The 72,089-nt window shown below is 36.0% G+C and overlaps 5 protein-coding genes across 5 annotated transcripts; 3 read left to right on the forward strand and 2 right to left on the reverse strand.

Moving 5' to 3' along the window:
• The first annotated feature begins 7,896 nt into the window (after positions 1-7,896).
• On the forward strand, positions 7,897-9,790 carry LOC114180539. Its single transcript, XM_028066849.1, has 6 exons — positions 7,897-8,087; positions 8,174-8,300; positions 8,729-9,001; positions 9,085-9,189; positions 9,269-9,402; positions 9,463-9,790. The coding sequence occupies exons 1-6, from the start codon at positions 7,897-7,899 to the stop codon at positions 9,788-9,790; spliced, it is 1,158 nt and encodes a 385-aa protein (XP_027922650.1).
• An 864-nt stretch (positions 9,791-10,654) lies between these two features.
• Positions 10,655-11,907, forward strand: LOC114180540. Its single transcript, XM_028066850.1, has 4 exons — positions 10,655-10,787; positions 11,194-11,435; positions 11,514-11,681; positions 11,788-11,907. Exons 1-4 carry the CDS (start codon positions 10,655-10,657, stop codon positions 11,905-11,907), a joined length of 663 nt encoding a protein of 220 aa, XP_027922651.1.
• Positions 11,908-19,859: 7,952 nt separating this feature from the next.
• On the forward strand, positions 19,860-24,222 carry LOC114180387 (glycerol-3-phosphate dehydrogenase [NAD(+)]-like). Its single transcript, XM_028066693.1, has 11 exons — positions 19,860-20,293; positions 20,807-20,883; positions 20,988-21,060; positions 21,411-21,628; positions 21,721-21,828; positions 22,293-22,356; positions 22,447-22,484; positions 22,577-22,697; positions 22,770-22,824; positions 22,917-22,965; positions 23,811-24,222. The coding sequence occupies exons 1-11, from the start codon at positions 20,107-20,109 to the stop codon at positions 23,964-23,966; spliced, it is 1,146 nt and encodes a 381-aa protein (XP_027922494.1). The 5' UTR covers positions 19,860-20,106; the 3' UTR covers positions 23,967-24,222.
• Positions 24,223-48,140: 23,918 nt separating this feature from the next.
• Positions 48,141-49,454, reverse strand: LOC114181716. The gene is made up of 2 exons (XM_028068248.1): positions 48,540-49,454; positions 48,141-48,255 (listed from the first exon to the last, which is right to left on the reverse strand). The coding sequence occupies exons 1-2, from the start codon at positions 49,324-49,326 to the stop codon at positions 48,218-48,220; spliced, it is 825 nt and encodes a 274-aa protein (XP_027924049.1). The 5' UTR covers positions 49,327-49,454; the 3' UTR covers positions 48,141-48,217.
• An 862-nt stretch (positions 49,455-50,316) lies between these two features.
• Positions 50,317-54,394, reverse strand: LOC114182665 (alpha/beta hydrolase domain-containing protein 17B-like). The gene is made up of 5 exons (XM_028069575.1): positions 53,897-54,394; positions 52,461-52,497; positions 52,113-52,349; positions 51,952-51,999; positions 50,317-51,052 (listed from the first exon to the last, which is right to left on the reverse strand). The coding sequence occupies exons 1-5, from the start codon at positions 54,196-54,198 to the stop codon at positions 50,573-50,575; spliced, it is 1,104 nt and encodes a 367-aa protein (XP_027925376.1). The 5' UTR covers positions 54,199-54,394; the 3' UTR covers positions 50,317-50,572.
• Positions 54,395-72,089: the final 17,695 nt, after the last annotated feature.

The raw sequence follows: 72,089 nt of genomic DNA on the forward strand, positions 1-72,089 counted from the left end.
TCGAAATTCCTGAGAATGTGTTCTAGTTTTGTGAAATATAAACCACGCAATCATATTTGTTTATGGATGGAAGAGATAGAGTTGTACCTTACAGTTCATAGGCAGTGACACGAACTTGACTTAAATGGATTTCTTTAAGAGTTGTACCTCTTTTCTTTCTTCTATTAGGTTAGGTCACAGTACTTTAAGAACATGTTGGGATTATAAAGATTCATTATAAACACATAATGATACATAAAACATGTGCACGAAAGTATTCACACACACATTTATTAAAAGGATTTTAGCACTAAAACGTGACTTCAATTCAAAAGTGCATTAACTTAAAGTTCACTTTTACTTCTGCATAAACCCATTTTGTAAATGAAAGAGAGGAATCAAAGAGATTCTTGGCTTCGAAAGCAATGAAGAGAAAGGCAGTAAGATGGGTTGTGTGGGGTGGGTGAGGAGGGAATCTGCAGATGAGGAGAATAATAAGAAGGGGTGGATTGCAGAGAGAATCAAACATGATTTAGAGAACAAGAACAAGAACGAGATAATAAAAGAAAAGAAAAAGAATTGTTGTATTTGCACGTGTGGAGTTGAGTTAGAAGAGTGTGTGTGTGTGCGTATGAAAAAATTTGTTTGTTGTCTCTGTGGTTTGAGTTTAGAAGGTAAAAGGACAGACAAAACGACAGTTTCAAAGTTTTTAGGATAGTTAGTAACTGTCAACTTTAGTACCTATTATGTTTTCCTTGTAACTATTCCTTCCCATGTTTTCAAAATTTGTTCAACATGTCAGTTTAACTACTGGGACACTGATCCAATTGTTAGTTTAGAAGAGTGTTGAAAAAACTGATTTTGGTTAAAGGTTTTTTAAGGTGTGGTTACATCAGTTTAAAACCATAGAAGAATTATATATTTTTACTTTTACTTCTCCTTTGGAAAGTTGATTATAAGAAAATGTATAAGAAGATAAAAAGTACGTATGAATTTCAAAGCAATTCATGTTTGGATATTTTTAGTTCTTGAAAGAAAAAGTATTAATATAATGTCATTAAAACATTGTGAAAGAAAAGAAAGAATTCGCTAAATGTGATTAAAGAGGCTTTCTAAATTTTCCTATTAAAAATAATAGTTTAAAATCAATAAATATCCTATATCAATAGTTTATGCCATTGAAAATGCTTATCTAACATGTTTAAAGTAAAAGTTTGTTGTGACCAAATTATTCCAATCGATTTAGTTAATTATAAGACATAAATTACGAACCTGCAAGGTTCATCTTTTACAAAATGTTTTGGCATTTTCGGTGCTTAGGCCACTTTTTCACATTAAAATAAACCATTTTTTATTCTCTTACTTCTTGTTTATTTATTTTTTTATATTTGAGAAAATCTCAAGTTTCTTATGAAAAATAATTAGGAGTATTCTTTCCTTAAAACACTTGTAGATAATCCAGTTATCTGCTAATGGTTCTTGATATATAGTTTCCTTCATCACATACTCTTCACACCCACAACACAAGAATCATCCCCATCCATGTTCAAACTTACAAATCTTACATCTTTGTGTTCTTTGGAATTAAAGGGATTGCAACTTTAAGCAATTATCTTGGTTTCAAAGATCAATATAACTTTCAAAATGATATTTTTATTTGATGTAAAAATGATTTTATACAGAAGTAAAAGTGAACTTTAAGTTAATTGAATTTTACAAAACCACCTTATGTCCACATTGGAATATCTCTCGTAATTATCTCCCATTGGCTAACTTCGTAGATAGTCAAAATAATTGTTAGGTTAAGATATTTATATATGTCATTAACATTATATTGTTTATATGATAAATAATGGAGTGACTTAATCTTAAGACAGGGACCAATTTAATCTAAAAGTTTTTATTTTGAAACTAGTTAAATGTTATAGCTAGTTTTAAACCAGCTAAATTTTAAAACTAGTTCAGTTTTAAAAATGTTTATGAGTACAATAGAATATAATGAAATTTATGTTCCGATCATTGATTTGGTAATATTTTTTTGAATAAATTATTAAGGTGAATTGGCATGTGATTTTATCATGATTCTTTTTTTAATGGAACAATTTCTTGGTAAAAAGAGTAATTAACACGATGCCAAATTTATTCTTCAATCTCAGATTCAACTAAAATTGAATAATTTACTAAAATAAAACTAAAATCTGAGAATAGATACAACAAATTAAACTAAAAATAGTGAACAAAGGTTAATAGAAAATGAACTAAAATACTTTGGGAATCAATTTTAACAACAAAACTGGACAACACTAGTCAAAATAGTAAATCAGTTTTGACAACAAAGATTGTTGTCCTCTCTCCCAAGTTCAGAGAAAATGAAATCACTTAGATTTGTATAAAAAGTTTTGTGATGCTGTAGTCTTTATTTTTTATTTTTTTTTTAGATTAAGCCTTATTAGGCTTGTAGTTTGTAGCCTTATAATGGGCTTTGAGTAAGGTATAAGTAATTATAAGACAATTGTAGTTGCAACTGTCAAATAGTTATAGGTAAATACTTGTTGTTAAGTTAGTTAAAGTATACCTATTGTATCTTGCTCTATGTATAGAGCCTTGTAATAATTATTTCCTAATTTTTCGTTAATTGGTATATGTACAGAACATGGATAAATTTCCATCAAACCGTGGAAGGATGTATGATAGGTGTCATAAAGGAAGAGGTGCTTTGAAAGAGTCTTGTTATCACAATGATGGTGGAGTTCGATGTCCATGTAGTAAGTGCGATTGTACAAAGATTTTGAAGGAAAGAGTTGTGAAGGTTCACCTTTACAAACATGGTTTCAAGCCTAATTATTGGATATGGACAGATCACAGTGAACGAATGCCAGAAGGTCATTTTGATAATGATGATAATTGCATGGGTTTTGGGAGGGATGGTGTACATAGGAAGTCAAGAGATGACCAATTTATGTCGATGCAAGACATGGTTCATGATGCTCTTAACCAACGTGAGCCATTCCAACGATCAAATTCGGATAACATGGAAGAGGCTCCGAATGAAGAAACTCAAAGATTTTATAACCTTTTGTTGGATGCAAATAAGCCGTTGTATGAAGGGGCTTCAGACTCTAAATTATCTATGTGTGTTAGGCTATTAGCTTCCAAGTCCAATTGGAATGTTCCTGACCAATGCTTAGAGTTTATTTCAAAAATGCTATTGGATGTAACACCCATCAAAACGGGTTTTCCTAAAAGTTACTACGATGCAAAAAAGTTAGTCTCGAAGTTAGGATTAGAGGTTAGGAGGATTGATTGTTGCGAGGATGGTTGCATGCTCTTCTATGATAATTAATATGGTAAGAATGATGGTGCATTGCTTGAATGCAAATTTTGTCGAAAGCCAAGATATCGGCACCACAACACAGAAGCAAGTAATAAAAATCAAGTTCCTATAAAGACGATGTTCTATTTGCCGATTATTCCAAGGTTACAAAGAATGTATGCCTCAACACAAACTGCAGGAGACATGACATGGCACTATGAGAACAAGACCACAAATGGTGTATTGCGTCATCCATGTGATGGAGAGGCTTGGAAGCATTTTGATAGAGTATATCCCGATTTTTCCATTGAGGCACGCAATGTGCGACTTGGTTTATGCTCTAATGGTTTTAACCCATATGTGCAGGCATCAAATATACCATATTCATGTTGGCCAATAATTGTGACCCCATACAATCTTCCTCTAGAAATTTGCAAGTCTAAACCTTACATGTTTTTGACTTGTCTAATTCCAAGGCCATTCAATCCAAAGGTTGGAATTGATGTTTTTTTAGAGCCTTTGATAGACGATTTGAAAAAGTTATGGACTGGAGTCCTAACATACGATATTTCAAGGAAACAAAACTTTATGATGAGGGCCATGTTGATGTGGACAATTAACGATTTCCCTGCTTATGGTATGTTATCCGGTTGGGGTACTCATGGCAAATTGGCATGCCCGCACTACATGGAGCATACAAAGGCTTTTAGATTATATCATGGGGGGAAAATTCGTGGTTTGACTCCCATCGTAGGTTTTTACCAAATGGCCATGTATTTAGGAGGAATAAGAATGCTTTCAAGAAGGGAGAAGTTGACATGGATGTTCCACCAACTAAATTGACACCAATAGAAGTTTGGAATAGAGTGAAGGATTATCCTAAAGTAACTGAAACTGGTGTACAAAGAATAGATGGATATGGGGAGTGGCATAATTGGACGAAATGAAACATCTTTTGGGATCTTCCTTATTGGAAGGATAATTTGTTAAGACATAATCTTGATGTTATGCATATTGAAAAAAATTTCTTTGATAACATCTTTAATACAGTGATGAATGTCAGTGGGAAGACAAAAGACAATGATAAGGCCCGAATGGATTTAGGTTTGTATTGTAGACGAAAAGACTTGGAGCTAAAGTGTCATAGTAATGGAAAGATGTATAAGCCAAAAGCAAATTACACACTTTCACTAGACCAAATAAAACAGGTGTGTCATTGGCTAAAAGATCTTAAGATGCCTGACGGATATTCCTCCAACTTGTCAAGGTGTGTTGATATCAACAGGGGAAAGGTGATTGGGATGAAAAGTTATGATTGTCATGTATTCATGGAATGCTTACTTCCTATAGCATTTAGTTCTTTACCAACTCATGTTCTAAATCCCATTATTGAGGTAAGTCATTTTTTCAAAGATTTGTGTTGTACAACAGTGAAGAAGGAGGACCTTAATGTGATGGAACAAAACTTTCCAATCATTCTTTGCAAGTTGGAAAGAATATTTCCTCCATCATTCTTTGATTCTATGGAACATCTCCCTATCCATCTAGCATATGAGACAAGACTTGGTGGACCAGTCCAGTATAGGTGGATGTACCCATTTGAAAGGTAATAATATGTCTTTAGTCTTCAGATTTGGAAATAATTATCAATCCTAACATACCACTTTCATAATTGTAGGTTCATGGGATATGCTAAACGATCAGTTAAGAATAAAGCTAGGGTTGAAGGATCTATTTGTGCATCATATTTGCATAGGGAGACAACTCATTTTTGTTCCCACTACTTCAACAACTTTATGTTAAGACCACATAGTAGTAGAAATGAAGTTGAAATTGAAAGTGGAAGGCTTTCGACAACATTATCAGTATTTGACCAACTTGACCGTCATTCTGGGAAGGAATCAACTCATTGGTTAAATAATGAAGAATTGACCTCAGCTCATGTTCATGTATTAATCAATTGCAATGAAGTTCAACCTTACATTGAGTAAGCCACTCACATTATTATTTTTCAAAATACTTCATAATTTTTATTAAATTTTCATTGACCAATATCATCACATGTGTGGACAGCTCCTTCTTACAATCTAATCAAATTTTGAGTCAAATGCTTCGACTCATATACATTCAAATTTCCCTTTGTGGTTTAGGGAACAAGTATGTATCATCATTTTCTTGAAAATACTTTTACATGACTTCTTTAATCACTCCTTCAATAGGTTCACACATTTTATGTATGTAGGTTCATAAAGAACCCTTAAGTGTGAGGAACCAACATCTCAGAGATTTATCACTTGGTCCTTTAAGATGTGTAAAGGAATGGCACACCTTCTTTGCGAATGGATACAAATTCCATACTCATGCATGGAGCCAGGGCAAGAGAACGATAAATAGTGGGGTTCATGTAACGGGGCTTATAGAAGGAGGTGAAGATGATTTCTATGGTGTGATTAAACACATGTATGAGGTGGAGTACAATTCTTCAACTGCCAAAAAGAAAATTGTTTTATTTTATTGTGATTGGTTTGATCCATCAAGAATAGGTACAAGAGTGGATTCAAAATATGGCACTGTGGATATTCGAATGGATAAAAGATATATGCTATTTGATCCTTTTATAATTGCACATAATGTACAACAAGTGTATTATGTACCATATCCAGCATCACGCACAGATAAACGTGGTTGGTGTGTTGTTATAAAGACCAAGCCTAGAGGTCGAATAGATTCTAATGATGTAGAAGTCGAAGTGCCATACGAAGTGGAGGAAATGTCACATGTTAATGAAATCATTGAAGTTGAAGAAGTTATCAGATTGCAAGATATACAAGCTGGTCTGGAAGAAGTGGACCCCATTAATGTATCATCATTTGAAGGTCATATGGATGAAGAGACAACTGAATGGGAAGAATGGGAGAAGAGGGAGAAAGTGAAGATGACCATGGAGATGAACTTGAGAACTCTAGCTCTGAATAGATGTAGACATGTTCATGTATTTTGGATTCATTTTTTGCAAAGATTTAGACATGTTGCACAACTCTATACATGTTGTGTTTTTTACTTCTTTAGTTATTGCTTAACTTAACACATCTACAACTCTATACAAATATTGTCACCAAATCTATTGTTTCCAATTTCTTGTCATTATCAATATTAACAAGTTCATTCTGTAGTAAAATTTGTCTAACTTTAGTTTTCAAGAAAAATTTAGGTTTTAGCATCTATTTTGCATCTTAACTGTTGAATTCATTACAACATAGTATTGTTTAGTACAAAAGCAAGCCTGTTTTGGGAGATGATGAACTCCCTTTCTCTATGAGTTTGAGAATGCTTAGTACAAAAAATCAATATCAAAGGCTTTTACGATGCCTTTCTTGTTCACTACTTTTCTCTTGTGGTAGTGATTTTAGGTATGTGGCAGAGAATATAATAATTCTTTTTGCATCCTTATTGAATAATTGAGTTTTGGTAAGAGAAAGTAGACTTGTTGAATGCTATATCTATGAAATAAATTAAGAATGCATGATTGGATTAAAGAATCATTTTACTTAATTCCTTCCACTAAATAGCACATGATCCGTGAAGAAGACCATTATTCTGAATCAAATTATTGAAGTAGTTGTTGTCATTTTCATAGCATTTTTTATCCTGGGCTTTAAGTAGTTATGTGTGAAATTGTCATTGACAGAGTACATTGATACACTTGTCCAGTTCAAGTCCTTGTGGAGGAAATTCAAGACAGAGTCAAAGTACATTGTCTCTCAAGCTATTGCTGCTGAGGTATGATGTTGGTTATTTGTTAAAGACTTTTAAGGTTCCTCTATATTAGGGAAAATGTAAAATCTATTTTATTGTGATTATTATATTATTATTATTATTATTAATGTAAATTTAGTGTCTATTTTGCTCTGATATTTAACTTTGTTTATTCCTTACATTTCTAAAGGGTAAAAACTTACATTGCAATTGTATAGGTACTGTTGGCAATATTCTCCACTGAATAGCACTTTATTTGAGTGAAAAAGACCTTTCTTCTCAATCAAATATGTGAAGTAGTTGTTGTCAAATGAATTGTGTGTCATGAAATCTATTGCTGCCAATTTCTTGTCATTTTATTAACAAGTTCCTGCTGTAGTAGAATCTGTCCAATTTAGTTTTCATGCAAGATTTTAGGTTTTACCATCTATTTTGCATCCTTATTGCATAATTAGTGTTGTTAGGATAAAGTAGACTTGTTGAATTCATTAGAGCATTTCGTGTTGATATTTCTTCTTCAACCATCACTCTTATGATGGAGGTACTAAAATATTCAAGTATTTTATTCATGTAGATGTCATCGGTGGTTCTGACCGTCCTCTTCCCTCGTCAAGTCATGCCAATAAGGGGAAGGGGAAAAAAACTTATGTGGTGAAGTTATTATCTCGTATAAACAATATAAATCCTCCATCCACTCAGCCAACTACACCTACTTCAACCTCCACTGCTAGATCCACCCCACCTGCATTGGATGTTGCTGGGTTGACACCTACACCACCTCCTATTGTTGGATCAAGTGGACAAGCAACCCATGTTGGACCATCCAATGTATTATTACCAGTTGATCAATGCACATCATCCCTTTCCCCCGTGTTGCTTCTAATCCATCAACTCCTACCACAAACGTTGCACCATCAACTTCTACACATATCCCAGGGACACATTCAAGTTCAGCAATTAATGATATGGATGCAGTTAATGATATTAATGTGGAAGAGGAGTCCAATAATCGTCCTATGATTCGACCTGTTGGTGGAGGGTAACAATATTATAAACTTTTGTATATAATTTAATGTTGGTATATCAATTTATTGTATTATAATGTTTGAATTGTATTTGGTTTAGGTTTTATCCATCAAAAGTTGCATCAAAAGCCATCACAGCCACAATTAAGCAGCAATTTGATCAGCCATGGCTAACATGGGGAACAATCCCTAAAAGTGAGAGAGGTCTTTACTTCCAACGTTTTAAGGTACCAATATAGTTATTCTAGGACAATTAATGTATTGATATGTTTTATCAATCAGTTTCGAAAATGCTTATCTAATCACAAGCTCATACTTAAAATTTGAGTCTCCTATTTTTGAAAAATAAATAGTGATATGCGATTGATAGTGTAAATCCTTTCTTGTGTACTTGTCATCCATGTTCCATTTTCCATGCACTTTGCTCCATTTGAAATAGATCTTACATTCATAAAGATGTCATTCATTTCACAATGCAACGTCTTGATTTTATTTGTCTCATCATTTATAGCTGAAGCTCCATTTTCTTCTTACACTTTCAATATTTCTTCAAACTTGTATAAAACTCTTGAATTTCAATACTCATTTATCATATTGATATTTCTATTCTACTTTATTATTATACAATTTTAACCTATATTCATTGCAATCTTAGAGAAAGGTGTCATGGAGGGTTGAGGACGAGGATAGAATTCTAAAAAATTTTCACTCCAAAGCATCTCATAGACTTTCAGAGATGTTTAAAGAGGCTCGAAGAGAAGGTAAGAGGCCTAATTGGATTGGAGATTCTATTTGGAACAGTTTGTTGGAGAAATGGAACATGCCTATGTATCGAGAGAAATGTGATACAGCTAAGAAAAACCGATTATCTGAGAAAGGTGGGAGTTTGCACACGGGGGATCTATCAGCGTGCATGACCATGCTATTCGTTTGGTATGACATCTTTATATATGTCCTATTCATGTATGACGTAATAAGAATTGTTTCATTTATAAACTTTTTTTGTTTCAGACAGAGGAGCTTGGTCGTGCAGTCCATGTTGATGAAATCTTTGAACAAACGCACATACGAAAGGCTACAGGGGATTTTGTCGATGAGAGATCTAGGCGGACACATGTTAGTTTCTACCATGTTTTTTACAGTTTGACACCTCAATTATTTACTATTTTAATACAAGCATTTCTTATTTGAACAGGAAGAATTTCAAAATAGATTTTCTCAAGCATTATCTGAGACTGCATCTGTTGGTGTCTCACAATCCACACCCATGGACCCTGCTGAGGAGGAGAGACTAAGGAACAGATGTTGGTTAGAGGCGGCAGGTGGAAGGTACAAGGGATGAGTGTATGGGGTTGGACATGTTGATTCTAATGATGATTGTGTTGATAGTTACATACAACAGACACAAGCATCTTCTAGTCAGCAAGTAAATCCAGAGCAGATTATTCAACTTCAAACGCGACTAGCAACTAGTGAAGAGCGCATTCGTCAAATGAGTTCCCAATTTCAAACCCAATTTGATACGATACAAAATTTTATTGGTGCGATCATCCAGTATTTGCCACCTCCAGCAGCAGCGGTTGCACAAACTATTTTCCAGCAGCCAAATACTGAGCAAGGGAATCAGGCTGAACAAGAGAATCAAGTGCAGCATCAACAAGTGGAACAAGATCATGAAGAAGCCCCTACTTCACCTCGTCCTTATCGTGATTATTAGTAGACTTTCTTTTTGTATTATATATTATCACTGCATGTTTTTGTATTCATATTTTTGTATTTTATTGTCTTTGGATCTTTGACTTTGTTTGTTAAAACCTAGGTACGAATATTGTATTTAACAACTTTGATGTTATATAAATTCTCTGCTATGTAGTTATGTTTTGAATTTTTATGATAAACTATTATGTCCAGGTTTGTACAGGTGTTCTATAAAATAGTTTCATTAAAACTAATACAAGTTGAAAGCTGTGCAATTTAGTAGCAGTCCGGTAATTACATACGGATTCTTCCGTAGGTAATTACATACGGATATCCGTAGTAATTACCTATGGATATATCTGTATGTAATTATATACGGATAAATCCATATGTAAATTTAGCTACGACATATTTACATACGGATTTTTGTCCGTATGTAATCCGTAGGTAATACTCTCTTACCTACGAATTTTGTTAGTTACATACGGATTTTGGCTGTAGGTAAATCGAGTTTTTCTTGTAGTGAAACCAGTCGGGGCTTTTGCTTATTTCACTCTATCGGCAAAGGAAAAGTTGCAAGCACGTCATCATGTTCTAACTAATTGCACCATAGTTGACCCGTTTCTACAGTAAGTATTTATGTATTTTTGTATAATTGGTTTTTCCTTCAACAAAACATTATATATTTTATATCTTTGACATAGGGAATTTAAAGACACTTTACCGTGAACATGCTCCCTCTCCCCTTCCACTTGCACCTCAGCCAAGTACTAAACAGGATCCCCCTCTACCTACACCTGCACCTCAACCAAGTAATGAACAAGATCCCCCGCCATCTACATCTGCACCTAAGCCAAGTAATTTATTTCCAAAAACCTTGAAAATGAGGATATATTCAACTAGTACATCATATGTATATTCTAAAAGTGAAGAGGAAGAAAGTGAGGAGACTGAGTTGCAAGAAGATCAACAAAGGCTTGCAACACCAAAAGCAACATGGTTTGTTGATGTTATTAGTATGCAACTATTTAATATTACACATATTCTTTGAAAATTACTTAAGACCCTTTTGTAATTAAGTTTAATTGAATTGTGTGCTGAAACACAGTTTTAGTAACTCCATGACAAATTGAAACTTATATATATATATATATATACATATATATATATATATATATATATATATATATATATATATATATGTTTCCAAGCAATAATTTTCTAATCATTTCTATATTTTTCTTTAAATTTGAGATCTAAAGTAGTCCTTCTAATGTCCAGTATTTTTAATCCAGTTAAAATTTTGAAGTATCAAATATCTTAAACTTGTAATCAAATTCTGTCTACGCTAAATTCTTATTTTTAATCATGCAAATTTTTAGTTAAATATGCATTATTTAATTTGTTTTTCAAACTTTATAGATGATCAAGGAAAGATAAATGCAAAACAGCTACGAGCCAATGATGTATGCAATTTACCTACAAATGAAAGGATTGGTGTTCACTGGAATAATGAGACTCAACCAATTGGAGATAGTGGAGCATTATTGAATAGGTTTTTAGGTAGTGTTTCAAGAAACTCCAATGCTTTTCCTATTAGCTATTTTAGTTGGAGGAAGATTCCTAAAGATTATAAAGAAGATATACTTAAAAACACTATTCAGGTAAGGAATGTAAAAGCTGAATTTATAATTTAATTATACCATGATTATTGTTAATTTTGATTGTTTCATATTTTGAAGGTTAAGTTTGATGTCCATTTTGATGTTCATGTAAACCATGTTCTCAAATCACTTAACAAAAAGTGGAGAGACTATAGACAAGAATTGTGGCAACAAAGGAATGATGGTACATGTACTAGAGATGAATTGATCACAATGGCTCCAAAAGGAATAGATAGAGACCAATGGGTTTCTTTTATTGAGTATTGTCTAAATTCAAAAACAAAGGTATAATTGAAATTCTTTTTTCATCAACCTTATTCATAATTAATAATTTTTCTATGTTGATGATTAGGACCATGCCCTAAAAAATAAAGAGAATAGGAAAAAGCAAACCATTGCTCACACAGGTGGATCTAAGAGCCTTGCAAGGAAAAGAGATGAAATGGTGACAATACTACATATCTTCAAATGAAATTTATGTTTTAGTTTTTTGAATTATGTTTAAGGACTTGTTGCTTCCTGCAATTTAGAGACTTGCAAAGAGAATGGTTAAAATAAAATAATGTGTCTTTATCATTTAAACTTATTCTCCCCCTTTTTGATCATATGAGAAAAGGGTAGAGCTCCCCCTAAATGAAATAATGCTTGAGGGCACACAGCAGGAGATAAAATACTTAATCATTTATTGATTCAGAAATTAAAAGAGACTACAAGCAGTGGTAAAACATATGTTAGAAATCCTCCCCCTAAAATTATGCACTCATGTCATCATCATGAGTGAATTCCTCATCAAACCTATGTTCTAAATGGGAAATTCTAGTATCAATCCCCCTAATGAGCCCGACAACTTCTTCATGACGAGAGTTAGATAGAAGAAATAATTCCTCTAGTCGTTTGTTCATGTTGGCTATGTTGTCTTCTATAGAGAAAGATGAGCCAGCACCACTTGAAGAGCCAACATTTTGTGTAGCAGGAGGTATGGGATCAGTAGGAGGAAGTTCTTCATCTTCAGCATCATAGTTGGGCATATCATCTCTATGGACATAGGTATTACCAAGAGGAACAAACTTTAGTTGTTTGAGAGAACTTTCAGCAATTTCATTTGCACGTAAGGTACTTTGACAAAGCTCCCCTGTGGTATCAACTCCCTTGTATTCGTAAATCCTTGAAATTAAGAGGGAATATGGGAGAGGATATTGTGGGTACCTCTTTGCTTTGAGCATAGTGTCAAGGATTAAACTAGACCATTTTATCGGAACACGATTTAGAATCGCATACATGATAAGAAGGTCAGCCTCTGAGCACTGAGCATGATTGGCTCCTCTAGGACACAAAATCCAGACAATTAAGTAATGGATGAGTCTTTCATCCATTTTTAGTCCTCCAGCCAATAATTGTCTCCCAACATCCTGTGTTGTGTTGTGTAAGAAAGATTGATAGGCCAGGATTCGATTGAAGCCATCAATCCCATGGAGAATTGATTCCGCAGCATCATTGATGGGAAATTTCGCCACATTTTCCCAAATATCATTATCGATGATAATGTCCACTCCTTTCACCTTTGATAAAGCAACTTCATCTCTGATCTTGAGATTGTAGTAGAAAACTCGTACAAGATCAGGATAGTAGTTTCCTTGCATTTCCACAAATGGTCTGATGCCTTGAAAATTAAAGAGAGCAGGAAACTCAAAACATGCAGTTGTGAATTTTCGAAGAGTGATGTACTTGGGAGAGATGAGTGCTTTGTTTTTCCAAATCTGAACGAATTCATCCCTTCGATCTTCGTCAGAGATCCAACCTTCAATGGATGCTGATCTGAGGGAAGGTTGAGTTGGACGTGGAGCAGTTCATCTACGTGTTGGAATCTTTCTGCGAGATGATTCTGCCATGGCACTGATTGTTAAGAGCAAAAGATGACACTGAAGGGGTCTTTAGGGTTTTAAAAGAAAAAGAGGGCAAATGATGAAAGGAGTTTGTTTTTTGCGTGAATAGTTGAAATTGGGACTCTTAATTTATAAAGAGTAGACTCCCAACGACTAAAATGCGAAAATCAAGGCAAATCTAGTCGTTACAACGACTATTTTTTCGAAAATTTTTACATAACGTCGTGCAATAATCAATTATCCTGAGTGATAATCGATTATTGTTTCATAATATGAATTCCAGAAATGATTGGTATGAGCAAATAATCAATTATTGTGAGTAATAATCGATTATTCCAGAACGATTTTGAGTATTTTGATCAGGGTCATGATAATCGATTATTCTGCTTGATAATCGATTATTCCAGGAATTTAGAACTTATTTCGGGAGAAGATAATCGATTATCATGAGTGATAATCGATTATTGAGCGCTGTTTTACGAAAATATGAAAAATGAAGGTTATTGCTCTTTCAAGAGACTTCTAATATTCCTAAATCTCTCCTAAGCTCATAAAATCTGTCTTTGGCTAAAGGCTTTGTAAAGATGTATGCCAATTGATGCTTGGTGTCTACATAGTCTATCACACAATTGCCTTTACTTATGTGATCCCTTAAGAAGTGGTGTCTAATTTCTATGTGTTTTGTCCTAGAATGCATTATGGGATTTTAGTTAAGTTTATGGCACTAGTATTGTCACATTTTAGAGGTATATGATTTAGATAGATACTGTAATCCTCTAATTGTTGCTTCATCCATAGGATTTGGGCACAACAATTGCCAGCAGCAATGTATTCGGCCTCTGTAGTTGACAAAGCCACACAGGCTTGTTTTTTGGAGTGCCAAGAAACTAATGAGCTTCCTAAGAGGTGACAAGTACCACTGGTACTTTTTCTATCTATTTTACATCCACCATAATCAGCATCAGAGTACCCTATTAAACTAAGTGATGCCCCAGAAGGATACCAAAGTCCAAAAGATATAGTTCCTTTAAGATATTTTAAGATTCTTTTTACTGCTATAAGATGTGATTCCTTAGGATTAGCTTGATATCTAGCACAAACACATACAAATTGCATAATATCAGGTCTACTTGCAGTAAGATATAAAAGAGATCCTATCATACCTCTAAACATGGTTTGATTTACCTCAATACCTGATTCATCTTTATCCAAATAGCAGGAAGTTGCCATAGGAGTACTTGCTGCTTTAGCATTATCCATTTCAAATTTTTTAAGTATTTCCTTACAATATTTAGATTGAGATATGAATGTCCCTTCATCCATTTGTTTAATTTGCAAACCAAGGAAGAAGTTTAATTCTCCCATCATTGACATTTCAAACTCACCCTGCATTATGCTTGCAAAACCTTCACATAGAGATTTATCAGTTGATCCAAAAATTATATCGTCAACATACACTTGAACCAATAAAATGTGTTTACCTACTCTTTTAATAAACAAGTTGAGTCTATTTTACCTCTTTCAAAATCATTTTCGAGCAAAAATGTGCTTAAGCGTTCATACCAAGATCTAGGTGCTTGTTTTAAACCGTAAAGTGCCTTTTTCAATTTATAAATATGATTTGGAAATTTGTAATCCTCAAAACCAGGAGGTTGTTCAACGTACACATCTTCTTTGATAAAACCATTTAGGAAAGCACTTTTGACATCCATTTGATATAATTTAAATTTCATAATAGAGGCATAAGCAAGAAGTAAGCGTATAGCTTCTAACCTTGCAACAGGGGCATATGTTTCATCATAATCTATACCTTCTTCTTGTCGATATCCCTTTGCCACAAGCCTAGCTTTGTTCTTAGTAATATTTCCATCTTCATCCATCTTATTTCTGAAAACCCATCTTGTTCCAATCACTTGAAGTGATTCATTTCTTGGAATCAACTCCCATACTTTATTTCTTTCAAATTGATTGAGCTCCTCTTGCATTGCAATGCACCATTGATCATCTTGAAGAGCTTCTTGAACATTTTTTGGTTCAATCTGTGAAACAAAAGCAACATTCATACAGAAATTGTTCATATTTCTAGTGATTACCCCTTTTGAAATATCACCAATGATGTTGTCTAGAGATAGTCCTCTTGGTGACTTCCAGCATTTTTCAAGATCTTCAGATTGATAAGGTGGATTCTCATTTAAATACATCTCATCAAGGGCCTCCTGAATATATTCTTCATCACCTGTAATTTGCTTATTTGACTCAAGAGGGTTCACCTCAAGGTCTACAACTTCATCAAAGACAACATGCATGGATTCTTCAACATTCAAAGTTCTTCGATTAAAGACTCTATATGCTTTACTAGTAAGAGAATATCCTAGAAATATTGCCTCATCAGCTTTAGAATCAAATTTTCCTAAATTTTCTTTTCCATTATTTAAAACAAAACACGTGCATCCAAAAATTTTAAGATGAGCAATATTTGGCTTTCTACCTTTAAATAATTCATAAGGAGTAATTTTTAAAATAGGCCTAATAAGCATTCTATTTAAAACATAACATGCAGTACTCACAGCATCAGCCCAAAATATTTAGGAACATTATATTCATTTAGCATTGTTCTAGCTAGTTCCTCTAAGGATCTATTTTTCCTCTCTACAACTCCATTCTGTTGAGGTGTCCTAGGTGCAGAGAAATTATGCAAAATTCCATTTTTATCACAAAATTTTTCAAAACTCATTTTGAAATTCCCCACCATGATCACTTCTTATAATCTTAATTTTCAAATCTTTTTCATTTTGAACTAATTTTGCAAATTTTTTAAATGCTTTAAAGGCTTCACTTTTTAAAGTAAGAAAGAAGGTCCAAGTAAACCTAGAGTAGTCATCCACAATAACAAGAGCATAATAATTTCCTCCAAACTCTTAATCCTAGAGGGTCCAAATAAATCCATATGCAAAAGTTCTACAGGCTTTGAAGTAGATAAAATATTTTTTGAATGAAAGGATGATCTTACTGTCAAAGTGATCACTATTGGCCATTAAGCAAAAGTTTGCTTCTTCCTCATCGGATCCTTCAGAGTTGGATGAACTTGAGGCATTATCTTCCCACGCTATGTATGCCTTTTTCTTATAATATTTCTTGCTTTTCTTTTCATCACTCCTTTTTGAATTTGGGCAATCTGCTTTTACATGACCTGTTTCTCCACATCCATAGCATTTAAAGTTTGAGGAGCTTCCTTGATTCTCCTTCTTATTACTCTTGAATTGATTTCTTCCTTTGGACTTCATGAACTTTGTGAACTTCTTTATCATGAGACTGAGATTCTCATCATCATCAGAATCTTCTTCCTCTTTTTGCTTCTTGCCTTTTACAACCTCAGTTTTGAATGCAATATTCTTCTTTCTTCCTTGATCTTCTTCATCATTCAGTCTTCCCAGCTCAAGCTCGTGCTCTCTCAGTTTTCCAAACAGAGCCGCCATGGTCATTGTTGCAAGATTTTGTGACTCCGTGATAGCCGTCACCTTTGGCTGTCAAGTCCTATTCAAAGATTTAAGAATTTTTATGTTAAGTTCATCAGTATCAAAGGTTTTACCTAGCCCATTGAGATGGTTGACAATGTGTGTGAACCGCTTCTGCACATCGTAGATGGTTTCTCCCTGCTGCATTCGAAACATCTCATATTCTTGTATCAAGGAGTTCTTTCTAGCCCGTTTGACATCGTCAGTTCCTTCATGAGTCACTCGAAGGATTTCCCACATCTCACGTGCACTGGTGCAGACAGAAATTCTGTAGAATTCATCAAGAGTTAGAGCAGATGATATAATGTTTCTGGCTTTAACGTCATATTGAGCTCGCCTGTTTTCATCAGCAGTCCATTGAGCAAAAGGCTTTGGTTCCTGCACTTCATTAACAACGTTAATAGGCACAAATGGTCCATTCAAAACAGCATCCCAAATACCCCTATCAACTGATTCTAAAAATATTTGTATTCTGACTTTCCAAAAAGGATAGTTTTCACCTGTGAAAAGTGGAGGTCTATTGATAGACGCACCTTCAACAAAGTTTGATTTGACCCTACCATTTTCGAAGAATTTGAGTAACTATCAAAGCAAGCTCGGATACCAATTGTTGGTATCGCGCAGCGGAATGACTAAACAATGGTCAAAAATCAAGAGGGGGGTGAATTGGATTTTTAAAAATCTTGACAGTTTTTAAAAATTTTCTCAAAATTTAATTAATTAACTTAAAATAATAGTTACCTTAAATGCAAGTGCAGATAAATAAGGAGTTTAAGGGGAAGATGCACACTGATATTTATACTGGTTCAGATCAAAAGACCCTATGTCCAGTTGCTAATCTCTTAAACAAAGAGATTAACTCAATCACTATAATAATCAAATTACAACAGATTATATAAGAGTAAAGATTAGAAAACACCTCTCTTGAATAACCACAAGAGATGAACATAACTCCCCCTGAATCTCACAGAGGATGACCAGCTTTCCTAGCAACAACACATCACTCAATCTTCTAAGAACTCACTTAGAAAAAGTTATCACTCACTCACACTAGGTTTTTCAAAGCTTTCTTTAAGAATCTCACAGAGCAACACTTTGCAGTCACAGCCAAAGAACTCTGAATCTTAAAAAGGTATGTTTGAAGTTGAGCTAAAGTTCCTTAAATAGAGTTTTCAAAAATTAGGTTAAAAATTGAGCCGTTATGTTCCAACTGCCAAGGATAATCGATTATCACTAAGGATAATCGATTATTCCAGTAGATTTTCGAAATTTAAGTTAAAAACTGAATCGTTATGTTCCAACTGCCAAGGATAATCGATTATCACTAAGGATAATCGATTATTCCAGTAGGTTTCCTAAAAAGCAAATTTTGAACAGGATAATCGATTATTTCAGGAGATAATCGATTATTCCAGTAGGTTTTCAAAAAATACAAGTTCTGCACAGATAATCGATTATCAATAGTGATAATCGATTATCAATAGTGATAATCGATTATCACTGTAATTTTTCTAAAAATAAGAAACCTTCTAGAAAGACGAATGTCATGCTGCTGATTCTAAGTTTAATTAAACTATTCTACAATACACTTATTTTATTTTACAAGATAATATTTGCATAATTGAACATTTTGTCTTCATTAGTGCTTGATCATCATTCAAAATCACTCAACTTCCTTCTTTTTGCCAACACCTAATGGAGAAACAAATGACTCAGATCAAGATTTATAGTTGAAGAATCTTATTAGAATATATAACAATTAGAACAAAGATATTGTAATATTTCATTAGTTTGAATGTTTAAACTTTATTATTCAATTTGAACTTATCGACTATGTTCCTTGCTTTTATGAATGTTATATCTAATTATAAACAAATACCCAAATGTTAGAATTTTTACTTATCATATGTTTTATGAATTATATTTTCAAAAGGTCTAACAAATAAAATTAAGAGAATTTGAAAAATAAGTAAAAACATGAATATATAATGAATTGCATTGTAGGGGTGAAAAAGGGACTTTCAATACTATTATACAATATAAAGGATTTAAAAACCGCTAATAATTACCAGGGGTTTCAAAACTGTAGGTAAATATCAGGGGTTTTAAAATTGTCGGTAATTACTAAGAGTTTTAAAAACGATTTTAAAACCGTCGGTAATTACCAATGGTTTTAAAATTGCGAGTAAATACCATGGGTTTTAAAACCATCGGTAATTACTAAGGGTTCTACAATCACAACTAAATACTAGGGGTTTCAAATCGTCGGTAAGTACCAGGGAGTTTCAAACCATCGGTAAATACCAGGGGTTTGAAAATCATGGGTAAGTACTACTTTAATAAGGATTAGTCAAAATCGTCGGTAATCAATTAACGATATTAGTTTTTCTAGGAGAAAAACAAACCGTTGGTAACTCTCTTAGCGGGGTTAAAACCCCCGAAAATACCATAAATAACCTCTAGTAAAAATTATTTTTGTTGTTATGGTTACTCGCAGGTATATTTATTTATAATATTCATTTTTTACCCGTTGTGAATTTTATTCGCAGATATCTACATAAACAAATTTTTTTGAGTTGGTGGGAACGATTTGGAGGTGCGGTGTAGGAGATGAAAGTTATGAAAACCTTAGTTATAATCAAAGGCTAGTTGTGGCATTTTGCTTAGGTTGGGGTGCATGAAGAATAATATGGGGTGCGGGAGGAAAGCCCCCAGAAATTGTGAGGGTTTAAAATGTAAAAGGCCGTTTTAATTGGGTAATCATTGGCCCAAAATACTAGCAGGTAATTTTTATTAGTGTTATTCTGTTAAGATTTTTTTTTGTTTTTTTGAGTTAGATTAGAAATATAAAAGATTAATTTAAATTTAAAAACAAGAAGTAAACTGAATTTAAAAAATACGGACAAATAAAAAAACAAAAATCTATTTTAGCATAAAGTAAATTAACTGGTACATGTGTTTTGAAATGGTTATTAGTGACCGGAAGGAAGTGAAGAAAATCTGGAACAGGTGTGCATGGATAGACTCAGAAAGTGGTCCCACTGTAGCAGCAACAAACACGTTGCAAACATAGATGGGATCGACAGATTTAACGTTTGAAACATAGTTTGTCACGAAATTGGTGTGCCATCTCCGCCCCCATTACCCTTTTCTTTCCCTTCTTATATTCACTCTCTTCCTCTTCCCTTTACCCTCTCTTCATCTTCACTGTTCCACTGCTTCCATAACCCTTCTGCATTACCTTCCATTCTTCTCTTTCTCTTCTTCTTCTTCATGGCTCCAGCCTTGGAAGCCCAGGTTCTGCAAGAGGAACAATCTCTGCCACACAACAACAACTTCTTTAACGGTCTCAATGATGTCACACACAGATCCAAAGTCACTGTTATTGGAAGTGGCAACTGGGGCAGTGTTGCTGCTAAGCTCATTGCCTCCAACACCCTCAGGCTTGCCTCCTTCCATGGTAATTTTTCTTACTCTTTCAGTATTCTCGTGAGACTCTTTATCGCTTTGCATGAAGTGTTCATGCGTCAAATGTCAAATCGATTTCCAAAACTACAGAAAGGGTTGATTTACTCCCTCAAGTTTCAAGGAAGTGATTTTATTGAATGTTATTGAGGTTATTGAATGAGTGCTATTTTAGACTTAAATTATGAAAGAGAATAAATGTTTGATTCTATTTTTAGTTCCCTGTTGTGGGATTTTGGTGCCGGTGTTCTAATTCAATGGAATCATGAGGACGTGACCTAATTGAAAGACAAAAGCCTAAAACAATTGAGGAACAACGTGTCTTACATTTGATGCTTTCTATGATTCGTAATGTCATGGACTAATTCAGTGCATTACTTGATTTCGTACTGGTGCATTTGTGTGGAATGTTTTGTGCTCAAATATGTGATTGGATAAGGCTTTTACTGTTGCTTGTATCCTCAAACAATATTAGAATCTTAAATTTCGAATTTTTGATGAAATTCAGATGAAGTGAGGATGTGGGTGTATGAAGAGACATTACCGAGTGGTGAGAAGCTCACAGATGTCATCAATCGAACCAATGTAAGAACTCTATTCATTTCACTTTCCTTGAATGTCCAATTTATTATTATTATTATTATGACAGTACCAAAAAGGAAATTGAACATCACTGTTTATTTTGGCAGGAAAATGTTAAATATCTCCCTGGAATCAAACTTGGCCAAAATGTTGTTGCAGATCCAGACCTTGAAAATGCAGGTATTGGTTTTGTTCGTTTATTTATTTATGAGTTTAATTCCTATGCACATTCAGTGTAAAAAAATTTACTCTGTCAACCCATTGAGAAATTTCATCATTGATATGATTGTAGTTATTGTAAAAGTCATATATCTTACCTAACCAAAATGTTTGTGATTAGATGACAATTTAATACTTCTTTACACTATCTGTGCATAAACTATTTGCTTCTTATTTTTTTTCACCGTGATTGAGTATATAATAATCAAAACTTCACACCCAAAGAACCAAACTTTGGAATGATGAAAAGGATGCAAAACACCACAAGGATTAAAAGATTTTCACTTTTTACTTTGGGGTAAATTGAGCAGTGAGGGATTCCAACATGTTAGTATTTGTGACTCCACATCAATTTGTGGAAGGAATATGCAAAAGGCTTGTTGGGAAAATAAGGGAAGATGCTGAGGCTATTTCCCTTGTTAAAGGGATGGAGGTCAAGATGGAAGGGCCATGCATGATCTCTACTCTCATCTCCCAGCAACTGGGAATCAATTGTTCTGTTTTAATGGGTGCCAACATAGCAAATGAGGTAGTTAGAAGGAATTACAGTTTCTCTTCTTTTTCATAGTTTTCTACTCATTATATTTGGTTTTTATATAGCTATTATTAATGTTTATGCAGATAGCTGTGGAGAAGTTTAGTGAAGCAACTGTTGGATACAGGAACAACAGAGAAGTTGCTGAGAGATGGGTCCAGTTGTTCTATACTCCATATTTCATTGTGACAGCTGTGAGTACATCACATCCTTTAACAAATGATCATCAAACTTAATTCAACTGAGGAATTTGCTCTTTAAAGTAACTTGTAGCAAATACTAAGGAAATATTATGAGGCCAGATTCTTTCCTGGATTTTTTGGTGTTATCCTGTGCTGAGCATTAACAATACACTCATGTTGGTACTTTAGAAATCTTTATAATACATTTTAAAACATCAAATTCAATGCAAATAAGTGTATTTTGAAGGCACAATAGAGGAGCAGTACAAAAATACCCAGCAGAGAAGCCAAATTTGATTATTGTGGTCATGGGTAACACTGAGATATTATGCAGCCTTGAACTGAATTCTTTGATCTCATGGTTTAACATCATTTGATCTATATAGCCAACCTCACTTGATTTAAATAAGGGTTTGTTGTTGCTGTTGTTGAGATATTATTGGTGCTTACAAATTTTTTATTCTATGGGAAAACAGGCTCAAGATGTTGAAGGAGTTGAATTGTGTGGAACTTTGAAAAATGTTGTGGCCATAGCAGCAGGTTTCTTGTAGTGTATATGCACTTTGTTATTATCTCCCTTTTTTTTTCTATTTTTGTGAACAATCAAGGAATGACACACAAATGGGACAGGTTTTGTTGATGGACTGGAGATGGGAAATAATACAAAAGTAAGTTTAAAAGATTTTGTGATCAGAAGGTTACCAAAAGGACAGAAAAAGTAACTTTTGTGCCTTTGATTTGGTTTTCTACATGTGTTTAGGCTGCAATCATGAGACTTGGTCTTAGAGAAATGAAGGCATTTTCGAAGTTGTTGTTTCCATCTGTTAAGGACAGCACATTTTTTGAGAGCTGTGGAGTAGCTGATCTTATCACAACATGCTGTAAGGAAGCTAAACTAATTTCACCCTATTTTTCACTGCTTGTCTTATGAAAAACAATATTATCTATGGCAGTGGGTGGAAGAAATAGAAAAGTTGCTGAGGCATATGCAAGAAATGGAGGGAAGAGGTTGGTTTGTGTTTTTGTGTCTTTTGTCCATATTTGTAGATTGAGGGAATGAAAATGGCTGAGTGTGTTTTATGTTTCATAATTTTATGCAGGTCTTTTGATGAGCTTGAAGCAGAAATGCTACAAGGCCAGAAATTACAGGTATGTTATGATACTTGGCTTGACAAATAGTTCTATATATAGGTCCTTTTTTGGAAAACTTTTAAGAAGGAAATAATAAACAAGAAGGTAAAATGAATTGATTTGAACTTATGCATTGTAATTTCTAAAGGCCCTCTCATCTAACTTCTCTAAAAATGAGATACATGGGTTGATTTTAACTTGAGAAAGCAGTACAATAGAAAAAATTATTTTAAGGTTTAATTAGTAATTTCCTCCCTATATTTAGTCGTATGATTAACTTTAATTCCTATGTTTTTCTTTTAACTCTATTAAGTCCCGATATGTTTGCCTTTTGTTAAATTAGTGCTAATGTCGTTTAAAAGGTATTACGTGTCAAAATCAGTGTCATCTTCTACCTTAAGACTTTTTAATTTGACACATGCTATCTTTTAAATTTTGACATGTGATATATTTCAAACGTTATTAACACTAATTTAACAGAAGAGACCAAATTGACTATTTATAAAATATTGAACCTCAATTGAGTAAAAAAAATAGAGACCAAAGTTTTAGGGATCAAATTACTAATTAAGCCTTATTTTAAAATACCTTACTCTCTACTACTTAATTACTTGTAATCTCATATACAATCACAAAATGCATCATTGGATGGATATATCTACCATAACATGTTCTTCTTCATCCAAAATTGTAGACTTAAAAACAAGCAAACCCAGTTTAAATTTTGATACCATTGGAGACTTTTTGCTACCACAAAGCAAAGACACCAAACTTGTATTATAGCAGGAAAAATGTGCAACCACTAGTGGTTTTCATGTTGTTAATCTTGATATTTCTTATTGATCTAACTTTGTTGCACCAAGGGTGTCTCAACTGCGAGTGAGGTTTATGAGGTTCTAAGCCATCGTGGGTGGCTAGAGTTGTTTCCTCTCTTCTCAACAGTGCATGAGATATGCTCTGGCCTACTTCCTCCATCAGCCATAGTTGAATACAGTGAGAAGCTACCCAGGTCCTTCTAATGCAAGACAAGACATAATACTTGTATTATCAACATAATCACAGTGACATTAACCAGCATGCTTCAGCTGTATCAACTGTGTAGAGCCTTGGTGGAGCTTGTTTCCATGGTTGAGGATCTCTCAAGACCAAGAAAGTTGACTTTTACATCAAGTTCTTGTCAAGTTTTTTCTTTTTCACTGTAAACATCACACTCAACAAACTTATATAGTTTACATATACAATAAAGTAGTAATTTAAATTTCTCTATTCTTATTCGATTTTTTTTTTCATTTAACTTGGGCTATTGATTGAGCTGTGCTTTATTCCCCAATTTGGAAATGCTGTTGGATTTAACACTAGCTGTATATGTTGAAGGACAACATTAGATTGCTCTCTTTCACTTTCTCTCATCATTTTGTCTTTTTTTTTTTTTGATAGAGCTGCAGAAATAAAGTATTAGGAAGTCCCACAAATGTAATTATATAAAAAAAAAGTATTCCTCAAATATTAATTTGGTTAATCAAATGCAAAACATAATGGGATATATTACTAATTAAAAGTTTTTAACCATTCTACTTGAGGAAGCTTTATGTATATTAGGCAACAACATAGTGCATTTCATTTTCATAACTGGTAACAAAGAATGAAGATTGTGTCAACTCATACATAAATTCTTAAAGATTTTTCAAGAATGAGGTAGATTTTATCACAGGTCTCTATCGTAAGAGTGCATACTTATCCTATCCATTTATCTCAACATATTTCCATTAATCCTAACTATGGTTAGATCTTATTACAATTGGACACCAAAACAAATCTTCGACTCGACTTTGATACTAGAGTTATAAATTTTTTTTGTTGGGATAAACAATTGAAAAGATTGACCATCTCTGAAGTTTGAGTTGGTTATACAAGAAACGAACATCACTTTTAACATAAAATTTAAAACTTAATGTTTAAGAGCATTTTTTTTCATATACTAAATTTTTTTCATTTTTGCTCAATACGAAATTTTCTATTCATACTTGAACTTTCAAATCGTAATATATTATAAGTGTAAACAAGAAGAAATTATGTTTTCTTGATTCATTGGTGCCAAACATTATAAAGTATTAATGAGAAAACAAAGGGAACAGTAAAAAGAATCAACAACAGGGTTATCAAGGTTGTAAAGTGTAACGTCCCATTTAACTAATAAGCGTAATTAAATGAAACGCCATACACAAATAGTACAACAGCGCAGTCCTGGGGTCCTCAACACAACCCCTACAAAGTTGGGCACACCACGATGCCAACAGAAAACCAGTTGAAAAGTCTAATAGATGAAGGTAGAGTAGTAAAGCATAAAGCAATACATGGGCCATAGCCCTAAAGAAATTAAAGTCCAGTCCAAGTGGACTATACAACGGAACCGTCACCTCTCTGTTGCCCACGAGTGTTCCTCGCATCTTCTCACATCAACAAGTTGATGATCATTGCAAAAGAAAGTACCACACAACAATAAAAGTAGGGTAAGCTAGAGCACAAAAGATTTCATCCATACAATCAGATATATTTTCGCAATCCCATATACACATATCAACCAAGCATGTTATGACTTCTCAGACAATACACTAAGACATGACTCGACTCATCCGGATACATATAACCTAGTCGGATTCAGCGAATGCTTGCACTTGTGGTGGATACCTTTGCTCACCCCGAGCTATGTATTACAAGTGTTACAATGAATCAATTCCCTCTCGCAAAAGGTTAGCCCTTAGTGAGTTTCAGGCCTCCTGCTACTCTCACCACAGGAGTTAGTCCGCTCTAAGTGAGACTAACTGAATCCTTAGAGTGTCAGGATGCAATCCTTATCTTGAATCCTTACCAAGTTATATAGATGGGGCACCACCATGGACACCCACTAACAGGGGCCATGAAATTACGTCTCGACCACTGGAGCACGACTCGGAAATCCCACCTAGGGATTTCCAAGGAATTACGCACTGACACAGACCAAGCATACCAGACCAATCGATAAATATTTATTACACATACATATATACATCACATACCATCTCTTGATAATTCACCCTTTTTCATTTCTTTCTCGGTGGTTCCATACTCAACCATTTCTCTCAAACCATAGTTATGGGACTTCAGTTCATGCCAATACCATGCCACTTTAACACCAACCATCTCATTTAGTTTACATGCCAAGTTTATACCATACCCATCATTCACCATCCATGAATCATAACACTCATACATAGTAGTTTATTATATATTTTTCATCATAGCAATCATACCCAAGCAAGTACCACTCATCCAAGAGCAATAAACAACCAAACAGCACACTGCCTCGCCCAACTCCTCGCTCAGGCTGAAGGGTCTTTGCTCAGCCGAGCCCCCTTTGCTTAGACGAGGGCTTGAAAAAGGGAACAGTAGCTTTGCACGGGATCTCGCTTAGACGAGACCCCTCTCGCTTGGGCGAGACACTCGCTCGCTCAAAAAAGACGTGGGTCGCCTGAGCGACCGCTCGCGTGAAGCAGCTTGGGCGAGCCTCTGTTGATCTCGCCTAGGCGAGACATGCTCGCTTGAACAAGAAAACCAGTGCTCACCACTGTTCTCTCGTGCACAAACACACAACAAGTCACCAACAGTTCAATAATGCTATTCACAGGTTCACATAAACACACCAAGCATATTAAAATGATATAGTAGTAGCACAAGCAGAGCAATCACGATAAAAGGGTAAACCCTAATTTCCCGTACCTGGAAAACAAGCTAGCAATGGGTCCTTGGGTACGAACAGGGGAACACAGCAACTCTTAGGGTAGATTAGCGAGCTGGAAACAAGGAACAAAAGGGTGTTTAGTATCGGAGCTCTAACACTACCCACGGAAATAGGGCCAGAGACTAAAAGTTAGGGGTTGGGAATACTTACATGAGCTAAGAACGGGGTCAAGCTAAACGCGAACTGAATGTACTGTGGAACCCTAACAGAGAAGACGGTTGTGACTCTAAGCACCAAGGAAGCAGAAATCTGAAAGTGTGGAATGAGTCAATTAGGTCAGACTTGGGTGGCTTTATCCTTTGGGTCAGCCCTTAGGCCCAATAGCTTAAAGGCAACCCTTAAAACTTTAGGGCAGAAAATTGGGCCTTACATTCTCCCCAGTAAGAAAAATTTTTGTCATCGAAAATGAAAACTTACCAGGTAAAAAGATGCGGGTGTGATTTCCTCATGTCCTCCTCTAACTCCCAAGTCGAGTCACATGTCCTCTAGTCCCAGATGACTTTGACAAGGCTGACTGCTTTCCCTCGACGTTCCTCCACTTTGCTATCTTCTAAAGCGATGGGTGGCACTTCCACAGTAAGATCCTCTCTGGTCTGTATATCTTCGGCTTCCAACACATGAGCCGGATCGAACACATACTTCCTCAACTGTGACACATGAAACACTGGATGAAGGTTTGACAACTGAGGGGGTAAAGCTATCTCATAAGCCACCGGCCCAATCCTTCTCGTGATCTGATAGGGGCCAAGGAACTTAGGAGAGAGCTTCCTTGAGCGGAGAGCCCTTCCCATACCAGTGGTTTGGGTCACCCTTAAGAACACATGATCGCCGATCGCGAACTCTAAGGGTCTCCTCCTGCGGTCTGCATAAGCCTTCTGCCTACTCTAGGAGGCCTGCATCCTATCTCTCACCATCCTGACTTTCTCAATTGTCTGCTCTAGCAACTCCGGTCCCATAAGTACTGCTTCCCCATCCTGATACCAACATAGGGGAGTCCTACACTTCCTACCATAAAGAGCCTCATATGGCGCCATTCCAATGCTCGCATGAAAGCTGTTGTTGTAGGTAAACTCGATCAATGGTAACACCTCATCCCAAGCTCCTAGGTGATCCAATATACATGTCCGTAATAAGTCCTCAAGTGACTGGATGGTCCTCTCGAATTGGCCATCAGTCTGTGGATGGTAGGCTGAGCTCATAACCAACTTGGTTCCCAAAGCATCTTGTAAAGTTTTCCAAAACCATGACATAAACCGGGGATCCCTGTCTGATACTATGCTCGAAGGTACTCCATGCAGTCTTACAATTTCCTTGATGTACAGTTGAGCCAACTTAGCCATGGACATCCTCAAGTTCATCCCCGAGAAGTGAGCACTCTTAGTCAATCGGTCCACTATAACCCAGATGGTATCATGCCCTCTAAAAGTTTGTGGCAAGTGGGTCACAAAATCCATGAAGATGTTGTCCCATTTCTACACTGGTATCTTCAAAGGCTGTAGAATCTTGCCAGGTCTTTGATGTTCCACCTTTGCCTTCTGACAGGTTAAACAAGCGGATACAAATTGTGCAACATCTTTCTTCATTCCCTGCCACCAGAAAGTTTCCTTAAGATCCTGGTACATCTTAGTCATGCTAGGATGTAGACTAAGACGACTCTTATGCCCCTCCTCAAGGATCAACTGTTTTACCTCAGCATCATCAGGTATACATACTCTGCCCTAGAACCTCAGTATGTCATCATCACCTAGAGCAAAGTCCTAGCCTCATCTGACCCAAGTTGTTCTCTGACTCTGTTCAGACTGGCATCCAACAACTGCCTCTCTTTAACCGAGTCAAGAAGTCACTAGATATAGTAGGTACTACACCTAATGGACTCATACCCCAACTCCACCTGCAGCTTCATGTCCTGAACTTCTCAGTAGTTCCACCTTCTTGATCATAAGGTGTGCAGCATGTACGTCTTCCTACTCAAGGCATCAGCCACTACATTTGCCTTCCCCGGATGACATAGCAGTTCAAAATCATAGTCCTTCAGGAATTCCATCCATCTTTCTGCCTCATGTTAGCTCCTTCTGATCAAACAGATACTTGAGACTCTTATGATCGTTGAACACCCAAAACTGGCACCTACAGAGGTAGTGCCTCCAGATCTTCAAGGCAAACACTATGGCTGCCAATTCTAGGTCATGAGTGGGGTAGTTACGCTCATGCACCTTAAGTTGTCTTGAAGCATATGCCACCGCCTTCTTTTCTTGCATTAGCACACAGCCAAGCCCAGGTGAGAGGCATCACAATAAACTCAAAGGGTTTTCCAACATCAGGAATCACCAATATAGGAGCACTCGTCAACCTTCTCTTTAGCTCCTGAAAGCTCTCCTCACACTTGTCCGTCCAAGTGAAAGGTTGGTCCTTCCGAGTAAGCAGTGTCAGAGGCGCCACTATCTTGGAGAATCCCTCTATGAATCTCCTATAGTAGCCCGCTAAACCCACAAAGCTCTTGATCTCTGTGGCTGACTTGGGACTCTCCCATTTACCACTCCTCGACCTTTGCTGGGTCCACTGCAATCCCCTGAGCGGATATCACATGGCCCAAGAAATTGTACCTTGTCCATCCAAAATTCACACTTGGACAACTTGGCATACAACTGCTTCTCCCTCAAAACACCAAGCACCAACCTCATGTTCTGCATGCTCCTCCTGAGTCCTGGAATAGAAGGATATCGTCTATGAAGACTACGACAAACTTATCCAAGAATGGCCGGAAGATTCTGTTCATGTAGTCCATAAACACCGCCGGAGCGTTGGTCACACCAAAAGGCATAACCACATACTCGTAATGGCCATATCTGGATCTGAAGGTCATCTTCTGTACATCATCAGCCTTCACCAAGATCTGATGGTAACCCGATCGCAGATCTATCTTCGAGAACACTGATGACCCATGCAACTGATCCATCAAGTCATCAATCTGGGAGCGGATACTTATTCTTGATCATCATCTTGTTCAGTTGCCTGTAGTCCACACACAAGCGTGAACTCCCATCCTTCTTCTTCACCAACAACACTGGTGCTCCCCAAGGTGAAGTGCTGGGTCGGATGAACTGCTTCTCATCAGCTCCTCTCTATTTCTTGAGTTCCACTAACTCTTACGGAGCCATGCGATAGGGGCCATCGACATCGGGCTGTTCCTGGTACCAGATCAACAGAGAACTCCACCTCTCTACTGGAGGCAACCCTGGTACCTCATTCAGGAATACGTCTCAAACTCATGCACCACAGGTATGACCGATGTTCCCTCCTTCTCCCCTACCTCCATACGGGCGAAGATTATGAAGCACTGCGCCACTCTGATTCTCCTTCACCACTCCCTGAGGAGATACCAACTCAGGCTCCTCTGAGTCGGAAAACAACAATCTTTTCTCCCGGCAATCTATAAGAATGCGATTGGCAGAGAGCCAATCCATCCCTAAGATTACCTCCAACTCTTGTAGAGGTAGGCAGATTAGATTCACCTTGTACCTGCGTCCCTCTACCTCCATGGACACCTAGCACATAAGGACGATGTCCTGACCAAACCCGACGCCGGAGTAGATACCACAGCTCACACTATAGCTCGCACACCGGCAGACCCAACGTTCCACACAAGCATCTGACACAAATGAGTGTGTCGCTCCAGAATCATACAATACACAATAAGACATATCAGCTATCATGTAACTACCCATAACCAAGGTTACCTGAGCCAGTCGCCTCTGCTCCTGTCATAGCATACACCTGCCTATCGCCTGAGGCCTGTTGCCTCTGTCCCTCCGCTGATGCTGGTGAGGGGTCTGAACTGGAGGGCGTGTCACTGCCCTAGCAAGGTTGGGCAATCCTTCCCAAAGTGGCCTTCCTTGCCACAGTTGTTGCACCGGCAGTAACCCTCCATACGCGGGCAGGCGTTCCTCAAGTGAGGGCCTCCACAGATATAGCACTGTACTCGGCCCTGCTGGGAGGAAACTCCTAGACCCTGAGGCTGATGGTGGGTCTATCATATGGTCTCCTCTGCTCCTCGTGCCTGGTTTGGACCCAGATGGTCCACCAATCCTCTGAGGCTGCTGTGGCTGCTGTGGCGCTGGCCTTCTACCTCATGTTTCATCTTCTCCATCACTCTGGCCTTCTCTACCAGAGCGGCAAAGTCCTTGATGGACAAAGGAGCCACCATCAAGCGGATATCACCACGGAGACCATTCTCGAACTTTCGGCATCTCCACTCCTCATCAACTGGCAGTGTATAGAAGCGGTGAGATGCTTGAACTCTCAGCGTACTCTGCCACGTCTTCCCTCCCTGGGTCAACTGAGGAATTCCACCTCCTTGGCATACCGGATGCTGTCTGGAAAATACTCAGAGAGGAATCTCTCTCTAAAAGCTCCCAATGTCACCGACTCATCTCTCTCCTTTAGGATGGATTTGGTGCTGATCCACCAATGTTGCGCCTCCCCCGTGAGCATATACACAGAGAACGCCAACCTGTTCTCCGCAGGGCACATCTTTGCATCATAGATGCGCTCTAGGTCCTTCAGCCATTGGTCTGCGACGTCAGGACTAGTCTTCCATCAAACTTCACTCGGTGATGATTTAGGAAATCTTCCAAGCTCCACTCCCTGACTGCAGGTCGTGGTTCAGGACCAAGGCGGGTGTACCGTCCTGTTCTCCTCCAACTGGCGGAGGGCCTCCATATGCTGCTGCGGGCATCCTCAGCAGCTACCCTAGCAGCTCCATCTGCTGCATCACCAATTGTTGCTGCTCAAGCGACGTTGCCTATCGCTGCATCGATGCCTCATGGCTGCTACATCATCGTCGTACTCTATTGGGTCATGGCAGCTACCATCGCCTCTATTGCTCGGCGATATCGGGTGCGTTGTCCTGATGATTGGGAGGTCCTACGAGAGGTGCCATAGTTCACTGGCACATAGAAAATCACTTGGTTAGGCTTGATAAGACAAGATTTTAACTAAACACTCAAAGAGACACAGAGAAAGCTAAGCGGACAATCCAAGTCCACAGACCTAAGGAATGACCGCTCTGATACCATAAATGTAACGTCCCGTTTAATTAATAAGCGTAATTAAAGAAACGCCACACATAAATAGTACAATAACGCAGTCCTAGGGTCCTCAACACAACCCCTACAAAGTTGGGCACACCAACGATGCCAACAAAAAACTAGTTGAAAAGTCTAACAGATGAAGGTAGAGTAATAAAGCATAAAGCAATACATGGGTCATAGCCCTAAAGAAATTAAAGTCCAGTCCATGCGGACTATGCAGCAGAACTGCCACCAACTTGTTGCCCACGGGTGTTCCTAGCATCTGCTCCATCAACAAGTTGATGATCATCGCAAAAGAGAGTACCACACAGCAGAACACACAACAATAAAAGTAGGGTAAGCTAGAGCACAAAAGATTTCATCATACAATCAGATATATTTTCGCAATCTCATATACACATATCAACCAAGCATGTTATGACTTCTCAGACAATACACTAAGACTCGACTCGACTCATCCAGATACATATAACCTGGTCGGATTCAGCGGATGCTTGCACTTGTGGTGGATACCTCTACTTACCCCCGAGCTACTTATCCCCGAGCTATGTATTACAAGTGTTACAATAAATCAATTCCCTCACACAAGGTTAGCCCTTAGTGAGTTTCAGGCCTCCTGCTACTCTCACCACAGGAGTCAGTCCGCTCTAAGTGAGACTAACTGACTTCTTAGAGCGTCAGGATGCAATTCCTTACCTTGAATCCTTACCAAGTTATATAGATGGGGCACCACCATGGACACCCACTAACAGGGGACATGGAATTACGTCTCGATCATTGGAGCACGACCCGAAAATCCCACATAGGGATTTCTAAGGAATTACGCACTGACACGGACCAAGCATACCAGACCAATCGATAAAGATTTATTACACATACATATATACATCACATACCATCGTTTAATAATTCACCCTTTTTCATTTCTTTCTCGGTGGTTCCATACTCAACCATTTCTCTCAAACCATAGTTATGGGACTTCAATTCATGCCAATACCATGCCACTTTAACACCAACCATCTCATTTAGTTTACATGCCAAGTTTATCCCATACCCATCATTCACCATCCATTAATCATAACACTCATACATAAAAATTTATTATATATTTTTCATCATAGCAATCATACTCAAGCAAGTACCAATCATCCAAGAGCAATAAACAACCAAACAACACACTACCTCGCCCAACTCCTCGCTCAGGCTGAAGGGTCTCGCTCAAGCGAGCCCCCTTCACCTAGGCGAGGGCTCGAAAAAGGGAACAGTAGCTTCGCGCGGGATCTCGCTTTGGCGAGACCCCTCTCGCTTGGGTGAGACACTCGCTCGCTCAAAAAGGACGTGGGTCGCCTGAGCGACCGCTCGCGTGAAGCAGCTTGGGTGAGCCTCTGTTGATCTCGCCTAGGCGAGACATGCTCGCTTGGGCAAGAAAACCAGTGCTCACCACTGTTCTCTCATGCACAAACACATAACAAGTCACCAACAGTTCAATAACACTATTCACAGGTTCACATCAACACAACAAACATATTAAAATGATATAATAGTAGTACAGGCAGAACAATCACGATAAGAGGGTGAACCCTAGCTTTCCGTACCTGGAAAATAAGCTAGTAGTGGGTCCTTGGGTACGAACAGGGGAACATAGTAGCTCCTAGGGTAGATTAGTGAGCTGGAAACAAGGAACAAAATGGTGTTTAGTATCGGAGCTCTAAGCACCAAGGAAGCAGAAATCTGAAAGTGTGGAATGAGTCAATTAGGTCAGACTTGGGTGGCTTTATGCTTTGGGCCAACACTTAGGCCCAATAGCTTAAAGGTAGCCCTTAAAACTTTAGGGTAGAAAACTGGGCCTTACATAAAGTCCATTGCTTTCGAAAACAAATTTTAATATGGTATTCTAACTTTTTTTACAAAAGAAAGTAACATTTTTAATAATTTATATAATACATTTTCTTAAATTATTTTGAAAATTAGAAAATTCATATATAATTTAAAAACTTAAAATATATTAAGATTTTTTTAAAGCAAATTAGAATTAAGTTGTATAGTTTTGTTATTAATTAAAAATTGCAACTTTTTGCATTTACAAATTTTACTGGAAGATAAGTCAAAACTTAGTTTCTTGGACTTTAGGGTCTAACAATCCTAAAGTCCTAATATGCACCAACATGACCCTTAATACAAGGTACAAACACTCGAAAAGGCCATTCACCACGAGAATTGAGTTTCGACTTCATTTGTTTTGGAAATCTACCTTTGCTCAAAAGGAGCCAAATCCAATCTCCTTCCTTAAAAATCACTTTCCTTTTTCCCTTGTTATTTTATCTGTTGTATCTCTCAGTTTGGTGTTGTATTTGAGACTTCACCTTCTCATGTATTTTCTTCATAAATTTGGACCTAGATACCCCTTTCTTATGAATGAAATCACTAGGATTTGGGAGAGGTATGAACTCTAAAGGAGTTAGAGGGTGAAGCCATATACAAATGGAGAGATTTTGGTAGTTTTGTGAACCACCCTATTATATACAAACTCAATGTGGGGAAGGTACTTATCGCATGACTTGTGGTTTCCTTTCAAAAGGGACCTCAACATGGTTCCTAAAGACTAATTCACAACCTCAGTTTGCCCATCGGTTTGGGGGTGACTAAAGGTGGAAAATGAAGCTTGGTTCCTAGCCTAGACCAAAGTGTCTTAAAAAAATGGCTGAGGAACTTAGTATCCCTATCATATACAATGGTCCTTGGTAAACCATGGATTTTCACCACATCCCTAAAGAAGAGTTTTGCTATATAACTTGCATAATCTACCTTGTGACATGGTATAAAATGAGCCATCTTGCTAAACCTATCCACAATCACAAAAATAGAGTCAAATCCCCTTTGGCTTTTAGGTAGACCAAGTATAAAATCCACGCTAATGTCTTCTCATAAGGATGGAGCAATTGGGAGTGAGTGTATAAACCATGAGGCATAGTCTTAGCCTTGGCTTGTAAGCATGCAATGCACTTATTTTGAACTTCTTTTCTCGTGTGGGGCCAATAGAATTTCTCTTGAAGAATGCTTAGAGTTTTATCAACTCTAAAATGGCCAATGAGACCTCCCTTATGTGACTCCTTGATGAGGAGCTTCCTATAGGATCCTTGAGGCACACACAACTTACCCTCTCTAAACAAGTACCCCTTGGACACATAGTAACCCCTTGAGCTTTCTTTTGACAACTAACAAAATTGGAGGAAAATAAATCATCTTGTTCTTACATCTCTCCCATGTGATCAAAACCAAGAATTTGTGCTCCAAGTTAAGAACAAAACTCCTATAAGAGGATGTTAGACCATGAAAACTCCTAACTTTTCCTACATTTTGGGGAGTTGACCAATCTTAAATGGCTTGGACTTTGGTGGGATCAACATGCACACCATGCTTGTTCACTATGAAACCTAAATAGACCACACTATTCTCGCAAAATGTGCACTTCTCTTTGTGACAAGCTTCCATTGGATTTATGTCACATTCAAATCTCTTCCATTGACAAACTTTATCCTTATAGTTCCCTATAGAAAGCTTGACCTTCACTTGTTGGTCCACATTCAAATCTCATCCTTCATTAAGTCATTGAAGTTTGTAAGGTTTTGGACAGGTTTGGTTGTGAGACCTAACTTTTCCACCAACCTAGTGCAACAATAATTAGAACATGAGTCACTAGCCACAATGAGAGAACATGTTTTGTTTGAAACATTACATCTTGTATGAAAGATGTTCCCCCTTTGGGTTAGGACTTGAGGACTAGATTAATTTTTAGGAACTCTTCTCATCATGAGGAGATCTCCCTCACAAGGGTAGGAATCTTCTCCCTCACTCTCATCCTCACTTGCGCTTTTCATTTACCCAATGACTTTATTCTTTTTGTCTCTTTTCTTTACACGTTTCTGGCAATAAAAATACACACCAATACCACACCAAGTTTGATTTTGAAAATACTTTTGGTATCTCAAAGGTTCAAGTAGCATAAAATGCAAGAAAATCCTACTAGAATCAAAATATGGCATGAAACACAAACCAACATGAAGGAAACTTAACTCTAGGAATTTGTTAATGGTCTGATGACAAATACGAACTAAAAAATGTAAAGAAAAAGCACTTGAAAGTTGGTGTATGGGGAAATTTTGAAAACCAAGAAGAACATATATTTTTGTGATTTTTGAAATCTAAAAAATTAGGAAAAATGACATTAAAAGGACTACACATGACTCTAGACAGCATGGATGGAATTAAAAATTCAAAATGACCAAATATATCATGAAAAATGAAACATGTATATGAAGAAAGACTAAAAAAAACAAAAGCACACAAACGACACTAGTATATGGAAAACTAATGGTGAAAATCGAATGGTTCCAAAAAAAACAAGAAACTAGAACCATGAAAACAACATGTATGGATTTGAAAATGAAGACAAGCAAGAATAACATATGAACACAATGAAAAACAATCACATTGGTAAGGACCAAGAAACTTAGCTCTTGTAGAACCAAAGCTCTTGATACCAAGCTAGGTTAGACCAAAGTAAATGATAGGCGTGAAAGTTGGTGGTACTGAGAGAAAATAGCTCTCGGTTTTAGGTGATTTAATGATGGATGAAGGTTGTTTGTGGTGCTCTAAGAAAGGTTAGGTCAACTCTAGAGAAAAGGGTGCTATAGGGGTCTCTTGGGATGCTCTAGCAAGTGACTAAAAGAAGAAGTATAACTCAAATTTGAATTTGGCAATATAACATTAACATTATCAAAGTGAAAAATACATGTGGGAGACACCTCTATTTATAGAGTAAAGTGTCTCCAAAATGGTCCAAAAACCCTAAAGTGCTAACATGCACCAAACCCTAAAAATGCTACTCTTGGTGAAGGAGAGTTTGACATGTGGCACTCCTCACTCTCACAAAACTGAACCAATCACAACGTGCCATGAGTAAAGTTACTTTATGAAAAGCCTCTCCAATAGGACAATGCCACATGGCCACTACCTATGTAAGAGATTTCTCCATTAAGAGCTTGTCATGTGGCATGTGTGGGACATCTTCCACCTAGCTAACTTGATTAACAAAATTAAACATCAAAGAGTTGCTTAAGTAGGCGCATATGATGCTTTCTACTTAACCAAGATTTTTTTTGAAAATCCTATACTATTTGGCCCTTAATACAAACCCTTCAAAGTAAATAAAACACTACATGACCCTTAATACATGGTCTAAACACGCTCCATGATGGCCTAAGTGAAAAGGAGTTTAGCTTCACCTTGACTAGATGTTGCTAACTCTTCTTGAATTTGCTTAGTCATGCTTCTTGTGATGGGACCCTTGACTAAGGGTGTATTATCACAACTTCATCCATAACACATACGTAAAACATCCATGTTCATGTGTACTACAAACTTTCATGAGGCACTATAGAAATGCACACTAAAGAAAGACTTTTTGAATAGGATAAACACGTAACTTTTGAAATGTCACGTTTAAATATGTATAATTTTTAACTTTTTTCATCTTATATGCAACACACACAATGACCGAACTTCACACCAACTATTATTACAAAATGATAAGGGAAATCTAGAAGTAGAAAGTTAGATTGATGAAATTCAAAGGAATAAGTATGATCTTGTAGGTGATAAAAGTAAACGATGAGAACACTTAACAACCAACCTGACTGAAACCATAAATTCAGCCTTTGAAGGAAGCTTCCAATCCCTTCCATTGATATTTCTATATATATATAAGGTGTAACAATTTTTCATGAAAAGAGCGAGGTAAGTGACTGCAATGATTAGTGTTGGTCACATCTATTCAAAAGTTGCATCAAAGGTAGTGGAAGGTGCCCAATCAAAGCCAAAAATTATTGAATTTGATATAAGTAACATAAGATTTTTGTAGAGGAGAGTTTAAATCCAAGTGGTTTGGTTAATTAGGAAATTCAAAATCAAACTAGACGAAAGGTGGTGCAATTATGAAATGTTTCAAACACTTCACTTACCTTGTTCCTATGTGTTTGATACATCCACAAACACCTACTATGATTTTGACATGTATACCAATCTTGTGAACAGGCCAAAAGAAATAAGTAAGATTCATGACAATTTATTTGGAAAGCTTAGACACAAGGATTATTGGCCAAACACTCGAGAATAAGGAATTAAATAGACAAAAGAGAACATTGTTGAAAAAAGATAAAGTAATATTCCTATTAATGTATGTTCAACAATACATTAAACAATTGTCTGAATAACTCTAACATTTGAAACTTAACTTCTCATCAATCATTATGTTGTACTTTTATAACTTTCTCTTAAAATCAAACAAATCAATTCATATTTTACTTTTAGTCACGGTTCCTCTAACATACCATTAAATAGTTTAAAACTACTAAATAAAACATTATAAATTTGTTAATACCAAAACAAATAGCTGAAAACATATATAATATTAATACAATTATCCAAAATAATAACTAAAATTATATATATATATATATAGACACACACACACACCTAAGCATGGCTAATCACACAAGCAATGTATATGCACACAAAACAAATAACTCTAAACTCAATTATCTCTAAATACATGCCATTGGTATCAAAATTCAGTAGAAGTGTGCACTTGTGGTGGTCTCTATTCTTTGCAAAGCCATAGTTAAAGGGGTTATCAGCCTACCACACACAAGCTTAATCCCCTTCATGCCAAGGGCCAAATAAACCCATTTATTAGGATATTCTACAACTCTCACCATATAACTCATTCTACTCTATTCGAGTGTGAATGGTTATTAGAGTACTAGGATACCCCCTTACTAAATCTCATACATAAATGCATACACTAATACCACCAAAATAATTTCTCCTCAAAATTCCTTAAACACCTTCATCATTATACATGCTCACACAACAATTTCAACTCAATTAAATAACAATCTAAATCATAAACGTAAACAAGGTCCATCACAAATATAGTTCAAACAATCAAAGAAGAAAACATGGCAAACATAAAAATTGGCACTAGCGGTGGTGCTCAACGCTGAACCTCTCGCAAAAAGGGGCGTCTAACAAAATTTCTAGCACTCAGCATCCTAAAGACTTGTAGTATGAAGTTGGCGCTTAACAATGCCTTGCCGACGTTAGTGCCAAAGCATTCACAAAATACGACGCTCAACGGTACAATCTGGCGCTCAACAGTATGGAGCTAAAATGCTCTCAAACCTACACAACGAGGTTAACGATCCATACCATTTTGCTATCGCTCAACGTTGTATTAGAGACTAGAATTTTTGTGCAGTGATTGAGGGAAATTTGACCTGTCTATCTGATAAATTTGGTACTCTCGTCTAGTATTTTAGGTCAAAACAATTTTTTCATAAGATAAAGTTTGTACCATATCTCTCAATTGTTCAAATTTTAATTATCTCATTCATATACCCAAACAATCGCAAATACTCAACATAAATTATCAACCAATTCATATAAGATCAGATAACTCTCACACGCCAAAATAGATTCATCAGAAACCAAATTCATTCTCAACATTCAAAATAATAGAAGCATGAAAATCATCAAAATTAGTAAAACTCACATAACACATATCAAAACTACATTCCCTTACTTGATAAAATGAATCAAACAACTCTAAGACAACCAAAACACCTTTAGTTCCACAAAATACTTTATCTACATATAGAAGTATCATAAAAACGATCAAAACATACAATTATGATCACTGTTCAGCAGATGGGCATATTGATGACTAAAATGACACATGCAACCAAAAGAAGAACTACATTCAAAGACAAAACAGATTGAATCGAGAGAAAAGGGGTAGAAAACTAACTTACACGAATGGAGAAACTGATAAGTCCAAATTGAAGAACTTACCACATTGATCAATCCTATGGTCTCGATTTTTCAATCAAACGAATAAAGAGAAAGATTTCTTAGAGAAAAGTCAAACAACTATAGTAAAGTGGTTTCTAGATAAATGATGTATTTTAAAATAATGAAATTTGTTTATAATAAAACTATTTATGTAAAAAGTTTTTAATATTAAAATAACTTAATTTTACTATTTTTAAACCTAGCTTTAAAATATCATTTTCTAGTTCTTTGCTGTCTAAATTTTGTATATGAATTTGACCTTTCATATATATTCGAAAGGAACATTCGAAATTAATAATCTATTTTTTTATATTTCAATTTTATCGGTTTAGATATTCATTTTTAATTCATTTTACTTTTTTTTCATTTTTTTATTTCTGTATAAATGTCTATTCACATTAAACTTTTAATTAAACATAAAGTATAGAAAAATAATTCTTAACTCTTTTAGAGAAAAAGTTTTCTTTACAGTTTCAGTTTTTTAAATTAGATAATTTTTTAATAATAAGCTATAATTTTAATTATAAAAAACTATAAAAAAATAATTTTTAATTTTTTACAAAATAATATTTCCTTTCTTTTTTCAGCTTTTTTTAAAACATAAAAAAATATTATATAAATCATTTAAAAATATATTTTCTGTTTACAATAATATCATATCAGAATCTATTACCCAATTCCTGGCAGTATTGTCTGGGAAGAGAGTGGGGAGAGGAATTTTTGGAATTACTTTACTAACTTTCTTAAACCAAATATGATCAGAAAGAGTTTGATTTAATTTTTAATTTTACAAATTATTTCATACGTGACTTTAGTTATAACAAAGGTCAATCATTTTTATTTATGTAATATTTTGTTAGTTTATATTATAGGTATAAAAATATGTACGATTAACTTTTACATAAAATATAAAAGTTAATATGAAAACAAAATTTTTAAGTCAGTTATATGTTAGCAACGGTGTGTGGCAATGAGTTTGAAGAGGCAAATCCTCCTTTTGATATCTTTTTAGTAGGGGTGATCATGTATTAGATTTTAAATGATCCAATCCATATCTATTTCGGATCCAAATAATTGGATTGAATTTTCAATCCAAAACCATTTTCTCAGAAAAAGTAGATTGAAGTTTTTTAAAATTCAGATCCAAATATTTGGATTAAGTTTAAATCTATATCCAAATATTTGGATCAAGTTAAAAATCCAAAATCCATTTTTCATAAAATAAATTTAAATTGAATTTTCTAAAACTTATGTCCATAGAGCTGACACCATAAAATTTGACAGATTTTTTGTCAGGGCCAACGATGCAAAATTTCAGCAAGGGACGAACTCGGTTGACTTTCGGTCGGGGCCGACCGAATTTTGCTCGAGCTTGACCGAATTTTGGTCGAGCTTAACTTCGTCGAATTCGGCCAAATTTTGGCTGGGGCCAACTCGGCCGAATTTTGGCTAGGGTCGACTCAACTAAATTTTAGCTGGGGTCGACTCAACCAAATTCGAACAAATTTCGGTCGAGGACGACGTGACCAAATTTGGGCCAAGGCCAACTTAGCAAAATTTTAGTCAAGATCGACTTGACTAGATTCGGCCAGGGTCGATTTTGCCTAATACGACCAAATTTTGGCCAAAGCCGACTTGGCCAAGTATGACCAAGTTTCGACCAAAGCCTGATTAGTCAAATTTCGGTCAGAGTTGACTCCACTAAATTCATCAATTAGGACCGACTCTGTCGAATATGACCAAATTTGGGCAAGACCAACTTAGTCAAATTTCGGTCGAATTTCGGTCGTGGCCAACTCGGTTGAATACGACCAAATTTCGATCATGACCGACTCATTTCAATAGGCCAAATTTCATCCTAGGTCGTCTCAACCGAATGCGGCCAAATTTGGGCTAGGGCCGACTCGGCCAAATCTCAATCGAGGTCAACTCGATTGAATTCGACCGAATTTTGACTAGAGCTAACTAGGCTTAATACCGCCAAATTTTGGTCGCGATCGTCTTGGCTGAATACGATCAAATTTTGTCTGGGTCGACTCAGCCCAATGTAGTGAAATTTGGGTCGGGGTTAACTCGACCAAATACTTCCAAATTTTGTCGAGGACTGGCTGTGCCAAATTTTGATCGAAATTGACTTGACTGAATTCAGCCAAATTTCGTATAGGGTCACACCAACTCAGTCAAATACGACTACATTTGGGCTAGTTCGTCTTGACCTTTAGCCTAACCTAACCAAAAATATAAATTGAAAATTTTGATTGAATATTTTGGATTATCCATTTTGAAAATCTAGATTTAGAGAATGGATATCCAATCCATAAAATATATAAAATGTAGATCAGATTAAAATCCAAATCTAATAAAATGGATTGGATCATGAAAATTGGATTTTTTGCCTACCCCTACTTTCCAATAATCATGTCCCTAAAGATTAAAACAATTATGAAAGAAATATTATGTAATAGGGTTTACGTAGTTTTTGAAGACGGGGAGAAATAAAGAAGCACCACTGCAATCGATGTCATGGAAAATAGGTTTATGCCTAGTAATGAGTAATTTTGGACATGTTCCAAGAACAACTCGGCTAACAAGATTCACTTTCTAATCAATTTCTTTAAACTATTTAAAAAGTACTCGTAAGGAAATGATATCGGAGGTGTGAATGTGAGTAAACCCAATTTATATGAGTTGGTTTACCACGAGTTGTTGAACTAAACAAATATCAGTTTAACTTCACTTATTTTTTATGGGTCAGAAATTTTGTAACTCGACTCAATCTAGAGTTAGAGGTTAATGGGTTGACCGAGTTACAAATGTTTTATTTTTTTCTCAATTTATTTTATATATTTATTACATTATAGTGAAAAAGGATTAACTTGATTTATTTTATTATAAAGGGGATCAAAGTGTTCACATAATAATTGAAAATTAAAGTATCAACATATATAACTTAGTAAACAAATAAATTAAACATCTAAATTATTTAAACATTATTCAATAACAACATTTTAGTATTTAAAAAGATCAAATGTGAACCTATATAATTAGGAGTAGTAAATTATTATAATAAAAACTTATAAAAAAATGGTACAAAAATTAATAAAGTGTTGTTGTTGGTGGGTTACAAGTTAACCCATCTTCAACCCAACTCAAACTCATTTAACTCATGAGTTAAGTGAGTTTAGGTTCGGTTCAACCTTCATTTAAAAAAATTAATTGAAACTTTTTTAATCTAACTTGATTCGAACCTATGGTGAGCCAGGTTGGCTCATTGGTCAAAACCTATTTTGACATCTCTATCTTATATGTGTTTCTTTTTCTATTAGTATAATTTATAATAAGATTAAGGAAATTAATTTTAAAAGTTAGGCTTAATTCGTGATTTAGTCATCTAATTTGTTGGTTTAGTTCATTTTGGTCCTCTTATTATTGATGGGTTCAATTTGATCATCCAATTTTTTAAAAATGTTCAATTTGATAATTTTCGTTAAGTTGACATTAACGTTATGTCCGTAGATGTCACATGTTATTTTGTAGAATTTTTAATTTTTTAAAAATTTATTTTTTTAAAAAAACATAATTTGCCAAGTGTCAGGTCATGGTCTTCCACGTGTCAATTCGTGAAATTTTCAAAATTTTTATTTATTTATTTTATTTGTGTAATCATAAATTGCCACATGTCAATTCATGGTGGTGGCACGTGTCAGCATGATAATTGTTGTTTTCAATTTAGTTCCTCTATTTATATTTTTTATTCAATTTAGTCTTCCTAATTTTTAAAAAGATCCAAGTTTCTCCTCTCTAATCTGATATCAAATTAGTAATTAAGCTTAATTATAACTTATATATACATTTTAAAATAATGTTTTAGAATTTATACATCAAATCTATCCACCTAAATATCCATGTTAGCTAAGCTAATTAATAATTTGGTCTCAATTGAATCAAAATTTTAATTAAAGGCACTAAATTGAAAATAGCCACTGATATACTGGCATGTGATTATGACTTGATATGTGGCAAACTTTTTTCTTTAAATTAAAAACTTAGAAAAAAAAATTCACAAATTGACAAGTGATACAATCATGACGTGACATGTGACAGTTTATCTTTTTCTAAAAATTTAAAAATTTAAAAATTTCACAAAATGACATGTGGGATATTGACATACGGTGTTAACGTAACTTAAGGAAAATGACCAATTTGAGCTAAGAATGTAAAAAAAATCCATTCCCGCAGGTATCCGCGAATAAAACCTGCAACGAGTAGAAAATGAATATTATAAATGGATACCTGCGGGCAACAGGTACGAGTATTTTTTATACTTGCATCTTAACGGGGCGGTACTGGTATCCACGGGTATGGATATTATGATACCCGTATCCGCTATACTCTACTTTAAATTAAAAAAAAATAAAAAAAACATGATTAAAACATTAACACATTGATTTTGAATTGGTAATTTTTTGTCAATTGGTTTTAAAAAATCTACATTTCTTTGTAAATTGTTGTACAACACTATTTAAATAAATTATTTGCACTTTGTTTGAAATTTATAAATGGTATGCATTGTATTTTTAATTGAATTTATGATTAAAATATGTTGTTAAATATTACATTTTTATTTTGTAAATACTCGCAAGTACCCGTGAATATCTATGGATATTAAAAAAATATGTGAATACCCGCATAATGGATACCTATACGGATATGGGTACGGTACGAGGCCAATATTTATCCAACGAGTAGGATACGGGGAACTACTACCTGCATCCTATCTGCTCCATTGACATCCCTAATTTGAACCTTTCTAAAAAATTGTAAGACCAAGTTGAACTAAAAAAATAATAAGAGACCCAAAATGAACCAAACCAACATATTAAATAACTAAATCAATAACCAAGCCTAGAAGTTACTACATTTATTACAATATGCCACCATATTTCTTTTAATTATTTATTATTTCATTGATCTTAATAATTCTTTTATTTTTTTATGGTAATTTATGTAATTGATGGTATAACCTTGATTATGTTATATTAGTAGACTTACAATTGAAATATTTATGTTATTTGTACGCAAGAAAAGAAGGATTCACATTATGTCTAGTCCTTAATTATATAGACTTTCACTCAAAAGTCTTACATCTTTTAGAGTTAAGGTCAAAGGTAGCCACCATACACTTGCACATCTTAGTTCATTGAGGTTCCTTTTAAGAGAAAAATATTGTTGTATTAAGAAAATACCTTAGAAGTGATGATCAAACCTAACAATGTATCTAAGTTGATTTGTGGTTAAAATATTGACATCGTTCATGGGAACATAAAGGACAATTCTTAGCTACTCTCATCCCTTAGCACTCAAATGGAACTCTGTTATCACTCTTTAACTCGTTGGTACACCTTCTAAAATGAAAAGTTTGACATAATATCGAGTTTTAAAATAAACAATATCTTAAAGGCAAAATAAAATAAACCTTCATTAAATGTTTCTCAAAATTAGAATCTCAAAAGGCATGTGTTTGTATCAAAGTGAAACTATTGTAAATTGTGTTGAGACATAAATGATTCATTCACAGTAAGACAAGTCTAAATAAGAATATTTTATCAAAAAAGTCACTCATGATTTTGAAGATAACAATTAATGTGAAGTTTTTATATGTAGCAAGTTTGTTAAGCTTGTACTCATACACATGTCACAAACAATTGCTACAAACATAGTTTGATAAGTCAATAGACACCTAGAAGCCCAAAGCAACAAGAAATGTACATGCTTAAAGTGTCATATGATAGTCACAAAGATCAAACGAATCTTAAAGAAGCAATAGACGCAATGAAAGTACACCCATACACTAGTATATGTGATTCTTTCAGTATTTAGCTTCTAAGTACTTAGCAAAAATTGTCTACTAGATGAGATAGAGTCTTTCATCATGTAAGGATAGCATATTTAATATCTCTTAGTTGATAGTGAATATTTTATAAACAACTTTATTGTTATATATCGTGGAAAGGTTTTGTCTAGTTAACCTAAAGAGACGTACTGCAATCGATACTAAAGATTTTAACTATTCTTGACCATGATTAAAAAACTAGAATTAGCAATTAAAAAACTTGTAATATTGAAAAAAAAAAAAAAACTAGAATAGCTCAAGTTAAGGATAAACAAGTATAAACCAAAAAGTTCATCGCTTCAACTTGTTACAGTTGCATTATTTTATAAAAAGATATAAGTTAATGCATTACCAACAAAGATAGGTACATGGACTATGTAATTTAGCTATACATATAATTTAATGCAACATTTATTGTTGCACATTAGACATTAAATGCACTAGTTTTCATCCAAATATACACATCATGCATCTGCTAGATTTTGTCAGGAAAAGAAACCAACCTTCCAAAGTTTATCCATAGGCACTGAAGGAGTACCTTTAAGAACATATTTGAGAATTGAAGAGATTATTTAGAAAATTTGAATTTAAACTCAAACCAGTAATATGTTGATTTTATGTTATGATATATAGTTGAATAACATGATAAAAAAAAAGCCTTCATATTTTTGTTAAGAGAGAAAACAAATCTATCAAATATAGGTGAAGTTTTAGAATATATATATATATTTAGCCACCAATCATAATCCATAGTGAATAAGCATTTAAAACTTTTGCTTATTCGTTAACATGGCCTACATATTAAAGTTAGAAAGAAAAGAGTTTCTTGCTAAAGAATGTCACAATATCACGGTATGTGAAAACATACTTCAATCCAATACTCAAGATTGTATTTTAGAATGACTTGTCTTTGATTCTGCAACATCCTTTTCTTAAATAGGCACCGCAGAATATCTTTACATTAATATTCAATAAAGGGGAGGGATTATAGGAGATTTCCTATTTACATGGAGTAATTGAGAATCCCTAACAGCTAGGTGTTACGTGTATAGAATAATCTATTAAAGACATAATCAATTATATTTATACACACTAACATCCCCCTCAAATTGATGCTGGTAAATCAACCAGCAACAATTTGCCAACAAGAAACTGATGGCGCTGTCGAGTCATAGCTTTGGTAAAGATATCTGCAACTTGAAAATCAGTAGAGATGTAAGGAAGAGAGATGACATTGTTGGTCAAGGCCTCTCGAATATAATGACAATCCACTTCAATATGCTTGGTACGTTCATGGAACACTGGATTTGCAGCAATCTGAATAGCACTTGTATTGTCTGCATGAAGAGGTGTAGATGTAGGTTGGGAAAACCCAAGCTGGTCCAAAAGACTACGTAACCATATAACTTCAGCACAAGCAGCTGACATTGAACAATATTCAGCCTCAGTAGAAGATTTAGAAACACGATCTTGCTTCTTACATTTCCAAGAAATTAAGGCATCACCAAGAAACATACACCAACCAGTAGGAAGACGACGTCTTGTATACACCAAACCAGGCTTGAACCGTTCCATAGTGTGAGAAGAGTCTAAAAATTGTGGCATAAAGGAAAAAGATGAAGATGATGGTGCAACATAAGAGGGAAAGAAAAACTGATTTTCAAAAAGACTACATTCCTAGAAACTCTAATGCGACGAAGCTGCGGATCATAGCAAACATAACCTTTTTGATTAATAGCATAACCTAGAAAAGCACACTTAACAGATTGATTAGTGAGTTTGTGACGTTCATGAGGAGCAAGATGTACAAAACAAACACAACCAAAAGTACGGAGATTAAAGTAAGAAGGAGAATACCCAAACAACTTATAGAAAGGAGAAACATTATGGAGAGTAGGAGAAGGTAACCGATTTATTAAATGAACAGCAGTGGAGAGAGCTTCACACCAAAAACGAAGAGGAACAGAGGATTCTAGCAAAAGAGTGCGAACAACATCAAGAAGATGACGGTTCTTTCTTTCAGCAACACCATTTTGTTGTGGTGTGGAAGGACAAGAACGCTGAGATAGAATTCCCTCATTTTGAAGAAAACTTTGAAATGTGTTAGACATATATTCACCTCCAGAATCTGATCTTAAAATTTTTATGTGAGCAGAGAATTGAGTTTTAAGGAACGAAACAAAACGTTGAAAAACAGAGAAAACTTCTGCTTTAGACCGAAGAAAATATACCCAAGTAAATCGGCTGTAGTCATCTATGAACGTGACAAAATACTTATAACCTGCATGAGATACAATAGGAGAAATCCCCCAAACATCACTATGAATAATGTCAAAACAATGATTTGCCCGAGATGCATTATGAGGAAATGGTAAAGTTTTACTTTTACCAAGTTTGCAGGTAGTACAATCAAATGAAACATGGGAGTTTTTATTGCCCAAAGAACCAGATTTAAACAAGGTACTAAGTACATGAGAATTTGGATGGCCTAAACGATTATGCCACATTTTATTTAGTTGTCTATCATCAACACAAACTAGAGAAAAAACAGGACAATATGTGGAAGGTGAGATGCATAGCGGAAAGAGTCGTCCTACTTTAGGTCCCTTCAGAATGATCTTCCCTGACACTTGATCCTGCACAACACAACCAGAACGAGAAAATTGGACATTATAATCATGATCAACTAATTGGCCAACGGATATGAGATTTGTGGAAAGATTAGGAGACACAAAGACATTAGGCAAAGAAGGAGAAATATCACCAATAGCACTAATAGGTAAGGAGGTTCCATTAGCTGTGTAAATTTGTTGATTGCCATCATAAGATTTCACATTGGATAGGGACACAACAGAATTTGTCATATGGTTAGACGCTCCAGAATCAAGATACCAAGGTTGAGAAGAAATAGGAGTATTACCTGAAAGACCAAGGGCAGAAAAGGCTGACACAATCATTTGTTGTACCATTTCTGGAGTAAGAGTGTTGACAGGAGGTGTAGGAACAGAAGTTGGAGCAGGCAAAGCAGTAGAACTCGAAGCACCAACTGAGACATGATAAGCAGTGTCTTGTTTCTTTGCAGGGCGAATAGGACAAGCGGAGATAATATGCCCCCTTTTCTTGCAATAATTACAAAATTTTTGTGAACAATCCTTTGCAAGATGACCAAATCCCTTACAACTGTAGCATTGGACAGAACGCATATCTCTGGGCTTATTCTTTCCTTGGGCAGCATAGGCCACACTAACTGGAGCAGAAGAATTCATATTTTGTTCCATAACTGTGTGCGTTTTGATTCGTTGTTCTTCTCGGAGAAGCTCACTCAAGCAAGCATCCAACGTAGGCACAGGGTCACGATTCATCAGATTGGATCGAGTAGCGTCAAAATCAGATCGTAGCTTCATCAAAAATTGATCTCGCTTGCTAATCTCGTGCACCGTTTGGACAGCTGATAGGGCTTCACCAGAAATACCCGCATAAATAATATTTGAGTATTCAGCCCAAAGATTTTGAAAACCAGAATAATATTCCTCAATCGATAGACTTCCTTGTGTGAAATTAGCCATCTCATACTCCAATTGAAACCTTCGAGCTGCATTGGCTTGATGATAAACCTTTTTCAAATAATCCCACATATCCTTAGCAGTGTTGTAAGGCCGAAGATTCATGATAAAATGAGGCTCAACAGAGCTAAGAATCCAGGTCATGATTTGGGCATCTTTCGTTTCCCACTTCGCCAAATCTGCTTCAGCCGTCGGTGCGGGAATTTTTCCATCAATATGACCCCATAATTCTTTGCCTTTGACAAAGAGCTTAAATTGGAACTCCCAAGCAGCATAATTTTTCCATTAAATCGAACCAGAAAAGTGTCGACTTTGTCTGAGGCCATGACGAACAAGGATGCAAAGAATGGGTTTTCGAAATCAAAACCAGAGAAGACAGGGGTCTGACGAACGTCAAACCAGAATGAATCGAAGAGCGTAAACGAGCAATAACAAGAACGAACCGTGAATCGAAGCGAACACGATAATCACAGTGATACGAACGAGAACGAGATTCACGAACCACCACCGCCTGCGAACCGAACCGACCAAGAAGCACAAAATCGCGAACAAGAATAGATTCACGAACCACCACTACTCGCGAACCCAAACGACCAAGAAGCGAACAGGTTGAAGAACTCCCACCGATTGCGAACGTCAATCACAAGTTCGAACCAGCGACTGCGAACAACAGTGTGCGGAAAATGGATTCGAACAGTGTGCGGAAAAATGGATTCCGAACAGTGTGACGAAGATGGAGGCAGCGGAGCTCGATAATAGCGTATCAAAAAGAAGACCCGGCAGCGGAGCTCGATAACAGGTCGAAGAAGAAGCAGGATGGAGAACAAGAGTGACCCACGGTTCAGAGTTGTAGCTCTGATACCATGTCACAATATCACGTATGTGAAAACATACTTCAATCCAATACTTCAAGATTGTATTTTAGAATGACTTGTCTTTGATTCTGCAACACCCTTTTCTTAAATAGGCACCGCAGAATATCTTTACATTAATATTCAATAAAGGGGGAGGGATTATAGGAGATTTCCTATTTACATGGAGTAATTGAGAATCCCTAACAGCTAGGTGTTACGTGTATAGAATAATCTATTAAAGACATAATCAATTATATTTATACACACTAACAAAGAAAACTTGGTCCAGAAAGTTTCAGTAGCATTACTTAGATAAGGAATATACACCAAACACATGTAGGAAGAAGAGGTGATAGCATCACAGTGTGAAGTGAATTCCAATGTAAAAACCGAAGGCTTCATTTGATGCCAATACTTATCAACAAATATCTGACATAAGCCATACTACAACAACACCAGGTAGGTCAATTTAAAGAAGAAGAAAATCCCATAAAGCCAAGCCATTTATCAATACATAATTTGATTAACCAAGAATCTCAGGTCCTTATTCTTTCCAGCCTGTCCACACTTTTCCTTGCCTTTTCAAGTTGATGATCAATGCTTTTTCTAGACTTCTCAAGACAATCCACACTTCTTCTTGACCTTTCTATGTGATCAAAAGTTACTCTTAGTCTCTCTAACTTTTCTGCATTATTGGACAAGTTCTTCAGTTTTTCAGGCCTGTCTGTGCTGAGCCGTGGCTTTTCCCTGCGGTCAGTGCTCTTTCTACTCACATCAAACACATCGGTGCTCTTTCGGGGCTGCTCAAACTGCTCCATGCTTCTTCTGAAGCTGTATCTTTGTGATGGAGACTTCTCAACAATGGCTATGAACTTCTTCAGATGCCTTATATACTCAGGAAATTGCTCCAAATCACAGTGGTTACCTCCTTGCAGCCACAGTGGCTCATACTTCTCTTTACACAGTTCCCACAGTTGTTTTCCGTGGGAGCAATCTACCACTTCATCTGAAGTCCCCTACATGATAAGATTTAGCAACTTCAATCATAACATACTAACCAGATTCTTTCATCACGTAAATAAATATTCTGCAGATGAAGTACTTTATGACGCAGTTGTTTAGATGCTCAAGTAAAAAGAAAACTAAACTAATAGCCTGCATGATTGTGTCATACTTATGAACTTCAAATTCTCTAGCAGCTGAAGTGATTGATAGCACACTATATTATTTTTAAAACTGATAATGGACACAAGTGGTTTAAATGAAGAAAGGTGAAGAGCCTGAAATGTGCAGGTGTTTCATTCACAATTATCAAATGGCTGCAAAAGTAGTACATTCAAGAAATAATGGAAGTGAAAATTCTCTAATTGCCACTTGTCACTGACACAATTTCTCACTTGAGTCGACATTGATCATCCTTTTTGACTAATAAACGATAAGCATATGATATGCAGAACAGCCTCCATAAGCAGAGGACTGGCAGCATTTTAACTGGTTTCTTGCTTTTAATGTTAAGACTAATACTCTTATTCCCTGAATAAACTTATCTACATAGAGCAATTCAGATCAAGAAGGTTTTGTACTTTCTAAATTACAAATACGAAGTTCAAGGGCTTAGAAGTTTGCCACACAAAAGGCATAACAAAGGCACTCTTAGTCATATGAACGACGAAATAATTTTTCACATAATCCCTGTTTAGAACGATGAAAATAATTCACTTGGGGTGAAAAATCTACAATAAAGGTAAAGAGCTTTCTAAAATGAGGAAAAAGAACAAAAGAAAAAATAGGCTCGAGATGTAAGTTATTCAAGGAAAAAGATACCATGTAACCAATACAAAAGTTAATGTTTCTCGAGCCAGGGAGATCCAACTCAAAAGCAACAAATGATGCAACATCCTCAAAGAAAACTTACATGAATTATAAGAACAGGACAATTAACTAGTGGAATTTTGTCGATATTCTGCACATTAACACAAAGCAACATCTGATTAGATTAAGGAACTCTGTGCCCGTGAATCAGCAACATTTTATTAGAAATCTCAACAATGATTAGAAGTCAAAACATTATCCTACCTTGTATATGTCAAACCAGTAACTGCGTTTCACTGGATACATGACCCTTAAGCCTGAAAGTATAGGACTATGAAGAACAACAGCTCTCAATTGTGGCAATTTAGTTGCAAGATCCAAAGTAGGGCCACTGCCAACAGATTGGCCATACAAGATTATGTCCTCTTGCTTGGTACCGTAGGTTTCTTCTAGACATTTGTACACAGCCTCAATATCTGCATATGTATTCTGCTCACTTGGCTGCAGTTCAGGCAAAACAATGTTTCATCAGCAGATGTTTAGCTCTACCACTGTTCACATCATCACTGCATGACATAACAACATGAACAAGCATTTCAGATTCTTACAAACCTTCCCTGATGATTGGCCATACCCAGAGTAGTCATACCTGCACAAAATCACACGACAGTGAGTCAAATCCCCGTTTCACAATTCTCCATTTTGAGTTGATCAACGCAGATAATAGACAGTATTCTTCAGCAAACTTTGCTTCAGGTACCCAGTTCACACACTATAACTTTTCCACCAAGAAATAACACACGACAAACCTTAATTACAAGCATATTATCAAAATATGCAAACTGCAAAGGTGTAAACTCCTTTATCACTAGACTTCAAGTCTAACTCAATCTTACAAAAGAACTTGTAATACCATCTTAAGAGGTGAACTTTAATTTTAACTTGACTTTACAGAACCAACTTGTAAGATAAGACTTGCGTCCATTTATATACTATAATTTGGCCTTATTTCTAGGCGACGAGGGATTTCCTACCTAAATTGCAGCCAACCCAAAATAGAAAAACATAAAAGTCCTCCATTTTTTTCTTTTATCCTTCGAAAGTTAAAAAAAGCCTCACCAAATCAACCACATTTTAATATTCCGAGAACATACAAAACGAGGAGTACTAACATTCTCTTATATTAATTAAAACTTTTAAAAATTACAAAATAATGTAGATCTCATCAAGAGCAAAATTCATACAAATTTATAATTTTTAATATATTGAAACTAGCAAAGTGCTTTTAGAAGAGTCTATCTGTTACTCGCATTTCTCTTCCCAACGTTGCAAATCATTCACGGTCCCTCCCTCCAAAAAGCACCATGTGGCACCCATTTTCAACCACAAAAAGAGCCAAACTTTGGAAAAACCCAGAAACGAAAACCAACGCAACCACACGAAAATTCATCACATACACATAAAGTGAGGGGCGTATTATATCACATTACAGTATCAAAGAAAGTAGTAATTTTTTTTTTCAATAATACCTAGAAGAAATAAATGACTCAATAGATTCAACAACAACAACAAAAGTAAAATATTTTAATCAAATAAAATTATTCCATTACCCCACATAACAATATTCCTAAAGCTTTAACTTTTAACAAAGGCAACGACATGTGTATGTTTCATTAAACTCAATTTCACCTCCAATAAAGCTTTTTCATAGTCATATAATTCATCTGTTACAGTCAATTGCCTGTGTTACATCATCTTTAAAAACAAATAAAGTTTTACAATTCCAATCTCAGCCACAACGCCAAGGTTTTTGAACTCACATCACAATTGTTATACCATTTTAGCAACAACATCAGTGTTTTTGAAGTGAATACAACTGTGACGATTTTAGCAACAACATGAAGGATTTTATATTTATATTTATATTCATCACAATTGTGATTATCACATATGCAGCATTTGATTACCACCACCATAACCACAATTTAGAAGTATAAAAGAAGTAATAGAAAAAGAAAAACTGAGAAAGCATAGATAGATATACATACCCAATGAGATTAACACGTAGGTGGATGGTGAGGTTGATGAAGAGGTCGTACATCTGACCGAGATCGGTGGCGTTGCCGTGAGAGTAGAGAAGAGTGGAAGAGGCCATGGGGTGGCGAACGTACATGGTGAGTATCTGAGTTCCACGGCGCGTGGAAAGCTTAAGAATTTCGACGTTCTCGCGGTGAGGGAAGGGACTGAGGAGCAGAAGACCCGTTACCTCGTCCTTCACCACCTTGTACGATGCTGGGTTGGGTGGGAAGAACGCCAACTTCGACGCCATCGATGATGTCACACCTCCCATTGCATATAACACAGAGGAAGACGGTGGTGTGAATTTAGAAGTTTGCGATGTGGGATCGGTGCATTGGTTGTGTGGAAGGAGAATGGAAATGGAAAAAGGGAAAGAAAAAAAAAAGGAAAGGAAAGTAAAGGAAAGGAAGGAGAGGGAGTTATAGTGAGTGTGAGAGCTTTAGCTGTGTTATGCAGTAGATGTAATAATGATGCTATTTGGTTTGGAAAAAGATACATACATCACTCACTCATCTTATCAATGCCTTCCGACAACAACATCCATCTACCCATTTTAATTTTTTAATTTTTTATTAGGTGATATTGTTATTAATGTAAAACTAATTTTGATTCTTTTCATTCATAACTAAATACTGAGTTCTATTGGTTTCATTCATAACTAAAATATAAAAGAACATTATCTATTGTTATTGGTACTATGATTCCGTTAGTGTTTATCTATATATCTATCTCTTTCCAAAATCTACAGCAACAATTGACATCCAAATAATATATATATTTGTTCTGTATAATTTGTATGCTTATTCATTACATTTAAGTTATATTTTGTAGCTAAAACTAGAGTATTCCATTTTGTAAACGTGGATCTGAAATATCTTATTAGCATGGGGACCTTAACCAACCAAACTAATATACTTATTTTATTTTTATTTTAAAATTTTTATCATTCATCTACCGTTGTATTTCAAGCCTTATACATATTTAGTTCATAATGAATAAAGTTTAGAATATTCATGATTAGAGGAAAGATAAATTTATGATCTGTATGTAGTAAGTAATAACAAATATTTGACAACCGATTTACTATTATTTTAGTATCTACTACAAACTTTGATATATGTGTTTCTTAAAAAAAACAATTGTTTACTTTACAGTGATAAATAATTACGCATGTTTAGTTATTTGATTGTGATCTTTAATTTTATATATGCATAGGCTGCCAAAGCGCCGTATTATTTATTTGATCTTTTCAACAGCTTTATTTTACATTTTTTATTTTATTTTTTAATTTCATATATATATATATATATATATATATATATATATATATATATATATATATACACACACGAGTGTTCTTAATTTAATTTTAATTAACATAGTTATGCATGTCAAATCTTATAAAATCTTGAATTTGTGATTATTAAGGAATCATAGGTGATCAGCAACATTAATTTATTTTTACACGGTCGTGATCGTAGGGAAACTAAAAGTTATGATTATGGAGATGGTCAAAAAGGAATTTTCAAGAACTTCTTTTCGGTGAATAGAAATATGAAAAAAAAAGAAGAAAAAGGTGAAAGTGAAAAAAACAAAATTGAAAATATATGCTATTGTCGTCATGGTAAAAATCACTTGCGTTATCTTTGTTAACATTAAAGTATCTTGAATTATTTTTAGGAATACTTAAGAGAAAAATATAGAAACATATTTAGTTTATGAAGTGTTGTAATTTTGATTATAGTCATATGGTACTACTTTATTTATATTGTTAATTTCTTTAGTTGAATCAAATGGATGTATTAATACCTCATTGGTGAAGGAAGTATTAAGAAATATTCTTTTCTTCACATAATACACATTTATATTATGTATGTTTTTATGTTTAATATAGAGTTTAATGTTTTTAATAAAAAGCAAGGTTTGATATATTTCTTCATACATGATGTTCTCTAACATTGATTAATTTACTTTTCTTTTATCAAAACGAATGTTAGCACTTATATCAATAATGAATATATGTGTCTGGCTCATAATGCAATAATTTGTACAATTCTTAAAAGTGGTCAACTCTTCTCTTCTTTGGAAATGTTGCAAAAAGTAAACATTAATATTATTTCTATCACTAGAAATAAAAGTGAGAGGCTTACCAAGAGCTATTATATTACTCCACCAAAAGATACTATACATGTTGAACACTAAAATTATTCTTCTAAGTCTAATAAAAATTTATTAAATTTTAAATATATTCATCTAAATGATACCGTATTGAAACAAATAATAAAAGAGAAATAAAATATATTTATATTATTAGCCTTAGTTTCAATAAAAAATACACACCGGAAAAATTAACTTTATCTTATATGTATGTATTGGTATAATTGAAAAACATATTACTGTAAACTAGAAGTTTATATATAAAAATAAATTTATTTTATTGCCACATTTGATTATATCATTTTAGATCTTTATACCGTAAAAAATAGTTGAAAATGTTGTAAATAACTGACAAATCATGAACAAAAGGGTACTTCTTGAGGCGTGTAAATTCACTGTCTTTAAGGACTTATCTGCGTGTATGATATTGGGGATGGACTGGTTGTCTAACAATCACATTATAATTGATTGTGGACGGCGCTGTTTGGTATTCCCAGAACATGAAGGGTTGGAATTAATATCAACTTGGGAAGCTGTGAAAGAACTGCAAGGAGGGGCCACGTGTTTTATGGTGGTGGCCAAGCCAGAGAAGAAAAGTGCTGATGAGGCTCCTCCATCGCGGTAGTCGCCGAAAATCTCTCCCAATCGGTGTTCGACCGATTGAATCTCACAGAAAGCGAAGGAAAACGCAGCGGAATGGTTCGTGTATGGTGTTTAGGCTCGAATCTCACTGGTTTCGGAAACCCTAAGAGGTAAAAACCTAATCTAGGGTTTGGATGAGCTGATGAACAATGGGAGTGATCTCTACCGGAATTCTCATTCATCAAAGCTTCTTTACAAAGAAATGGTCTGCCCTTTTATAGAATCAAAGGCAACCGGAAAGAAAGTAACAGAAGTCTAACGGCAAAGCTGTCGTGAACATCATGAACAAGTGAACAAGGGAGCTAATAGAAACTAGGATGGGTAAGGATGACCATCTAACAAATCATAACGACAAAGGGTTGTTGAAGAAACGTGAAACCCTAACAGCGTACTCCCCGCGTGAGTGAATCAGAAGTGGAAAACTTAATTGAAATGTTGGCTGCAGATAGGGCACGAGAAGGTGGAGAGAAGCTGGTTGGAGGAATTGGGCTGGAAGAAGGTTGGGCGAACAAGAACCCTAGCCGCACCTATCTTCACTCTGGATGCACATTGGAGAATTGAATGGAAGCGGTGAGTGTTTGATCCATTGATGCAGATTGGGCTTAAGCCCAATATCATTGATTCATGAGCAACGGCTAGTGTGATAAAGGAAGCCCATCAACGCTGATTGAAGACGGCACATGAAGGTGCGAACCGAAACAGAGGATTTGTTCTGTTGACGCGTGGAGGTGTGAAGATGAAGCCGCGCTTGAAGGTTTTACGGACGCAGGATGTTTGGAAGAATTGAGCTCGGGCCCAATTAAGTTGATGGTTCTTGGATCGATTGCTATTTGCAAACCCAAACAGTTGTACATGGAGAAAATGTAGTATTTGATGTAGACGAGAGTTGGGCCGCAGGCCCAATGCCAATTCTTCAATTGGCAGCATAGAAAATAGGTTGCATTTAGCAAACAAACCCAAATTAGACACATTTATTAATTAAAATAAAAGAAAATTAAAAAAAATTAAAATGAATAGGCCTAGGCGTTGGCCCAATGCTATAAGCCTTATTGGGATCACATCATCCCCTCCCCCTTGAAGAGGATCTGTCCTCAGATCTAGAGGGTTATTAAAGGCTCACAGCAACCAAAATTATAGTACCACCAAGATCAAAAACAAATCTGCAATAGTCATCAAATAAAATTGAATTAAAATCATAAAGACCATGCAGTAAAATTGGATGGAAAATTTGTGAAAATGGGCCTTTGAAGATTGAAAAAGATGGTATTAAGCCCACTTCACAAAAGAAATGTTTCACACTTTGACTAAGATGATTTTTGAAAAGAATTTTAATATCAAAGTGTGTTTTGGCAAAACAAGTTGAGGAGGATGAAATAAAGAAATGAGATGGAGAACAAAAATTTTGAAAAGAAAACAAAACAAAAGATTTAATGGAAAAGTGAGTAGAGGTTAAAGATGGTAAAACGCCCTTTGAAAATGGGATCTTCATGTTAGGAATTGGTGAAGAATTGATCACCAAATCCCTAACACAGAGTTATGTTCGCTCTTTTGAAATACACTTTAACTCTACCACTTGTGATTGGTTTGCAAGATTGCTCTCTTGTTTTATTTTCTCTCTTTCCTCTAATTCTTTTCTCTCATTCTCTTCTTTTGCTTTTCTTAGACTATCCTCTTTAGCCTTTTCTTCTTCCTCTCTTTTTTCTTCTCATTTATCTCTCTTTTCTCTTCTTTTGCTTTTCTTAGACTCTCCTCTTTAGCCTTTTCTTCTTCCTCTCTTTTTTTCTTCTCATTTATCTCTCTTTTCTCTTGTTCTCTTTTAGCACAAAGCTTCTCGAGCGCTTCTTTTTCTCTCTTCTTTTCAAATTCTCGAAGCTTTTGATGTTTAGCTTGCTCTCTCTTGTATTTTTCTCTCTTTCTTTGTTAACTCAAGAGCAAGTCTAAATTGTGCTTGAAATCTTTTTCTAGTCTAGAAAACTTATCAATGTTTTGGATGAATGCATCCCCAATGTTAATAAAGTCTTCTATCCTAACTTGTTGTGCTTTAGTGATCCTAAATGAAGGGGGTATGAAATGTTTCCACATGCATGTTTTTAATTCATAAAATGTATTGATGTATGATGTTCTCCCCTTTTGCACTAGATATTGCCTCTCTTGCCACCAATCAAATGCACGTCCTACAAATCTAGATGTAACATGCCTAAGAATGTCTATATGACTATATTTACTAAACATTGGTTGCACCAACTTCTCGGTATCCCACATCCAATCTTTAAATGATATTGGTCCTATATCTTCCCCAAAGAAAGGAATGTCACTATGAATGGTTTGATGCAACTCATGACTATCATTATGCCTACCTAAATGCACACTATTATGCCTATCTACATGCATACGGTTAGAAAAAGAAAAACTCATTTTGAAACACTTTTGACAAAACAATTATTCACAAACTTAATGAATTTCTAAAGATAAAGTAGTGGAAAAGAATTCTAGACATACTCCCAGGAAAGGGAGGTGAGTCACATGGACAAGCTTAGGAACCAAGCCTTTCCTAGCCAGAGATCTCTAAAATGCTTTCACAAAATTTCTCAATAAAAATACAAATGAAACAGATTGTGTGAAAAACAAATTAAGAAAGTGTGTGAAGAAAGTGAAAACTTAAAGACCAAAAGAAGGTCAACTAGGTGTTAAACACATTCCACCTAGATATCACGGTGACCTAAAACATAAATGGCAAACACAAAGCACACAAAACCTGGACATTAAAAGCATAAAACAGAAAACATAAAGGCGAAAAACATAAACTAGACGAAAAAAATAAAAAAATTCCTAAGTGAAAATTCAAGTGGCCTTTGGAACCCCTTGAACCTCACACTAAACGCTCAAACTATTACAAACTTGCTAAGGATGGGATTGCGCTAAAGCATTTTCCCACCTAAGCCAAATGAAAGGAAAACACTGAAATCTGAAAGAAAATTTACACAAAATCCCGTGACATCAAAACAGAAATGACAAAATAAAAGAAAGCTATGCTATGTCTCTCTCTCGCCCAGCCTCCAAATAAGTCTCCCTCAAAATGGCTTTCACTTTTAGGGTCTCAAGTCCCAACTCACTCCTATGAATCTCTCGTGATGCACTCCATCCAACTTCATGTGGTGCGCTTAAGTCCCACTCACTCCTGTGTTCCCTCGACAGTTTACCTCCCAACAGGTTTACTCACAATTCCACCTTCAAGAAAAGGTTTTACCTACAAAGATTTCCAAAACAGTGAGTTGGAAGTAAAGTGAACCAAGAGCATGCACAATCTTCCACATAAGAATAACAAAGCAGAAAGCAATAAAAGCTCAAATGGAAGAAGTGGACAACATCAAGTGAAAGATTAAATGACAAACTGAATGGAATAATCCAAGAAGACAAGCAAGAAACAAGCTAAGAATTAAAGGTGGCACACAAAAGGATCCTAAGGAATGTGTCTAGAATAAGATGAATAAAACCAAACTCAAACAAAGACTCAAAACAAGTTGAATCAAGAATAGAACATATGCAAACATAGTTGACATGGAAAGTGACACATACTGTTGTGAATTAACCTCGTTTCTTTCTTTCTTTCTGTTTTGAACTCAAAGTACTTGATTCAGTAATCAATTTCTATTTTTCCAGATGTTGCAGCTATCAATTCTGTTCACTGATTTTGTTTTTCAGTCCAAGGTCACATGGGATGCTCTTTCTTTCACAAAAAAAATTCACAACAATATATCCCAAATTAACTCAACCAGATACATATGACTATGGAAAGCAAATGATTCAACTAAAAAAATTGAAAGAAACAAAAAGGAAACAAAGAAACAAGACACAACAATAGGCAACCAGAGTATGCTTGGCCAGTGCAGTGAAAAATCTGATAATAGAAGCTTACCACACAGAAACTGCAATACAAATGATATAGCAAAACTGAATTTATGACACAACAACAAGTAGTAATTTCAATTATCAAATTCGGAGAAAACAGCAGTTGCAAATCAACAAATTACATGGTATAGCTGAATCTAAAACATGAAGAGATTAATGGAGCAAGAGTCAGTGAAAATATGGAAACCATTGAAACTGATATAGGCACTAAAACTGGATGCAAACAACACTGACGCTGTGATTCAAACCAAATGAAACAGTTGCACTATGAATACAAACTGATTGAAACAGAATTGAAAAACTGTTGGTTCAAAGCAACTGATATTGAACACAATGTTTCACTGTGAATCCAATGTTCACTCCACAATTCAGTCAAGCAACAAGGAGAATCAAAATAAGGCCAACTGATGCAACTTGTAAGAACAAGAGCTGAACAAGGCAGATTCAAAAGCAAGCAAATCTAAACACACATGGCCAAGTAAGATATGCAACATTTGAGAGATCCAGACAAACTAAACCAGCACTAGACAAAAAAAATGAAAACAAAGTACTGGTATTCAAAGCAAATAGACACTAATTGTAGTGTTGCATTCAGATTCCAATGACTAAGCAATATGTGGAAAATCTGGACATGAATTGAGCAAAGTAAATCTGTATTGCAGAAGGAAACAGGAAGCCCGTGAATGCTCACATTGACTGATGCAACGCTCAAATTCAAGCAAAAAAAATATTAGGCCAACAATGGAGTTCAAACAGCAACTAAGCAATCAAAAGAGCAAAAACACAGCCTATGTGTGGACCAAAACCAACTAGAATTCCACTGAAACGATTTGAACAGAGCATATGTATCATCAAAGCAGTGGAAACATGACAGGTTTGGCCAGCATAATCCTTGGCAAGCACATGAATGGCAGAAACAACACAAGAACAATGAAAAAGAAATAAGGCATGAGTAAAACTAGGAACAGCTAGAAGCATACACTGCAGAAAAATTGCCAATTATCTAATAGTAATTAAAGAACACCACAAAACACAAATTGAGATACTAGACACACATTTTACAATTGAAACAGCACACAAAAATTAGGGACAACTCTATGGAATCAGTGACATATCAAGCAACGAAACATTACCGAGGACAAAACATGAGATTATAAAATTTTAAAGCTAAGGAAGCAAAACTGAAATTAAACCCTAACGGACATGCATTCAGCGGCAGAATGAGCGAGCTAAACATTTCAACATCATAGTTATTGATTCAAGGTAATCTGAACAATATTAATGAATCAATTTCAGCACAGATTAAGCATGAAAGTAACAAATTAGGAAAGACGCAATCAAATATAGAACAAGACGAAATCAAACATTTGAAGAAAAACAAGTAGAGATAAGCTACGAATACTTATCTTGCGATACTCCGAGAAACGAGTGGCTCTGAATACCACTTGATGAGGCTCCACCGTCGCGGTAGTCGCCGGAAACGTCTCCCAATCGGTGTTCGACCGATTGAATCTCGCAGAAAGCGAGGGAAAACGCAGCGGAATGGTTCGTGTATGGTGTTTAGGCTTGAATCTCACTGGTTTCGGAAACCCTAAGAGGTAAAAACCTAATCTAGGGTTTGGGTGAGCTGATGAACAGTGGGAGTGATCTCTATCGGAATTCTCATTCATCAAAGCTTCTTTACAAAGAAATGGTCTGCCCTTTTATAGAATCAAAGGCAACCGGAAAGAAAGTAACAGAAGTCTAACGGCAAAGCTGCCATGAACATCATGAACAAGTGAGCAAGGGAGCTAACAGAAACTAGGATGGGTAAGGATGGCCATCTAACAAATCATAACGACAAAGGGTTGTTGAAGAAACGTGAAACCCTAAAAGCGTACTCCCCGCGTGAGTGAATCAGAAGTGGAAAACTTAATTGAAATGTTGGCTGCAGATAGGGCACGAGAAGGTGGAGAGAAGCTGGTTGGAGGAATTGGGCTGGAAGAAGGTTGGGCGAACAAGAACCCTAGTCGCACTTATCTTCACTCTGGATGCACATTGGAGAATGGAATGGAAGCGGTGAGTGTTTGATCTGTTGATGCAGATTGGCTTAAGCCCAATATCATTGATTCATGAGCAATGGCTAGTGTGATAAAGGAAGCCCATCAAAGCTGATTGAAGACGACACATGAAGGTGCGAACCCAAACAGAGGATTTGTTCTGCTGACGCGTGGATGTGTGAAGATGAAGAAGCAAGCCGCGCTTGAAGGTTTTACAGACGCAGGATGTTTGGAAGAATTGAGCTCGGGCCTAATTAAGTTGATGGTTCTTGGATCGATTGCTATTTGCAAACCCAAACAGTTGTACATGGAGAAAATGTAGTATTTGATGTAGACGAGAGTTGGGCCGCAGGCCCAATGCCAATTCTTCAATTGGCAGCATAGAAAATAGGCTGCATTTAGCAAACAAACCCAAATTAGACACATTTATTAACTAAAATAAAAGAAAATTAAAAAAAAATAAAATGAATAGGCCTAGGCGTTGGCCCAATGCTATAAGCCTTATTGGGATCACATCAAGTGCGGTAGAGACCATCCAATCCATACCTGTAGCTAGCGAGTATGCGGATGTGTTTCCAGATGAAGTACCAGGGTTGCCGCCGAGTCGAGACATTAACTTCACCATTGGTCTCATTCTTGGTGCTGGTCCAGTGTCCATGGCTCCATACAGAATGGCACCGGTTGAGCTTGTAGAACTAAAGAAGCAAATTGAGGAACTATTAGAGAAGCAGTTTATTCGGCCGAGCGCGTCACCATGGGGAGCTCCAGTTTTGTTAGTGAAGAAGAAGGACGGGAGCTCGCGACTATGTATGGATTATAGGCAGCTGAATAAGCTGACTATTAAAAACAAATATCCACTGCCAAGGATCGACGACTTACTAGACCAGTTGAAGGGAGCCGGGGTGTTCTCAAAAATCGACTTAAGGTCGGGATACCACCAAATTCTAGTGCGACCGGAAGATGTGTAAAAGACAGCATTCAGATCACGATACAACCACTATGAATATGTGGTTATGCCATTTGGGGTGACGAATGCACCGGCAATATTCATGGATTACATGAATAGAATTTTCCGACCTTGGTTGGATAAGTTTGTTGTTGTCTTTATTGATGACATTCTTATCTACTCGAGGACACGGGAGGAATATGCCGATCACTTGAGGGTAGTGTTGAAGATACTCAGAGACCACCAGTTGTTTGGGAAGCTGTCCAAGTGTGAATTTTGGCTAGAGGAGGTACAGTTTCTTGGATATGTCATCTCAGCTAAGGGTATTGCAGTAGACCCGGCTAAGATTGAGACGGTGCTTAACTGGGAAAGGCCTAAGACATTGACGGAGGTGCGAAGTTTCTTGGGCTTAGCAGCTACTACAGGAGGTTTGTGGAGGGGTTCTCAAAGAAGGTGAACCCATTGACATAGCTGACAAGAAAAGATTAGCCGTTCTCTTGGACCGAGCAGTGTGAAGAGTGCTTTGAGGAAATGAAGAAGTGTTTGACTACCGCTCCGGTGCTAGTGATTCCGGATACCGAGAAGGTGTTTGAGGTGTACTGTGATGCCTCCTATCAAGGTCTGGGGTGTGTATTAATGCAAGAAAAGAGGGTCGTGACATATGTTTCTCGTCAACTGAAGGTGCATGAGAAGAATTATCCGACTCATGACTTGGAGCTAGCCGCCATAGTGTTTGCTCTTAAGTCTTGGAGGCATTATTTATACGGCTCTCAATTCCGAGTATTCAGCGACCACAAAAGTTTGAAATACTTGTTTGACAAGAAAGAGCTGAATATGAGGTAGCGTAGGTGGATGTAGTATTTGAAAGACTATGACTTTGAATTGCTCTACCATCTAGGCAAGGCAAATGTTGTAGCCGATGCTCTGAGTCGGAAGAAGATGCATGTATCTTGCATGAGATAAAGGAGTTAGAGTTGATTGAGAAACTCCGAGATATGAATCTGGGGATGCAGTTTGGGCAGGACTCGATACAGTGTAGCTTGCTAAGAGTTACTAATGAATTTTTGAATGAAATTCGTGTGACTTAGGGACACAATTTGGAACTACAGCAGTTTGTGGGGTGGTTAGGCACTGAAAAGGGGAAGGATTATCATATGGGAGCGGATGACATCCTACGGTTTAAAGGTAGAGTGTGTGTACCAGGAAGGCCTCATTTCAGGAGGCAGATACTGAAGGAGGGTCACCAGAGCCGTCTTAGCATACATCCAGGTATGACTAAGATGTATAAGGATTTGAAGGAGTCCTTTTGGTGGAGCGGTACGAAGGCAAATGTAGCAGACTTTGTTGCTCAGTGTTTGGTATGTCAAAAGGCCAAAATTGAACACCAAAGGCTGGGAGGTACACTGCAACCACTGGACGTACCTCAGTGGAAGTGGGATAGTATCTCTATGGATTTTGTGACACATCTTCCGAGGTTGACAAAGGGCCATGATTCAGTTTGGGTGATAGTAGACAGACTGACAAAATGTGCACATTTCTTGCCTATGAATCAGAAGTGGTCGATGGACAAGTTAGCAGAGTTATATGTGCGAGAAGTGGTAAGATTGCATAGGGTACCCGAAAGCATAGTGTCAGATCGGGATCCTAGATTCACATAATGATTTTGGCAATCATTGCAGGCGGCCTTGGGTACACAGTTGAGGATGAGTTCAGCGTATCATCCTCAAACAGATGGACAGTCTGAACGGACCATCCAATCTCTAGAGGACTTATTAAGGTCTTGTGTGTTGGATCACATGGAAAACTGGAATGATGTGCTACCTTTGGTGGAGTTCACCTACAATAATAGTTACCATTCCAATATTGGTATGACGCCCTTTGAAGCATTGTATGGAAGGAGGTGTAGAACTCCATTGTGTTGGTATCAGGATGGTGAAGCCTTTGTGCTTGGTCCTGAATTTCTGTAATAAACGACCAGTAAGGTCAAGTTAATCCAAGATCGGATGAGAGCAACTCAGAGTAGGCAAAAGTCCTATGTAGATAAGAGGAGACGGCCACTTGGGTTTGACGAGGGAGACCATGTATTTCTCTAGGTTACGCCAACCACAAGTATCGGAAGGGTTCTTAAATCGAGGAAGTTGACTCTGAGGTTTATAGGACCTTATTAGATTACACGGAGAATAGGAACAGCGGCATATGAGATCGCTCTACCACCTCACCTATCCAACTTGCATAATGTATTCCATGTATCACAGTTGAGGAAATACATTGCGAGTCCAGATCATGTTCTAGAGTCAGACGAGGTGCAAGTACGCGAAGATCTGACTATGCCAGTTGGACCGGTTCGCATATTGGATACTCAGGTCAAGCAATTGAGAGGCAAGGAGTTGAAGGCACCTTTATGGCATCATTTATTGTTTAATATGACGTGGAAAAGTACTAGCTCAAATGGTTGAGAGTACTTTGTTTGTGTGAGAGGACTTGGGTTCAAGTCCTATGTATGCCAATTATATGTGTTGTTTTATTATTGATTTTTAATAATATGTATGAATATAGAATTGGTATTGTAAACTTAAATTGATTAGAGTATATCACAAAATGTGAATTGGCATAGTGGTTGTGCTTTGGCCTTATGTGTGGGAGGTCATGGTTCAAACCTTGTTGGGGGGTATAAAGTAGGCTATATTTTTGCTAATTCTACCCTGGAGTGGAGTTGAAAGGGCAAAGGTAAAAATCAAAGAGAGGAATGGACAAAGGGCTGAAAAACCTTAGTGAACAATGAATAAGAAATTAAAAACATAATTAAACCCATTTTTTGTTTAAACCTTTAAACCCTTAATTAAGACCATTTTAAGGGAAAGGAAGGGTTTTGGCAGTGCTGGGAATTGGCTTTTGAGAGGAGCACTGGTTTGAGAGGGTGAATTGAGTTTTGGGTGTGCAAGGGCTGAAGCAAGAAGGGATTTTGAATCAAGGGGTCCTGTCTTCACAATTTTTGAGCACTCATTCCAAGTTAGGGGTGCTGAAACTATGTGTATTCCACTATTGACTGTGTTTATGCGTTCTATTCTTAAATTTGAATCTATGTGGTTTGGTTTTGGTGTGGTATGCGCTGTAATTTGAGAATTTGTGAATGGAATGGGGGTACAAAGCCTTTTTGGGTGTTTATAATAATTAGAGGAGGGTATGGGTACCATTCTTGTTATGTTTTGTCAAATTGTGTGATTTGGGAAATCCAATGATGTTTACAGTGTGTTTTATGGTTTAATTGATGAAATGGACTGAATGAAAATGAGTACATTGTAAATTGGTATGATTTTGGTATTGTTTGGTGCACTGTGCGCGTGATCAGACTCGAAACCCTGCAATTCTCGCCCAAATGACTCCATCTCGCCTAAGCGAGAGTTGCAGAGTCTCGTCTTTGGTCCTGATTCGTGTTACTCGCCCAGGCGACCTTGGATGGGGTTGAGCAACTTAGTCTCTCGCTCAGGCGAGAGCCACTCACCTAGGCAAGGTCGCGAGGAAACCTGAACCATTTTGAGCGCGATTTCTCGCCCAAGCGAGATGTATTGGGGTTCTAAGCGACAAGATGCTCGCTTGGGTGAGAACGACTCGCTTAAGCGAGGTAGCGATGAGAAATGAGGTTTGTTTGATTGAATTCTTGTGCAGGCGAGGTGTGTGTGTTAATCTGAGCGAGGGTATGGCTCGCCTAGGCGAGAGGACCTCGCCTAAGCGAGATAACGTGCTGTGGTCACTGTTTTAAGCTCGCTCAGGCAAGGTGAGCTAGCCTAAGTGAGGCTGAAGGCTTAGCTTGGGCGAGAAGTCCCTAGCTTAAGCGAGATTATGTGAGTTACTATGTTTCTATGCGCTTGTGAGTGTGTTTTGGCTGTTTATCTTAAGGATAGGTTGTAGGTGCATGTGGTGTGGTGTTTGGGCTTGAAGGACTAAGTCCAATAGGGGTCTGAGATGTGCTCGGTGGTTGGACACATGATGGGCATGGAACTCGTTGAGTTCCCATAGACTACTAATGGGCGAGGAGTCCTTAGTATGGTGATTGCATGTGTCAGGCGCACGATGGGCAAGGAACTGTGATGTTCCCGTCGGCTACTATTGGGCGAGGAGTCCATAGTATGGTGATTGCGTGCGTGCCAGAGTCCAAGTTATGAGACTTGGATGTTTATACTACAGGCGAGGAGTCTGTAGGGCAGGACTATGAGCGGGATAGGCTCATATGGTTGGACCACGAATGAGTTAGTTTCGTGGGAGTACAAGGAAGTCCCAAGACTTAGTTCATGCATATGACTCATGAAGGACTATGAGGTCATGGTCGGGTGTTTTGAAAAGTATGAGATTTGTATTTATGATATTTTGGGTTGGAAAACATGCTCATTTCATATATCTGTTTATATTTTTATTGTGCATAGCTCACCCTATCTGTGTGTGTATGGCGATGATCGGATAATTTGTTATCCGGGAGCAGATGATTTGACAGGTGAGCCAAGAGATGCATAGAGACGGAGAGCATGGGCTACTTGGGATTCTGAAAGAAACTGTATTGTTTGATGTAAATATTTTTATGTTGAACTTTAATAACATTTATATATAACAATATTGTATATTCAGATTATATATTAAATGTGGTTTTTGTTTTAATTCGGAATTTATGTATTTAAATATTAGTAACATTCCTTAGGGATGTTACACAAGCCCCCTAGGATACAATAGGAACTTCTCTGATCTTCCGAGGATCTCAGAACTAGCAAGAAAGTACTCTTGAAAGAGTATTTAACCTAGATAATAGAAGGAAGAAACACTAGTGCAAAAAGAGCTTATTATGACAAGTAAAAAGGACTTATTATGACAGGTATGTTGGCATTATAGTTGTAGGAGTCATAAAAAATACGCTTTTTTCTATTACATTGTGAAAATCTGTCATAATAAGTCTAACTTACTATGACAGGTATTTCTACACCTAACATAATAAATGAGTATTTTTTTTAATTTTTTTCAATTTTCCTCTATTCATAATAGTATTACCTGAATATAACAATATACAATTTTCAAATAAAATAATTTCATTGACTTACTTTATCCAAATAATATTTCATTGACTTACTCTATCAAATTATATATACATAAAGATGTTTTGCCCAATAAAATTCTGAAACAAAAGAAAAAAAAGTAGAGAAGAAACCCTAACATTGATCCTGTTCGCCGAGAGAAGCTTCATCATCATTGTTATTGGCATCTTCGATTTCAAAACCAGCATTGTCATTCTCCAAAGCATCCAAGCGCGTAAGTGCCGCCTGAATTAAATTGTAACAAAAATGCACTTTTATCAGATTCCTCATTCAATTTTATGTTCCTACATATATTTTTGAAAGATTGAAAAACAGAAAAAAAAATTGATAGGAGATAGTTGGCTGAGTGCGATTGTCGGCATTGGCAAGTGTGGCGGCCATTTTGGACATAAATGAAGGCGAAGAGGGTCATGGCACCACAACGTTGGAGTCACGTTGCAAACACGACGAGCGAATGGTGAGCGGATGGCAAGCGAACGGTGCGCGAACGACGAGCAGACAGTGCGCGGATGGCGAGCGGATAGCGAGCGGACGGTGCATGGACGGCGAGCGGACGACGCGCGAACGGTGTGCGAACGACGCACGGACAGAGCACGAACGGTGCACGAACGACGTAGCGAACGAAGTGGCGAATGGAGCGGCAAAAGGAACGAAGCGGCGGACGAAACGACGACGACAACGTGAAACAAGAAGGTAACATGACTGTTTGAGAAAGAAAGTATACTTCTGGAGAAAGAATGGAGACGAGAAAGAGAAAGAGAAAAAAAGGAAGGAAAAAATTAGGGATTTGAAGATATTATGACAGGTTTCTCCAAATATGTCATAATATATTTTTAACATAATTTCAAATTTGCCACCGCGCCCATCTATTGTGATAGGTCCTCTACACCTGTCATAATAGTCATAATAATTGTTACTTTTATTACAAAAATGTCATCGGTCAACTTATTGTGATAGGTGGCTTATACCTGTTATAATAAGTCGTCATAGATTCTCCTTTTTCCACTAGTGAAATATGAGAGAGAGAAGAGAGCTTGAAGAATGAAGGGAAAAGAGTGAGAGATGGTGTTTTGGAGAGCACAAAAATCACCTATTTATAGGTGTGAATGATGATGGGTTAAAATCCCATGGCTCATGATGAATATCCTGTAAGCTCAACAACAATCATATTGTTGTAAATACCAAATCGAAACTGTTTTAGCTATAATGGTCAAAATGCAACTGCATATTTTACAATAAACATATTTTATAATAGAAAATTAATGTATACACCCACTTAAAATCTATAAGATTCGTCAGTCCAATGATTTCTGAAGTATTACATGTTCACAACGAAAGTTGATAATAAGATCATCACCATAAAAAGAAAGAATGAGTCTTATTTTAGAAATGATATTGGGTGATATTTGTAGTCCTGTACACCCAACATGTTAGATCAGTTTATACATTTCATAACTTTAATTGAAGTAAGAATTATTACAAGTTTTTTTATTATCAACTAAGGACTAAGCATTGTTTATAGGTTATTTGTTCAATTAAGTAACTAAGAGTTCAATTCACAAATTGTCCAATAAAGAAAATTTGTCTTGATAATTTTGGTGTATATTCTATCACATTTTTTTAATGGGTATTTTCTGTCCATTGAAATTGAAGTTGAAAGAGCACTAGGACATGCTCATATTCAAAATGGACTTTTCAAACCATTAATTAAATGCTTAAAGTATATTGCAAGGCCATTACTTATAAGGACAAATCTTTCTATGGCTACTTGAGGATATGTCATTCTTAGCTTGTAGTATTAATTCACATTAGACATACAAGTTATCATAAATACTCTCTTTTGGAATTTGTTTTTGGTTAGTAACAACAACCTAATATTGCTCATTTAAGAATTTTTTGTTTTACATATTTTAATTGCAACACAAAAAAGCGTTATAATGGATCTCATAAATGATTGGGAATATATGTTGGCTATGAATCTCTTTTAAAAATATAATATCTTGAACCAGAAACAAGAGATTTATTAAAGACTCGGTTTTTTATTGTCATTTTGATGAATCATTTTTTTATGGGAAAAGAAAACGTAACTGAAAAAAAGAAAGATATTGGTTGAAATGAGTTATCATTAATTTATCCTAACCCTTATACAAATGTGAACTAGAACTTCAAAAGATATTTCATCTAAAAATATTACTCAACCAATTTCTATACGGGTTTAATGACCTGAAAAAGGGTAATTAAACCATATAAATAAGCTAGTAATGCACCCATTAGACTTGACACCAATTAACTTGAAATAATTATCATTGTTTTATCAACTAAATCATATATATCAACTACTAATGCACCAATTAGACTTGTCATTCTTGTTGGAAAATAAAATATAGTAAATGAGTCTCAAATATATATGAATTGTGATAGCTCTATTGGTTTTAAAGATAAAAGTACATGAATAAGAAAATAAGCTAAAAAAATAAGAAGATGCAGTCTAGGAAATGAAAATCTTAAAAGATTAATTTGGGTGAAAATTTAAATTATTCCTTGTAAATAAGTAATCATTCTATTCAAAAAGAACTCATGATACCTCAAATTGTTACGAATGACAAGATCTCAATAAATATGTTATGAATAAAATACAATGGAACTAAAATGAAATCAACATTGATGATGCTTTTGCATATAATATAATGATAAATATCATGAATAGAAATGAGAATCAAGAACCAATGCTCATTGAAGATTCTTGGCAAAGAAATGCCTGGCAAAAATGGAAGATTCAATTAAAGCAGAATTAGACTCGCTAACTAAGCAATTTGTTTTTTGAAATGTAGTCTAGATGCTTATGAACGTAAAATAATTGGGTATGGATATGTATTTGAGAAAAAATGAAATGAGAATGGTGAAATTGTATGATATAAAGTAAGATTAGTTTCCCAAGGTTTTTTGCAAACACTTGTCATTCTTTTTGAAGAGACAAATTCACTTATATTTGTTGCAACTATGTTTTGATATCGATTAACTTGGTTGCAAAGAAAAGTGATGGAGGAGCACTGTGAAACAACACGTTGGGTTTAAAACGTGGTCCATGACTAAAAGGATAGAAGAAGATGAAACTTTAAAGAAGAAGCCTTTAGCACTTTTGAAAAGTCAAATACTAGGATTGTTTTTGTTTTATTTCTTCTTAGTTTTGTAAAAATGTATGGGTCTACATATTTTCTTTTAGTTTTAGAATTTTCTAGAGACATAGGTGGGCCAACTTTAGGTCTTACAAGAGTTGCGAAAGGTCGTAGAAGTGGATGTCCAAAGCTTGAAGAAAGTTGCACATCATGTAGAATAAGCCACTTTTAGGCAAATTTTGGGTTGCACCTTGCTTCTTGTGTGACGCCACTTT

Source organism: Vigna unguiculata, chromosome 4, assembly GCF_004118075.2.
Source record: "Vigna unguiculata cultivar IT97K-499-35 chromosome 4, ASM411807v1, whole genome shotgun sequence".
NCBI lineage: Eukaryota > Viridiplantae > Streptophyta > Magnoliopsida > Fabales > Fabaceae > Vigna > Vigna unguiculata.

What these genes read in the sequence shown, in the direction of transcription:
- LOC114181716 (XM_028068248.1), bottom strand. Translation starts at nt 49,326, where the DNA reads ATGACCTGGATTCTTAGCTCTGTTGAGCCTCATTTTATCATGAATCTT. An exon ending in TTCTGCCCTTGGTCTTTCAG is followed by an intron (nt 48,256 to 48,539) that starts GTAATACTCCTA and finishes TGTGTTGTGCAG; the next exon opens with GATCAAGTGTCAGGGAAGAT.
- LOC114182665 (XM_028069575.1), bottom strand. Translation starts at nt 54,198, where the DNA reads ATGGGAGGTGTGACATCATCGATGGCGTCGAAGTTGGCGTTCTTCCCA. An exon ending in CTACGTGTTAATCTCATTGG is followed by an intron (nt 52,498 to 53,896) that starts GTATGTATATCT and finishes GATTTTGTGCAG; the next exon opens with GTATGACTACTCTGGGTATG. An exon ending in ATGGCCAATCATCAGGGAAG is followed by an intron (nt 52,350 to 52,460) that starts GTTTGTAAGAAT and finishes CCTGAACTGCAG; the next exon opens with CCAAGTGAGCAGAATACATA.
- LOC114180539 (XM_028066849.1), top strand. Translation starts at nt 7,897, where the DNA reads ATGCACATCATCCCTTTCCCCCGTGTTGCTTCTAATCCATCAACTCCT. An exon ending in ATTCGACCTGTTGGTGGAGG is followed by an intron (nt 8,088 to 8,173) that starts GTAACAATATTA and finishes TATTTGGTTTAG; the next exon opens with GTTTTATCCATCAAAAGTTG. An exon ending in TTAGAGGCGGCAGGTGGAAG is followed by an intron (nt 9,403 to 9,462) that starts GTACAAGGGATG and finishes TTGTGTTGATAG; the next exon opens with TTACATACAACAGACACAAG.
- LOC114180387 (XM_028066693.1), top strand. Translation starts at nt 20,107, where the DNA reads ATGGCTCCAGCCTTGGAAGCCCAGGTTCTGCAAGAGGAACAATCTCTG. An exon ending in GCAAGAAATGGAGGGAAGAG is followed by an intron (nt 22,825 to 22,916) that starts GTTGGTTTGTGT and finishes AATTTTATGCAG; the next exon opens with GTCTTTTGATGAGCTTGAAG. An exon ending in TACAAGGCCAGAAATTACAG is followed by an intron (nt 22,966 to 23,810) that starts GTATGTTATGAT and finishes TGTTGCACCAAG; the next exon opens with GGTGTCTCAACTGCGAGTGA.
- LOC114180540 (XM_028066850.1), top strand. Translation starts at nt 10,655, where the DNA reads ATGAGGATATATTCAACTAGTACATCATATGTATATTCTAAAAGTGAA. An exon ending in TACTTAAAAACACTATTCAG is followed by an intron (nt 11,436 to 11,513) that starts GTAAGGAATGTA and finishes CATATTTTGAAG; the next exon opens with GTTAAGTTTGATGTCCATTT. An exon ending in GAATAGATAGAGACCAATGG is followed by an intron (nt 11,682 to 11,787) that starts GTTTCTTTTATT and finishes GTTGATGATTAG; the next exon opens with GACCATGCCCTAAAAAATAA.